The 72,089-nt window shown below is 35.0% G+C and overlaps 4 protein-coding genes across 4 annotated transcripts in view; 3 read left to right on the forward strand and 1 right to left on the reverse strand.

Annotated features, from left to right (window-relative positions):
• Positions 1 to 3,346: 3,346 nt before the first annotated feature.
• On the forward strand, positions 3,347 to 3,520 carry Smp_200160 (uncharacterized protein; the record flags this gene model as incomplete). Its single annotated transcript, XM_018795056.1, has 1 exon — positions 3,347 to 3,520. The coding sequence occupies one exon, from the start codon at positions 3,347 to 3,349 to the stop codon at positions 3,518 to 3,520; it is 174 nt and encodes a 57-aa protein (XP_018649406.1).
• A 5,514-nt stretch (positions 3,521 to 9,034) lies between these two features.
• On the forward strand, positions 9,035 to 9,660 carry Smp_122020 (putative bucentaur). Its single transcript, XM_018795057.1, has one exon. The coding sequence runs from the start codon at positions 9,201 to 9,203 to the stop codon at positions 9,579 to 9,581; it is 381 nt and encodes a 126-aa protein (XP_018649407.1). The 5' UTR covers positions 9,035 to 9,200; the 3' UTR covers positions 9,582 to 9,660.
• A 4,791-nt stretch (positions 9,661 to 14,451) lies between these two features.
• On the reverse strand, positions 14,452 to 48,712 carry Smp_122030 (sh3-containing grb2-like protein 1 (endophilin II)). Its single transcript, XM_018795058.1, has 10 exons — positions 48,636 to 48,712; positions 41,957 to 42,173; positions 41,051 to 41,184; positions 39,753 to 39,819; positions 34,858 to 34,958; positions 31,464 to 31,567; positions 29,031 to 29,042; positions 16,909 to 17,024; positions 16,341 to 16,447; positions 14,452 to 15,155 (listed from the first exon to the last, which is right to left on the reverse strand). The coding sequence occupies exons 1-10, from the start codon at positions 48,669 to 48,671 to the stop codon at positions 15,066 to 15,068; spliced, it is 984 nt and encodes a 327-aa protein (XP_018649408.1). The 5' UTR covers positions 48,672 to 48,712; the 3' UTR covers positions 14,452 to 15,065.
• A 20,048-nt stretch (positions 48,713 to 68,760) lies between these two features.
• Positions 68,761 to 72,089, forward strand: part of Smp_194780 (neurotracting/lsamp/neurotrimin/obcam related cell adhesion molecule) — a gene marked incomplete at both ends in the record, with an annotated part of 47,794 nt that continues 44,465 nt past the window's right edge. The window contains one exon of the mRNA XM_018795059.1: positions 68,761 to 69,256. Within this exon, the coding sequence (XP_018649409.1) occupies positions 68,761 to 69,256 (496 nt within the window). The remainder of the gene's footprint in view (positions 69,257 to 72,089) is intronic.

Consider the following 72,089-nt stretch of genomic DNA (forward strand, 5'->3'; position numbering starts at 1 on the left):
ATTATCCAGATTAGTGTATGCCATAGTGTAGTGAACAAGAACACGAGCGGGGACAATCGAATGTATTTAAGCACAACATTACAAACTATCTTTCTAAGATCTGATACATCAAAAAGTTAATTTGCAAAATAACAACCAATTGTCTCGATCTTCACTGTTTCTTCTGTAAATATATATTCATCTTCTCTAATTTCATTGTTCATGCATTTTCATACCAATTGCGCTTCATTTCAGTTCTTTCCTTACCGGCCTTCTGCCAAAAAACATTCTATGTCTGACCATCACCATATACTACTTATGTGGATATAAGTAGACCATACAACAATAGAATTATATAGTATTCAAAATATATCTTAATGAAGCTTATTCTTACCTTCTGTGATAAATTTATACTAATACATACTAAGAATTTTTGTAGCTGAACTTATTTTCATGCTCATAGTTCACCTCAAATTCTACATATTCATATCATTTAAAGACGTGATTAATTAGTCACGTAGGAAAATTTATTTTTGATCACATCAACGTGCTTCTATTTTAAATACTTTAATCATGTTATATATAAACGTATTGTCTGTAGATTATTTACCTTTAATCAGTCCAAAACATTTCTTTATTTATCGTGAGGATAACCATACTTTTTTATTGTTCAATAAAAGGGCTATATAAAACATTTTCGAGGACTTTTCTCTTCATTAAGTGTGTCAATATTGAATATAAAAGTGTGATTTTCGTTGAGAACTTCTTTCTAATCATCTAAAGCTAGATCTATATGACTTCTATGAATACGGAAACGTAACGTATCACAAATCCACAAACGTAAAAAGTATGAAAATTGAAAGTTAAAGGTTCAAATGAAATCTTCGGTGAAAATTATACTCTTAGAAGTAACATTCACTCAGTAAACGAATGGAAAAAATGTTACATATTGCACTTGTTTGTCGTTGATATTTATCCTTTTCATGTCTGCCTCCGATTCCCCACTCAGTGTTATTTGGTCTTCCTCTTCAATTCCCTTCACGATTCCAAGTTAGGGCTTGCTTCGAAATGCAGTTTGGTAAATTCCTGCAATGTATGTCCTATCCACTCCCAGAGTGTTTTCTTCATTTCATCTTTAGATGGAAGCTCGTTTGTTCTCACCCAGAGAAGGTTGTTGCTGATGGTATGGCTAGGCTCACTAATTTGACTGACCTAAATATATTAGAATAAACTGATAGTGTTATACAGACTAATTACTATATTTTTAACGAGCATAAATTTTTTTTCAAAGCTAATTTGAAGAGTAGTTATTAGTAATTTGTCCGACAATTTTAAAAAATAATTATTCCAATAAATAAACTTGTAATGGTTTTAATTAAAAACTTCACTGTCTTTGTATATAAACTGAGCTTATACCAGACAAAGAAAGGTTATAATAGACAGACAGATAGAAATAATAATATAGATTAATAAAATGATTAGGCATATGAGTTGCGATGATTATTCACTTGAACGAAAACGTATCGACAAGTCTCAGCTTGCTACCATCATGTCATGTATGCCAAGGGTAATTTTAAAGAAGATGTAATTCCTCTATATTGTAGAACTAAGAAGATGTTGTAGACCCACAGTTTTGAAGAATTTCATACTGGAACGAAGTAGCTATCTAGTACTTCATGATTTTAGTGGTTGCGTAACGAAGATCAGTCTAAAGTTTTAAACTAAAACAATATCCATAAAATGCCTGTAATATTTTGCATTCTAAACATAATTTTAGACTGTTATAAGCTCAATATGCAAGGTGGATCCTTTTTTTACAGAAATGTTTCGTCGTTCAGTCTTATTAATCAGATATATACCTACTTATGCCTGTTAACCCTCGTGGAGGGGCATAGGCCACCGGCAGCTATTATCCAACCAACTCCGTCCTCTATTCTCTTTTCCAGTTGCCATTCATTCTTTTCATACCTGCTTCCAAATCACGATACAATGTATTACTTGGTCTTGCTCTTTTCCTTGTACCTTCAGGATTTCACGTTAAGGCTTGCCTCTTGATGAAGTTCTATGACTTCCTCAATATATGTCTTATCCGCCTACAGAGTCTTTTCCTAACACGCTGTTCAGCTAAAAGTTAGCCTTTTCCCTGCCACAGAAAACTATTTCTGATGACCTTCGACTAAGGGATCTGGAGTATCTTGCTGAGATAATTGTTTTTAAATACATGTACATTTTTCATAGTAAATGTCTTTAAGTACAATTATTGATGTCAGAAGGCTTTTGCAATTTGGTACGATGTTTTATGTTACTGTAAACGTTTCAGTAGTTAAAAAGATTCTGCATAAATTAATCAGAATTATTTTGAATTACAGATTCCTAGTAACGATTGATTAAAAGTAGTTTAATTTCTATTTATAACTCAATAGTATTTTCCCCCTCTCGTTATCAATAATTTTTGACCTGCTATATCCTATCACGTTACCTGATATTTTAGGTGATTAAAACAATTAAATTACCTATGTTACCGATCGTCCAATATAGTAATATATATTTTGGCTCCACATAACATTATCTGCCCTCGCTCAAATTATGTATGTAGATTTTGGCATATAAATTGGAATTTTATTTCGATAACACCCAGCAAAAAATCTACACAGGCATACTTTCCCTCGTTTAAGATTACATCTGAAGCTCTTGTATGAATAATATTACAAATATTTTCAGCCCAAAATCCCTAATTAACCTATCAACAGAACTCCATATTTTTGAATCTAGACTTCGCGGTAAGTAGTAAGACTTAAAACGTTATCGAAAATATACATCGAAATATAATACCTATGTGAAACTTAGAATTCAACTGTCTTTCCACACAAATTTACGTAACCTAAAAATATAATACCTATGAATAATATCTATTTCAACAACCATATCTCATGTTATATATAAAGTTTCAGTTGTGCCTAGAATGGGATCAGTAATCAGTTTAAAGATATAAACTATTATTATTATTATCACTAAAGGCTTCCAACTGTATTTAAATCAGTTGAAAATACAATTATCAAGTAAGTTATAATGTACTGAAAAATCAATATAAAGTGGTAAGAAAAAAAGAGAATTTACATTTCGACTATCTGAAAAAAGGAATACAAATTTATTGTAACTGGCTTGATGCAAAAGCTGGGATTATTTAAATTTATAAAGTTAAAAAGAGAAAATACCATAATTTAAGTTTTGTTCTCTGAGTCAGTGGCTTAATGGCGCAATCTTCATTATCGTTATGGCCAAAATAATCAAAGCTTCCTTCATAATGAATAACAGCCGGAACCTTTCATCTTAGTTACTAATAAATCAAGATAAAAGGGTGGGTGATATGACTTGTGGCCCAGTGGATACCCTGTTAATGTATAACGTGATAATACCGGCAATTAAAGAGCCGCGAATTACCGATCAGACCAATGATACACGAAAACCGTACGAGCAGCCTATAGTACTTGTCGGTCCTACTTCTGCCGAGCCCAGCCAGTTAAGTCCAAAACACCAATAACAGCCTCTACGGTATGAATCGTTATATTTCAGGCATACTAAGTTAATATATCAATCAAACAGACCACATTGAACCATAAAATGGAAAATAACATTTGTAAAAGATTCAGCTAAATGTAGCTGTGAATAAGGGATATAGTAAGTGATAGACAGGGCATAATTCAGGAATGGAAATCATATAACAATAGTTTATAGTTCAAAATAAAGCTTATAATAAGGGAGACACAAATATGAATAGTTTAGTTATTTAGCAATTATACGATAAAAAATATATGCATAATATTGGTCCACAAATGGATCCCTAAGTTACCATTCACTATTCTTATCAGGACATAACAGTGAGTTTATGTTTTCTCTAATTGGGTGTGACATTTTATGAGATTGGTCTTATTCCCAGTGTGACTTTTTGAGACTGACTTTATTCTGTATGATATTCTAATTACTACGTTAGTGGTTTGACATTTTCCACTGTAACATTACCTCAGGTCAATATGTTTGTATCACTTAAATGTAAATTTCCTTCAGTATAACAAGTGTGAACAATTTCCAAATGTGAGTTATATTCTTCGTAATCTTCATATATGTTTCACAACAAACCCTTCTATATTTCCAATTATATGACATTTATTAACTAATCGCCAAGTATGTGTAATATAAGTATATAAATCAACATATAAATATAAAGTTTGTAATTTATTTCCAGCCGAGTACCTTTTATGAGAAATCTTTTCAGTCTAATGCGTACAGTATCGAATTACGAGTCATTATAACAAAACCCATTGATCAACACTTCTCATATTTAGTGAATTTGTAACATGGTACAACTATCATTTAATGTGATGAATTTATCATTTTGCAGGTTACTGCTCTCTACCAGGATTTCAGAGTATTTAGCACCAACCCAATCATTAAGTAAATAACAGATCACTGACATTTTGGATGAATAGCCTTTGAACAGAACTTCATTTATGACGGTTAGCAATAGTATACACATGCACGAACATATATTAGCAATAGATTAGATTATAAATTTTCAGAATTGGACGAGACTATAACTTATGAATGAGCGAATCAGAAGCGTTTGAGAGATCTCAAGGTCACGGCGCTTATTCCAGTGCGCAGTACTCACGCACGATCAGTTTACAGATTCTAGAAAAGTCATTTATAATTGTGCCGCTACAGCAAATAGGATTATTAAGAAGTCCCTTTATTTGTGATTGCGGTAGTCTAATGACTCCTGGACCTTGTGCAGACTATCGTGATGATGTTGTGTTTTGATGTTATATATGTTGGAGGAAAAAATCTACTAGAACGGAAACTTTTTTCTCTCGATCCCGATTGAGACTAAGACAGACTATAATAATTTTTGAAAACTGGACAGTAAAGACACCAGTAGCACTGGTTGCAACGTTTTCAGATGTTACTAAAGCTTAGTAGTTTAATGGTATAAGTATTGTAGAGATATATATATACAATAAAAACGACCACGTTGTATGAGTCGTTTGAATGAGTTGGGAGAATCGTAGAAATAGACGGAACGGTCGTTAGAAAACTGAAATTCAATAGAGGACGAACTGTTAAAAAAGAGTGGTTAGGTAGCATTTCTATAAATTTACTTAACAAGTCCTTGGTATATACAATAGACCATCTCAAAAAGAACACTTCCAGCGCGTTAGAAACCAACAAGCTACAACTATAATACAAATTATACGACAGTATGTGCAGCCGAGAACCGCAATATACACAGATGACTGGAGAGCATATCGATGCTTACATAGACATGGTTATGTGCATCGTGCTGTCATTCATAAGCGGCATTTTGTAGACCCCACCACGAGAGTACGCACCAAAAATACAGAAGCAATGTGTTTGAGACTAAAAGAATTTTCGCGACCTTATCATGGCTGCAGAAATCGACTATTATGGAGTCAAATGGATGAGTTGCTGTATCGTATGCATTACGATTTCAGAACTGCAGAGCCTCTTTCTAACCTTGAAAAGTTTTTAAACCATGTTAAACTTCCACTTTTATTTTTCGGTATTGTATAATATATTTTTACTCTATACCGACTGGTTTTTGATTGACTGAAATTTCTCAAGGTCACTTAAGATTCTTTCTAAGGTCATCCATAAATTATAGTCTCGCCAAATTCGATTATTTTAAGTGGTTTAGGGTGGCTAACAGGAACCGCTGGAAATAGGTTTCGTATTAGTTGGCACATGTCAATAAGGCATGCCTACAAGCTTGATAAAACTGGAGTTCCATAGGATTTGAACTCACATCAACTAACTTCACATCTAAGGCGTTACAGTCAAGCTATCTTTACCGCAACTGACTTGATCGATAGAGTTGATTCTCACTAATGAACCAGAAAATCATCACAATGTTCATCATTCAGTGATGATTTTTATAAATTGATTATCTACCATTCTTTGTACGCATTTATTATAAAAAAATACGGAAAGCACTCTAATCATTATCTTAGAAGTCATTATCCAACCTTTCAGATTACTACTTCAGATCTTGTCACATTCATGGTTTTTGTCTTGTATCAACTTCAGTCATTACCATTTTTACTACTCACATGTTAGACCGTCAATAAACTTTTCATTAACTGTTTTACAGATAATGAAATCAATAAAAAATTTCTAGGTTCTTCAATAAATTATTCAAAATGATAACAAAGAATAAACGAATGAGTTAATGGGTTTTAATGAACAGGAACTCATCATTTTACATGAACACAAATGAAACCACCACCACCACAACAAAAAAAAAGAAAATTGAATTTATTTCTACCATACAGAAAATGATCTAAATAGAATGTTATTCAGCTTATCATGGTAACTAAATTTAAAATTCTTGAAATATCGACTGAAATTTTTTTAAAGTTATTTATAGATGAATCAATTTTCTTAGGTATTTGTTTTAGTGACAATTATGATTGGAGAAAGAAAGTATAAATAAAACTTTTATATAGTTAAGATCATGAGTCAACTGAAGCTAGACTACCAGGGAAAACCTGGACGGCCGTTTCGTCCTATTGTGGGACTCCTCAGCCGTGCGCATTCACGATCCCGCCTCTCCGTCCAGTGCTTCCAGGTTTTCCATGGTGGTACAGTATATTGTACTACACAATAAGAATAAATAATACTCTTAAATCAATCATTGTTAATCAATATGGTAGACTTGATCATGTTTATGTCAACAGATTGACGAAAAGAATAAGTTAAGTCGGTAAACACTTCAAAATTCTCCGCAAATTACGTTTTATTTATTTTTATAATCATGATTTCGTTAAATTTCAGACAACAATTCTATTTGGCTGAGTAGTTTGTATTTGATGTGAAGATAATTTTTATTACGAATCGATATCTACTGGTAGAGAATCACTGATGGCCAACAAACATTAGACACGTTTATTGTTCCAGATTGAGAATACACAACAACACAGAACTACAACCTTGCTGAACGTCAAACCTAATAACTTCAGTCCTTGAGTTGACCGAGTGGTTAAGACTGTGCACCTAAGATCCTTGGGACTTATTCTAGTGTGGTATTGAAAACTAATGCCATCAAACAATTATATGATCTGGCAACTTAAACCGATAAATATGTATGCCAAAGTCAACATTTCTTACGAACATGTTGCGTCTCTACCACTGAACCAAGGACTGAAGGTAATCGACTTTTATAAATTAATTGTCTAATAAAGATTGTATTGCTTATAATTATATTAATACATGTTTGATTGCCTGAATAGTGCTAAATTATCCGGTAAATAAGTATGCAAAACACACATATCTACTCACAAACCTTATTGATTATGGTATAGAATAAGTGATGGTAATGCTGAATAAAAGATATTTTTATTGTCATGGTTATATGAATGTGTAGATTGTTAGCAAAAATAGAATTATATAATCTGAAACAGCATTTATTTCTATGTACTAAATATCATACCTACACAATTTTTGTTACTTAAATAAATGAATGCATCATGTGCCTGATTAACTGTACTTCGAGAAAGAAATGAATACTGATTGTTTGGTAGAATAAATGCAATAAGAAATGAATACGATATTGAAAATCGAGTTAAAAATGTAAAATATTGATAGTTTTAGACCACAACGAAGGCTAGGTTGAAGTTTCATTTTCAATTTTCTGGGAGGTAATGTGTTTTGCGCTTGTTTAGTTGACAGATCTATACACGATATGTCTGTGGAGCCAGGATCTGACTCCAATGAGATCGTATGAATGTTTGTTGTTAAAATATAAATCCTGCCTATCCTTGTATGTAATAAATGACTTAATACATATTGGTGAATAACGGAATTAAGTAAATCAAATACGAGAACGGATTTCGAATACATATATTTTGAACACTCATTGATCTGGACAGGAAATCAGAGGGATGAAGCGAATAGAAGAGAGCGAAGCGAAAATGACGCACATTGGAGATGGCGGGTAAGCCAACTCGTTTTAATCGATAGTTATAGTCAGACAAGAATAAGTAACAGACGTGATGAATAGGATAAGAAGTGTACACACATATACGCTCATATAAAAAATAGGATTAATAAATGAATAATTAATGAGGTCAAAACGTGACTCATGATGGGTAGGTAAATTGGCTTGTCCTGAAGCGATAATAAGGTATATGGGCTTAACATATCGACCGACACTACAAGTCAAATACAAAGGAAAGAACGTTTTGATGTCGTACACTAAAACGTTGGTCATGGAAAATTATTAAAGGACCGAGCTTATCTACTCTATGAAATCCCAAAGGAGTGATAATCTGGCCCTATGATACAGAAGATTTCTCAAATTATCTGCATGTCAGTTCTTTCTTCAAAGGATAACCCCGATAACATTTTTCTAATTCATATTTTCGTAATGGTTTTTGATATCATCAGATTTGTTATCGCCCTTAGTTTGTTAACTGTCATCTGCCCCAAAGTCATTAGACGTTGTGCCTTTTTTCAGTTTTTGACTGCTACTCGAAATTTGAAATTACCCTGAAAATCCTATTTTTAGTGTGTTATGAATTTTAAAAGAGCAGGCCGTATGCCAATTTGTTGTTATTTTATGCCCGGCTTTTTATCATGTGATGTATCCACCAATCAACTCCGCCTGTAGCTCTTCTATAGTTACCGCCGGTCCCAAGCCCATACAAAGGAGGAGGGTTGGGCATGGAGTTAGCCACCCCATAGGAAAAACTAACTCGCTAAAAAACCGCTAACCCGAACAAATTATTCAAACCATTTAAACTCTGCCCTGGGAGATGGAGGAATAATTACGACGCCTCATGATGAAAGCCGAGATTTTTCGGAAGTCACGAGGCCGAAGCCCCTCCTAACAACCAGAGCAACAATTCACATAGGCACATGGAATGTTCGATCAATGTGGGAGGACCAGTCGAATAGCTCTGGAAATGAGGAGATACAACTTGACGGTTCTCGAAATTAGTGAAACCCACTGGACGCAAGCTGGACAACAAAGGTTAGGTAGGAGAGAGATGCTGCTGTACTCCAGTCACGAAGAGGAAAATGCTCCACATACTCAGGCAGTTGCTCTGATGCTGTCCAAAGAAGCACGAAATGCACTTATACGATGGGAATCTCACTGATCCACAATTATCAAAGCATCATTCAAAACAAAGAACGAGGGAATCACAATGAATGTTATCCAATGTTATGCACCCACCAATGATAGGAACGACGACGATAAAGATCAGTTCTACCCGAGACTGCAATCAATAATAGCTAAGTCCTCAAGAAAGAACCTCACAATCCTGATGGGAGATCTAAACGCTAAAGTCGGAGTGAACAACACCGGATATGAAGATATAATTGGACGACATGGGCTAGGAGAGAGAAATAAAAATGGGGAGAGACTTGCAAATCTATGTGCATTTAACAAATCGGTTATAGGCGGCACAGTATTTCCACACAAACACATACGCAAAGCTACATGGGTCTATCTCGCCGGATCATACCATAGAGAACCAGATATATCATATTTGCATCAACAAAAAATGGAACAATGGAAAATATGAGAACAAGGAGAGGAGCTGACATAGTTTCAGATCACCACCTGGTTGTGGCTAAGATGAAACTAAAGCTAAAGAAAGACTGGACAACTGGATAAAACGGCATTACATGGGTTCAATACAGACTTCCTTCGAGATACTAACAAACTCAACGAATTCAAGATAACTCTCAACAACAGGTTCCAAGCTTTACAGGATCTACTGAAAGAACAAGAAACTACGATGGAGGACAACTGGAAAGGGATCAAAGAGCACTAACTTCAACGTGTCAGGAGCTGCTAGGTCGCAACAAGCATCACCATAAGGAATGGATCACTATGAAAACCCTAGACAAGATTCAAGAGAGGAAGAACAAGAAGATAACAAATAACAACAGTCGAACACGAGCAGAAAAATTCAAGGCGCAAACAGAGTACTCAGAAGCAAACAGGCAAGTGAAGAGGAGCTTTAAAGCCGACAAGCAGAAATACATGGGAGAACCAGAAACGAAGGCGGAAAAAGCTGTAAGAAAAGGAAATATAAAACAACTGTATGATACAAAGAAGAAACTAGCAAGAAGATACAGTGGACCGGAGAGACCCGTCAAGGACAAAGAAGGAAAGACAATCATGGAGATTCAAGAACAGAGGAATATGTGGGTAGAATACTTCGAGGAACTACTGAATAGACCAGCCCCATTGAATCCACCGGATATCGAGGCAGCACACACTGACCTTCCTATAGATGTCACTCCACCAACGATCGCAGAAGTCAAGATGGCCATCAGACAAATTAAGAGTGGGAAAGCAGCAGGACCTGACAATATACCAGCTGAAGCACTGAAGTCAGATATTGTAGTAACAGCAAACATGCTCCACTTTCTATTCAAGATTTGGGAGGAGGAACAAATGCCAACGAACTGGAAAGAAGGACACCTCATCAAGATATCAAAGAAAGGAGATCTGAGCAAATGTGAGAATTACAGAGGCATCGCACTGTTGTCAGTACCAGGAAAAGTTTTCAACAGAGTGTTGCTGAACCGGATGAAAGACGCAGTAGACGCCCAACATCAAGATCAACAGGCTGGATTCCATAAAGATCGGTCGAGCACAGACCAAATTGCGACACTACGGATCCTCGTCGAACAATCAGTTGAGTGTAACTCGTCACTATACATCAACTCCATCGACTATGAGAAGACGTTTGACAGGAGAACATTATGGAAACTTCTTCGACATTATGGAGTTCCTCAGAAGGTCGTCAACATTATCTGAAACCCATATAACGGACTACAGTGCAAAGTCGTGCATGGAGGACAGCTGTCAGATGCATTTCCAGTAAGGACCGGAGTCAGACAAGGCTGTCTACTCTCCCCCTTCCTCTTTCTTCTGGTGATTGACTGGATTATGAAGGCCTCGACATCTGAGGGGAAGCACGGAATACAATGAACATCTCAGAATCGATTTTGTCTAATTTTAGCACTGTGCCAAAAACAATGACGTTCGATCGGTATGAACAGTCTAGCGTCTTCATTGGTCCCTTGTCCGCCTAGCCCTTCCAATTGAGTCCAGAACACTAATTACAGCTTCTGCTATGCGAATCATTTATTTCAAGCATACTCGATTTATATACCAGACAGACAGATCACATCACACCATAAAATAAAAAATATTTGTACAAGATCATGCCAAATGTGACTGTGAACGTGGGAGACAATAATCAATAAACTGAATATAATTTAGGGACGGTAAATCGTATAGGTCAAAATGAAGCTTATAATAAGATGAATATAGATATACACAATCTAATTATTCAATAGTTAAACAGTAAGAATATATATAGAATAATCGTCCAATAATAGGTCCCGGAAGTTACCCGTGCTTATGTCTTCACTAGGATATAACAGTATATGTTATTAACGTTGAAATGTTGTTGTGTCAGACGTCTGATCTCTTAAACCTCCCATTCATATTAGATGAATTCCGATCGTTCCGTAAATATAATTTATCACAAACCAACCAGAAACTCCAAACCACAATCGCTAACGCATGCCTAGTAATAATTTCTCAAATAAGATACAGGAGATAAACAGTGAATACATCTGCACTGTTCTCGTCAGTTTGGAAAATTATTTGAAGTCAAACCTTTAACCACTGATGTATTTTATATTTCAAGTCAACTATAAGAAAATTTTCTAGCCCGACCATAAAGTACTGGTCAGACATTGTCGTGGACATTTTCAAACATTTGAGAATATGTATGCAACTGTTTAGTAGTGATATATGGGAGAAAATTTCATACATGTTGTACCATATAATAATGATCAGAAAAAGTATCTAAGAGCCAAGATTAATAAAAGAAACAATGGAAAGCAGCTTAGTAAAACATGAGTAATTGCTACTATCTGGATTCTTTCCAAAAGACTAGTGTCTAGAATCATTCTAGAAGGCGATTGTCCAATATCCATGACTAAATTTTCGGTTTATAAGATGGTACCTCCGCCTGTAGAGCTTCTAGGGTTACTGCACATCCCAAGAAAAGATACGGGTTGAATATGGGGTTAGCAACATAATCCCGCGGAAAATAACCATGCTATAAAAACGCTAAGCTGAATGAACAAATTCAACCAATTAAACCCTACATTGGGAGTTGAAGGAAGAATTATGATGCCTAACAGTGACAGATGAAATTCTTCAGAAGTTACCAGGTCGATGCACTTTCTCGGAATAAGTGGAACCCCTTGGACCCAAGATGGACGGAATACGATAGATTTGGGAGGTGCTCTGATGCTGTCCAAAGAAAAGCGTAAATCACTTATACGATGGGAATCTCACGGATCCAGCATCATCAAAACAAAGAAAAAGGGAATCACGATAAATGTTATGAACCCATCAACGATAGCAACGACGACGATAAAGATCAATTTTGTGAGAGGCTGTAATAGGTCATAAAGAAGTGCTCAGGAAACAACCAGACCATCCTGATGGGTACCAGGAAAAGTTTTCAACAGAGTGCTGCTCAACCGGATGAAAGATTCAGTAGACGCCCAACTTCGAGATCAACATCAGCATTCCGCAAGAATCGTTCGTGCACAGACTGAATCGGGACAATGCAAATCATTGCTGAACAATTAATTGAATGGAACTCATTACTATACATCAACTTCCATGACTACGAAAAAGCATTCGACAATGTGGATAGGAGGAATTTATGGAAACTTCTTCGACACTAGAGTGAATAACTGGGAAAATCGTCAATATCATACGGCATTCATACAACGTATTACACTTCAGTGTCCTGTATAGAGGACAGATGACAGACACATCTGAAATGAGGATCGGTGTCATACAAAGCTGCTTTTTCCTTCTTCTGGTGGTTGACTGGATTATGAAGACCTCTACACCTAAGGGAAAGCACGGAATCAACTAGACGATTTTGACTTCACAAATCATTTGGCCCTTCTCACTCATACACACCAACGAATCCGGATGAAGACAACCACTGTAGCAGAAGCCTCTGAATCAGTAGGCTTCAACATAAACAAACGAAAAACCAACATCCCCAAATACAACATAGAGAACTCCAAACCAATCACACTTGATGGAGAAACTCCTCTGAAACAGGTGGAAACTTTCACTTACCTATCTGCACAACATCATCGATGAACAAGGAAGATCCGATACAGACGTAAGGACAAGCATTAGCAAAGCAACAACAACATTCCTACAATTGAAGAACATATGGAACTCAAAATAACTGTCTGCAAGCCAACATCAATATCATAATCCTCAATACGAACGACAAGACAGTCAGTTCTATTGTATAGAGCCGACACTTCAAGAACTATTACAACCATCATCAAAATGGTGCAAGTATTTCTAAACAATTGTCTATGTAAGATATTGGATGTCTGTTGATCGGATAACATCAGCAACAAACTACTGTGGGACAGAAGAAACCAGCTTCCATCTGAAGAGGAAATTGAGAAAGGACGTTGGATATGAATAAAACATACATTGTGGAAATCACCAAACTGCATAACCATGGGAGCATCAACTTGACATTCTGAATGGAAACTGAGAAGAGGAATACCATAAAACACACTGCATTGGGAATTGGAAGCAGAGATTGAAAGGATGAATAGTAATTGAAAAGGACTGTCGGGGACAGTGTTAGATTGTGAATGGTTTTGAGTTGTCGATGCTCCCTCAAGAGGGATAATAGGTTTTCATATAATAAATAATCTTTAATGAGATACTGATAGTGAAGGAACTTAATGAATTTGTAAGGTGATGGTTAGATTTAGCCTACAGGAAACCTTGGGTGTGGATTTTGTGATATTCGGCACACTGCGTCAGGAATTGGATACAGTCATGAAAATGATGAATAGGAACGGAAAATAAGTGGAAAGGATTATCCAGGACTGAGTTGCATGGAGAATACTGGTGGACGGCCTATACTCCTTCACGAAGAGTAACTGGTGTAATTAAGTGAGCTATTAGGTGTTATGTTGTCACTTTTTTTGTATCGCATAACATGAATGCACAATTTTTATTATCTATCTAAAAGTAACAACTAATTGTGTCACATGATATATTTTCGGCTTCGGACATATATATATATATATATATATATATATATATATATATATATAATATGCTGACTAACTGATATATGTGTACATACTACGTAATGGTGTCATACTGGCTAAATTAATTAGAAGAATTAGAGACATTGAAGAAATAAATAATGTTGTTCCCCTTATCATTAAGACATTACTCATTTACAAGTTGAATAACATTAGCTACTGGTAGTGGTTTATGTACCCAATAATAATCAATGTTAATAATAATAAATCAGCAACAACAGCTGACTTCAATAAAAGAAAATATTAAATACATATATTCAGGGCATTATTAGTATAAACTAAATGATTTGCTAAAAAAGTAAATGAACAATGAGAAAAATAAAAAAATTCTGGCATTACGTAAACAATCCTAAAAAAGAAAATATAGTCGTTGGACATGATTAACAAAATAAAGGCTTGCCGTAATTAAAATGTTCGAAAAACAAAAAGAAAATTAGATAAAAAGAATAATTTTACATAATAAATAACGAAATAAACAACAGGTAAACGGTTATTTATAAAATACAATGGCACTTAATTAATGATAATGTTTCAGGCACAATTAAATTAGATGGAAGACGTAAGAATAGAGCAAGGGATAGAATAATTACTCTGTTGGTAAAAACTTTGAAATTATTGTCTTAATTCTAATGGAAACTAGATAAATACATCATTTGTAATAGTCTATCATTTAGTGTAACTTGTATGTGTATATTCAAGTGTGTACTCGTTAACGAATCATAAGCAAAGAGAGAGAAAATTAAAAAAAAAAACAGCATGCTAACAGTGATAGCATGGAGGAGGGTTAGATGAGGCTTAAACTGGAAATAAAACTTCATCATGAAGGAACTGAAAAATCGACTGCATTAAAAAAAAAACGAATTTCATGGTAAAGGACAAGTTACATGGACGAAATTTGTTGGGAAATGACCTTCTTGTCCATTTAGCTCACCCAAATACCAGTTATCATCAATCTGAATTTTTTTTTAGGAAAAAAAAGAAATGAACGTACATAATGAAGAACAGTTGAGGACAAAGTAACAGTAAAGTACAAGGCGACGCCAAGTCTTGGGTCTAGAAGTTATTTTATATGATACAGAGAATTTAATAGAATAATTAATTTTTGAAATGAAGTGAAATGTACTATTACTGATCGATCTGTGTGTTATTTTTAAACATTATCTCCGATGTTTACTTTATGCTTTGTACTATACTATGTATTCCGTAATATGACACAATTTGTGATTATTCTTAAATCTAGAATATTATGTTAAAAACAGCTTTTATTCCTTTCACTGAAATACATTGAATCGATCTCTCCAACTTTTCGTTATTTTGTATATGATACTCATTTGAATTTTGTTTGCTTCATTGACATAAACACATAGTGTTAGTCGATTAACTGTACACAAATGTATAATGCTGTAGTCTTAGAAAGATTTCGTAGTTTGGCCTTAAGGTTTAAATGAGTAACTTACTTGTCGGATTATATTCTTAGCAGGGAATATATAATTAGCTTATCTAATTTAGCTGGAAAAAATCAACTGAGTTTCGAACCCTATAGAAAACCTTTCTAAGAAAATAAGAGAGGGAACTTCTTTAAATCAGAATTCACACAGAATCCGGTTGGTGAAGTTCTCCAATCAGCAAGATATTTCTTAAATACTGACATCAATAAATATTATACCTTACACATTGTTGTTAAACCAATTTCGTTAACTTCAGATTGGTATATGAACACAGGATGTTAGTCGAATAGAGTACAGATTTAAAAAACCAAACAAGCTAGACTAGCCATTTTAATTAACGTATAAAAAAGAGTTGTACGTTTGAAAACTACTACACAGAAGAATACATTTAACTCAGTAACAAAACACAAGTTCTTAGATTATCTTCTTAATGAATAAACCTTCAAGATTTCATAAAACTTCATACAGTGAAAATGAACAGTTGTATATCTGCAACCAGTGATTCGAAGTCAAATGCTTGAACTATCAAATCTAATCTTCAGAATAACAAGAACACCACTAGAAGAAAATCAATACTTACACATGTTAAGTGCACAAATAAATATTGAGGTATTACAAAATGACATTTTATTAAAAAAGGAAATTAGTTAGTTACCATAAATAAAATAAAATAACATTTGAAAGGCATACCTGTTCAATTAAGTTAATCGAATCGCCCTTACAAAAAGATAGTTCAAAAGGACTTTCAGCGTTGAAATCATACAAGGCAACACATTGAGGTGTTCTGTTTGAATGATCTATATTAAGTTAGATGGGAAGGGGAGCAAACAAAAAAGATACACGATGAAAAAACTAAGATAATCTAGTTAGCTAAAAATGAACTAATCATGTATTATACATTCTAAGGAAAACAATTTCTTCAAAAGAGAACATTTTCAGAGTCGTTTACATTTTACTTAGGAAGCAACTTAGTTTACCAGTGGTATATTCAATGAAATGATGGCTAATTCCTACAACTCAACGTAAACGAGGTCAGTTTAATTTTCAGTAGTTTAGTGTTAACATCACAGACTGTAAAACTAAGTGATACGGGTTTGAACCTCACAACGAGGATCAGTTCTCTTAAGACTATAGGTATGCCTTATTGACAAGTGTCAATCAGCTCGAAACCTACGTCCAAGGTTTTCTAGCAGTTATTTTTAACCACCCCATATTAGAATATTACGTAAAAAAGTGTGCTAATCAAGCAAAAACATACCATCGTATTTTGGCTTCATTTGGAAATTTGCAGAATCGTGATATAATGAAGGTATATCTGGTAAAGCATTATTTGAACTAATAGGATATGGAGTTTGTCGTCTTGCATGATCACGCCTGAAAAAAGAAACACATCTGCAGTACACTAATGACATATTTAGGATTTGGTAAATAAAGAGCTGAATACCTGAAAATCACCAGTATTGTAATCTATTAAATTCTCAATTTGAAAAAAATTCTGTTGAAAGGGAAAGCATTTTCCTTTCAATAAATCTGTTTGTAGTTATATTACTTCTTTAAAAAATACTGCTGAAGAACAAGACGAGTAGTTGGAGATACTAGTATGCTTTAAACATCATCCTTGGTGGTCTAGCTTCAATTGACTCATGATTTCAACTATAAAAATTACTAAAATCTCCACAAAAAACCGCTTCTGATAATAAACATATGCTCACTAATGACTGGCTTTAAGAGATATTTCCTGGAGTTCTAGTGAGAAGCCGTAACAAGTGGAGTTTAACCAGGTCTGTTGTGAGATAGTAACTCGCTGAAGACAGTGGTGGACGGTTGCTCGATTTTGTGGATTGGTTGAAATTAGACATTAACACCGTTGGATGCCGACTCAGTGGTCTAGTGGTTACGTGCTCGTGAGCGAGACTGGTAGGTCTTGGGTTTGAATCTCGCGAGGCGGGATCGTGGATGCGCACTGCTGCGAAGTCCAATAATAGATTGAAACGGCCGTTCAGTGCTTCCAGGTTTTCCATGGTGGTCTAGCTTTAATTGACTAATGAAATCAACTACAAAATTACTAGAATATCCACAAAAAACCCTTCTGATAATCAACATTCTTCTGTCAACAAATTAGACTTATTTATTCCGTAGTTTACTCATAGTCATTACACTATAGACATTAATTTTATGCTGGTTTAATTCAAAACAATTTGCAGATTGTAGGTGATCGTAATAATTAAATAAATTAACTTTATAAATAATAAAATGTCGAAAATAAGTACAATCAACTGATGTTTATAAAACACTATATAATAATGTTGAAAAGCCACCCAAATGCCCCGGTACAACTGAAGGTGAAGAGTCAGCTCTCCCTTTCGAAATGTCCTCATATGGCCAAGCATAAGTCCTTCTTATTGTCTTCACGGGGCGGGGATGTTTACAAAATTGAAAGGGCGAAAAGCGGATGTCTGGGGCTTAAACCAGGTTGGTAAATACGGAAATTTCATCCACAGGAGTCGGAAAAACCTCATTTCAAACCATGGTGTACATGGGCTCCACAATCCAAAGTAAGAAATGGAGTATGAACCTATTCTTAGTCACCGACTACCATGGAACCTCACCTCTCAACGTTACTCCATTGCCTTATAGATGAGATCTTTAAGTCAAAGGGTCAGAGAGTAGCTCCATAGAAAAAAACCACCTACTTCGGTTTACGCACCCGGATAGTATCTCAGCCTACAAACAAATTGAATGATAATTATTTTGTGTGACGCATATATATTTTGGTGCCCATTTGTACCAATGTTTATAAGTTTAGACAAATGTTTAAATAAAAAAAATATGGAAACTATATCTAGGCAACCAAATATTGGATTAAAATTAAATTTGAACGGTTATTAGGTCTTGAGTGCAGTTAAAGGTGTGAAAACGATCATCACTTCCCGGTTGCCCAGACAGTGGGAGGGTTCTTCTAGAGGTATAGTTGGTCTTAGTGACCTGAGAGCGTCACCGCACCGCTCAAGGGACAACTGCTTGAGGTCGGTTACACACAACCTTTTTGTGGGTAATTTTTGTGTTAACTCCGTACTTGTTGGGACCTTACCAACGGAGACGGAAATCTGTGGGATAAGACGAAGTGTACATTTTTGAAGTCGACCTTTTCTAACCCCACCCTTCCTTCTATCAGATTTTAGTGAGATAATCTGTAATTTTCGTGTTAAGTACATTCGATTGTCCCTACTCGTGTTCTCATTCACTACAGTAGGATATCGAAGAACGATTGTTCCAACTAGTACAGCTCGATCGGTTAATCACGATAGCCAAGCCCGACCATCACATCAGGGTAGCAGCAACGGTCGGGTTTACGGTTAGTAAGTACTATTTAGATCAAGTAAAATAGTATAGATGTAGCTGTCTACAATAAATAAACTGTAAATTATGAACTATAATATAAAGTTAAATAATATCTTCAAAGCAATATACGATGTTATTTAACCTTTATTTCAGAACCAAGTATACATTGAAATAAAAGTAAACAATATTGAACTATTACTTGGCTGTCTAGACTAACAAATCAGTTCAGTTTCCGACAAGTAGCCAAATGTCATATAATCAAACTGTGAAATTCAACAACTTCCCCAAACCCCCTATACCGAATAGTTACCATGTGCCCACTGGTGAATAATTTCCAAGGGCAGCTACAGGAGTTAGAGCAAAAATTTGTGACCAGTGGAGTTCAGGCATGTTGGATGTGAGGTAGTTAACCACCACTGACATTGGAAGACAGCTGCAAAATATCGTGGATTGATTCAAATTAAACAAGTGAGCCAGTGAACGCTGGCTAGGAGTTTGAGAAGTTAGGCGCTCCTCACGAACCCTGAAGGTCCTGGGTGAGGACTGATGAGAATCCCCGTTTTAAAACAAAATAGCTGTCCAGTACTTTTTTGGCTCTAATGATTATCTAAGATCAGTCCATGATGTAAAATATGGAATTTTCCAACCTCTACAATAATAAGTGAAATGCAAATAGAATTGACTGAATCAGGATTTAAATGTTTTAGGAATAGTAGACTCAGATCCCAAGTAATAAATAAGACCAGCAAATAGAATACATGAAAATCTGTTTGGTTATTTATCTTATAGTACACAATAATTTAGGGTTGGACATCAAAAAACGATTGCTTTAGAAATCAGTGCTTGGAGAAAAAGGTAGCTACAAAGCAACAATGAATGTACACATTATGTAGTTGTTATGATAAAGGCAACAGCCAAAGAAAATTTACATTTATGAAGCATGTAAAATATCAAATGATCTAAATCGGTGCATCTCCATCGAATAGGATCAACATAATAAATATGTAGATAGAAGAATCTATAGACAAAATATCAACACCTGAACCGTCATAAAGAAAATGTTACCACTATAAGTAAACTTGTGAAAAAACTGATTGGAAAAAAGCATTTAAGAATTTTCAAACACCACTTAACGAAATCACTTCGAATTACATAATTTGTTAAATATTTGGTATATTCAGCACGTTCTTTGAAGAGTTATTCAGTCTAGAGCTAACCGAATACGTGAAAACAAGAGTAAGGATGTTAAGATGAAAAAAGGATTATTTGTTGAAGTTAATGGAAGGTGATTTTAAACATATGGAGTAAAACATAAGTCTGAAAACAGATTCTATTCAAACTTCACCAGTAGTCCTTGAACAGAGAGCCTGTACATGGTTATCGCCATTCATATCCAACGTAAAACCAGGCATATATGTGCATCGTTCAAAGATGTCATACCACAAATCCCAGAGTGGCAAAATTAGCAACAATATCAGTAGTATTAGAAAAGATTAGGTGCAATACAAGTAAAAAAAGATATAAAATTTCAGGACTCAGGTTTTAAAAGGAGATAAAAAGTGAACGAACCTGTGTCAATGAGAACGATTCTGAGCTGCGTTACCCAAAGTCCCTAGTTACTGGTTATAATAATCAAGTGAACCCAAACCAGGCAATCTACACCTATTACAATGGTTCAGTTTAATTCACAATGGCTTTACGAAAGGTTAATGTATTTCTTTCGTACGCACTCTTTGATGACAGACAATGCCACAGGCCTATCGATTAACGGAACCGAATACAGCCTTAAGGTAAAAAAATGTTATTACTTATGCCCCTATCAATATATGACGTGACGATACTGCCAATTAGAGAACAGTGAATTATCGACCGGACCAATGTCGCACACAACCCGTACGAACAGTCTAGAGTCCTTATCGGTCCTTCTTTCTGCCAGCCCTGCCTGTTAAGTCCAGAACACCTATCTCAGCCTCCGCGATAAGAATAATTTATTTCGAGCATACTGGGTTTACATACAAACCAAACAGACCATATTGTACCATAAAATAGAAAAATACATTTGTACAAGATTCAGTCAAAAGTGACTGTGGTTGTAAGAGACGGTAATTGATAGACTGGATATAACTCAAGAACGGTAAATTGTATAATAAGTCTATGGGTCAAAATGAAGCTTATAATAGGAGAAACATGAATATGCATAGTTTAGCTAATTAAAAATTATATAATAAGAATATATGTATCGTAGTGGTCCATAAATAGTTTTCAAAAGTTACCGTTCATAATTCTCGTCGGGATGTAACAAAATACAACTATGGTTGAGAGGGAGTAAGTATGTCTATGTTTCCGAAACCGATGAAAGGTGAATACTTGGTCCACACATTCAATTCAGGTGTGAAACCAGACTCGTTTTTCCGAGTTCGCTCTTCACGATCCCTAATTAAGTGTTGGATGGTTATTGAGACTAGTATTTTAAACACTATATAAGTCAAACTGATTCTTCTGTGGTTACCACAAGAGGGTTTTTGTCCCTTTTTAAAGCCTGGGACGACCAAAGATCGAGATTAGTCAGATAAGACTTCGTTCAGTTCCTAGATCCTGGCTAATATCTCAGTCAATCTAACAGCTAAAACTAGAGATCACCATGCTTAAATCCCTCGTAATTTAATAATTCAGGGATTGTCTGCAGATCTTCATGGCTTTAGATCATTTATGGATTTCTCAACTTTATTGAATGCCAATTTCCTCCCAATTAACCAACCAGTTATAGCCTATTATTATGACAAAAAACCAGTCAACAAGATAAAATAAAATATGCGAAAAGCAGAAATAAATAGTAATATTGTGGTGTGGGCTACTTATATCCACACAAGTAGTATGTAGCGCTGGTTGGGCATTGGATGTATTACGGTAGAAGATCGATAAGGAAAGAATCAAAACGGAACGCAATTGATACGAAAATGCATGAACAATAATGATCGGAGACTATGGAGTGATATTTGCAGAAGAAATGATCAAGATTGAGACAATTGATTGTTATTTTGCAAATTAACTGTTTACTGTATTTTAGTGAGATAATCTGTAATTTTCGTGCTAAATACATTCAATTGTCCCCAATCGTCTCCTTGTTCACTACAATATTACTAACAAGAATTGTTACATATTTTGAACACGTGACAATACAGGATAAGGTTACAAGGACAATTAATGAGATAAACTAGTAAATTGGCTTACACAGTGATATAAAAATAAGCCAGTAGAGCAATGTACATAAATAATCTACTAGTCAATTAAAATTTGAATATTTTTATAACTAATGTAACTAAACGTAAAAAGATACAAACATATTTAACGACTAGAATAATGAAATGAAAATTAACTAATGAGAAAGTGTTTTATCAAGCATTGACCTAGTGCGTATACGTACATATGCATACCTTGACAGATTAGTGTTAGTTGATATTACAAGGGTGAATTATTTCAGTGTCCAATTATACAAAATTTTATGTGAATTAAATAAATACATCTAAAACTAAATAGATTTACGTTCAAGCAGATGTTAGTGAAATCATGAACTAATCAATGTTAGATCACCTTTGAAAACCTGAGAGCACTGGAGGGATGCTTTATCCTAGTATGGAACTCCTCAGCAGTGTGCATCCACCACCTCGTACGCGGGAATCGAACCCAAGATTTCCGATCTCGCTCATGAGCACTTCTAGACCACTGAGCTAGAATTCAATAGTGTTATTGTCTAACATCAATCAATCCGTCTATTGCTCACAGGTTTTCAACAGTGATTTTAATGAAACTTAACAATCTCCACAACCCTATGATTACAATTCAAGTAGATAGATTGCCAGAATCAAAGTACGTGAAGCAGTGAGGTGTAAAATATGCAATCTAATGGTTTTAAGTCAAATTACTAACTAACTATATATATATATATCCCAAAAAGATCGACTATGAAGAAATAACTGACTTTTAATATTTTCTTAATTACATGTTCAATAGTGTCAAAAACCAGCTTTCGATATCCTTGTAACACAGCCTTCTTACTTTCCAGCTGTACGATTATAAACAAACAATAGTGGAGCGGCGACTCACTGGTAAAGACGTCCACGTTACAGTCACTAATTCGCGGAATCGAAATCTGTTTGGCCGACAGGGTGGCATAACTAGCTTGAGGTCAAGTACAAGTACTATCTGGTAAATAAGCATATAGCTAGTGAATAGTTAACTGAATAGTAAGATTTAATAGCGTCAAAGAACAATTTACTACCATTTTTTTTCCAAACAACAGCAAAAGTTTTGTAAATTAAGCAAGTATCACAGAAAATAATGCACCATTCATACAAAAGAAGCACCAACATTTATATACATAAAAAATGAGATGCAATTTATTTTTCACTGAATATTGATTACAGAATTTTTTGGGACGTACCTGTGATCAAAACCCCGACATGCAGAAAACTTATACTTAAAACTATTTTAAACTAAGATAAGAAACTAAAGGTGAAAAATTACAAGTGAAGATCCGAGACTCAATTGTTGACCACGATAAAAACTTGACAGTTTGGATAAAATATTAAAATGCATTAAAACCATAATTTGGAAGATTAGAATGAAAACATAAATCAATTATCAGCTGGGATTTATTACTCAGGTTTCAGAACAGTGACTAAACAATTAAGGAAGCAGCTATTTCATATAACGTAATCATCATTATCCTAATTATTGAACATTAGTCGGTAACTCTGGAATAAGAGACTAGGTGTATACACATCAAGGTATTCTCAAAAGTCCATTAAGCGCAAAACACAGACACATAAATATCTTCTAGCAATCACGCATGATTGCTAAACTTCACGAAATTAACTCATTCCCATGGTTCAGTTATGCAACAAAACAGAAAAAGAAAGCGGATAGAGGAAACTATCAAAACAACTGATAATAAAATATTATGTAGGAGATTAATATATATTGGTTGCTTGAGTCTACCTAACCATATTGAGGATTGTAATCGATCAGCCTCTCACTGGTATACATAGATTTTGTGCGGATTGGCTCCATATTGTCGAAACGTTACAAGCAAATTAAGCATGGAATGGATAGTGCTGGTGGGCGACCTATGCTCATTCACAAGGTTCAACAGGTGTAAGTAAGTAACAATACTATGAAAATTCCGATATGAAAAGAAATGTAATTTCTCCCATGTGATTATGGTTATGCTCACTGAACTACTTTTTTTACCGTTAATAAATATTAATTTATTCATACCACTAAATAATCTTATCTTTGTTCGTACATGTCATCTGAAAAATTAACTGTACATTCTAGGGTTTAGTTCACTGTATATCAGTTTTTTTTAATTTCTTCGGTTTTATTTTTTTTGCTCCTGTGTTTATAATACGATTAGGTGAAAACGTACTGTCAGATACCGCTTAATCTGTTCCAGTGAACCTTCATATTATTTGTGTACACGTGTATACAATGTATTACAAAAACTGATAAGTTTATGCGTCTAGTATATTTGTCCTTTATCCAGTTGATAAATGAATGAATTGAAACTGTTAATTAGATATTTTTTATTGGAAGCATTGATTTCATAGAATTCCACATGATGTAGGTGTTGTTACTGTCGTCCACAATGACAATAAGAGCTATTTAATGAAACCAAATAGTTTAGAGAACACAACACCAAAAGCATCCACATGAGCTGTAAATCTTCCCCATCATTCACAATAAGTACAGTAAATCACGCAATGAAAACATTTAACAATGAATAACATTAGTTGATAAGTTCATACGGTGTTTTGTCATTTAGAACCAGTCTCTGCATTTTTGATAAATAACTGTTTGACGATTGATTTCTTTTCTGATGCAATTGTTGGATATATGTTTATAATGCCATAACAAATGATGGAGTATAGTAGTGGTTTTCATTCAGTTGGTAGAATTTTCTAATCTCTTTTTACCCACTTCAGTCTTGCCTGGAAGATAATCGTCATATTTAAATTGTAGTTGGTAACCAGAGTTATAAATTCCGACATGTTGAATGAGTATTACACTGATAGGTGTCTGGAATGCACATGTTTCCTTGATAATATGTTACTTTGTTAAATTTTTGTTTTTAACGTTGTTTTGATAATGATCTTCTGAACATTCGATCTTTTAAGAGATGGTAAAATCATTTTCTGAAATTCGTGTATACAATTTATTCAGCAAAGTATTTCTATCTTTGTATTTCTCAGCCTTTTCATATTGACTGACTATATATAGATATTTGTTAATTTGTCAACTAGCGCTGATTGTTTAAGAATGAACCAGTCCTAATTCAGATCTAATCTTGGACAGAAAATGAGGTTGTCAGGATTTTATCGAACTAGCATCATTATGATTGATATTGAATAGCTTAGTATTCTCGGACTGTTCGTTTTTTTTTCATGTTGTTTTCCACTATCTATCCTTTTATCGTTATTTTTCAAAATTCATTTACCCGATAAAATCTACTGACCAATAATTGGTTATGTTTTTTTTGTTTTTACATTGATTTTAAACCATTTAGTAAAACTATAAAAGCTTCATTCACCTTAAAATTATTTATTCAGATTTATGAAACAGTATAAAAACTAATACACACAATCTCCCTCTTAGACAATTGAAAATCATTTTGAATCATTTCAAATTTTTTGTTTATGATTCATTGTAAAAAATTTCTCCACTTGTAAAACAAGAACGTCTATCATCTTATTTACACAGTTCATAAATTCTATTTCCAATATCTAATTCGTTGTACTAAATCATTATTTAGGTTAGTAAATAACACATTTTACTGTAAATGTTCGTCTGTGTACGTGAGTAGTTGTTTGTTCGTTTACTTGCATGCTCTATTCCTTACGTGAAGTCATTATCTACACTTGACTTAATACTTCAGTTTATACTATTTTTATTTCAATATTCAATCTCTTCTACATGAATAGGCGGAGATGGATAGTGACTAGGTAAGTAATTGAGAACGTGAGTTCCGTCCTAGTCGGAGCTCGTCAGCTGGGTGTATCTGCATTCTAAAGTTGATGGTCATCCTAAAACTCTGTACTAGGTTGAAGTCCCGAAGTGAACATCAACTTTGGAATTTCAAGGTGAGGGGAGTTTTAAATATGACGATTATCTTCCAGGCAAGACTGAAGTGGGTAAAAGAGATTAGAAAATTCTACCAACTGAATGAAAACCACTACTCTACTCCACCAATCACCAAAGAAATTTAAAAAATTGATATACAGTGAACTTAACCCTAGAATGTACAGTTAATTTTTCAGATGACATGTACGAACAAAGATAAGATTATTTAATGGCATGAATAAATTAATATTTATTAACGGTAAAAAAAGTAGTTCAGTAAGCATAACCATAATCACATGGGAGATATTACATTTCTTTTCATATCGGAATTTTCATAGTATTGTTACTTACTTACACCTGTTGAACCTTGTGAATGAGCATAGGTCGCCCACCAGAATACTCTATCCAACTCGGTTTCGGATAATCCTTTCCGCTTATTTCCAGTTGCGATTCATCCTTTTCATGTCTACTTCCGATTCCCCACGCACTTTCTTCTCTGATATTCATCTTCTTTGTTTCCCTTCACGATTCCAAGTTAGCGCTTGCCTCATAATTAAGTGCAACGGTCTCTGTAATGTATGTCATATCAACCTCCAACATCCTTTCCTAATTTCCTCTTCACATCGAAGTTGGTTTGCTCTCTCTCTCATAGTAGGTTGTTGCTGATGGTATCCGACCAACAGACATTGAGTATGTTACGTAAACAATTATTTATAAATACTTGTACATGTTTGATGATGATTGTAGTCGTTCTCCAAGTTTCAGCTCTGTACAGTAGAACTGACTATCTTGACTTTCGTATTGAATATTCTCACTTTGATATTGGTTGAGAGACAGTTGTTTTGAGTTTCATATGTTGTTCAACTTCAGGAATGTTGTACTTACTTTGTGAATCCTTTCCCTTACATCTGCATCGGATCCTCCTTGTTCGTCGATGATGTTGTCCAGATAGGTAAGTGAAAGTTTCCACCTGTTCAAGCAGAGTTTCACCATCAAGTGTGATTGGTTTGGTTGGTGTTGTCCGCTATGTACAAGCATTCAGTAATGTGGATGGGACCTAGATGTTGAAATTATTTATCTAGTACTCTTTAAAATACTTAACTAAATCGATGGAGGATGTGATTTTAAACACATAATCTACGTAACTCAGACAAACAAAAAGAGAAAACAACCAAAATCTACACCAAAACACCGATTCGTGTATTGACAAATGAAATTGAGCTTTCCATACACATTGACATACATAGGAACATATAAGCACATACATCCAAATATAAGTACGAAGAAAGTTGCATCAAACTGACTGATGTTAAAATTATGTAAACTAAACTACTAAGTATGCTTTTTTTCATTCAAAAAAAGGAAGTACATTAAGTACATTAACGTAAAACAATAATGATAATGTGAAAATAAATCATAAAGTGAGCTGTTGAAGTATACTCTACCAGATATTTTCTGTCTTTATTTTCTCACATAAAAAAAACAAAACCATTTCAGTAATTCAAGAGTAAAACAGTGCATTGAACAAGTAAATAAATGAATCACATCTACATACAGAAGACAGACAGCGATTAAAGGAGATCGAATTATTCGTCTACTGGAAAGTATTTTAAAATAGTTATTATTAATTAACTACTAGTGAAATTTATAAGTTAATGGAGTAGACTCATGAAATATAAAATAAGAAAGATTGGTTCAGCGAACAGTTCTCTTCTCGGAGAATGCATTTTCAAAATTGTACAGTCGCAATGAGGTAGAATAAACAAGCGCATAAAAACGTCATTTTTGTTAAGGAAACTAATAATAATTTTGTTGTTGAGAGCTTGAATATTCTTCATCACGAAGAAAGATAAGAAAATTATAATTGGGAGGAGAAGGCTCAGCGTGATAAGATAAAATGTTGAAATTGAGATGAACTGTAATCAGAAGGACCATAGAAACAGAAATAAACCAGTTTCGGGTAAAAAGTCTACGGCGAAGATAGATGGGAGAAAAGTACGAAGAAAGAGAATCATGAAACGTTAAGACCATGGTAAAATAAGAGGTTTTACCGATTTCTTTTAGACATATAATTCTGGGTTTTCCAGATGTATATCTATTGCTTGCTCAATGTTAAGACGATACAATATAATTGCTTTCGGTAGCTTTCTACATATCTTGTAGATGACTTGGAGCCCAGAGTCCGCTTTGACTGAGTGACCTTTGTTCACAACGTGTTCGATTACTGAGTCATTTCCGCCTCTTTTTTTTAGCCACGCCGGGTAATATTCTTGAATTCTTTTGGATTAAGTACGCATCAAACGACTTATATACCTGGCTCCACATGAACAGGCAAATTGATAAATGGACATAGATTTAGTCAGTTGAGATAGTATATCCTTAAGATCATTGATGAACATTGATCGACTGAAAAACAGTATTTGCGAAGTTGCTGGGAAGAACGTTCTTTTTAGAGAATCGCGAATTCTCCTCTTTAGGGTGTCTGTAATTCTATCACCCTTAAAATGGAGGTGTTTTCTTCCCAACCGAGGTTATTTGTGCTTTAAGCGGTTTAAGTTTCATATTCTTCTCAATAAATTTTAATGAGAACGAATAAATTTGAATAACTCTCATATTGTTGTAATTCACAATATGGAATTGTTTGGCATTTTACAGCCGCGTGGGGATCCGATTACATTGAAGGTATTCAATGAGTTTCTCAAGTTTAATCCCCGTTCCACTGAGACAAAAACTTTATTTAAAAAATACAATTAAAGTGTATGTTTTCAGTTGATCATTTTGTTTCCTACATCAAATATAAATCAGAGTTTATCAGCCACAGTAACAATAACAAGTTATTTTAATAAACAGATTAGTTCATTTCCCCCCTATTTTTAAACAAAAAAAGCATTCTGACAGAAATACAGTACACAGACTTACGCATCCAACAATCTGAAAAACAATAAAAAGAAAGTATGATAAGGAAGACGTATACAATACTAATGAGTACAAATTATCACTATATATATATGATCTGTTGAAGATAGTTGAAAAACCTAGGTAGTTGTGTAAGTGCTAGTGTTGGATGTGGCGGGGGAGATTTACGTAAATGAGGTGAATACCAGAACAGCTTACACACGAATATGAAGCATTTGTGGCGCCTGGCTGTAAAATATTACGTCTAAAATCAGCCGGACTCTGTCGTATGCTCCTGCGTGGTAAGGATGTCTGGGGACTCTCTGGGTTCCGTCTTAATTGTCTCCGAAGGTGACAACGCCAGTTTAGTAACGTTGACATTTCACGTGTCCGTTTTAGGGAGCAATCGGTGTCACAATATTAAAACATCCGCTCCTGCAGTTTGGTCATGTTAGGGGTTTTCGCGTCGCGCGTTATTGAAAAGCGGTGAGACGCGGTCGATTTATATGGCGGGATACCAAAAAAGGTGGCTGTATAGGAGTCAGGTCCGTCATGACTTCTAACTGGGAATCATAGAAAATATACAGCTCAGTAACTTGAGATGCTATTAAGCATGGATCGAAATGGAAGCTAGTGAAGATCCTGGAGTAGGTTTCTTTTTGTTATTTATAAAAGTGAGCAAAATTCCCTCAATTGAACAAAGTCTTTCGTCACTGTATTTTTAACTGAAATGTATTTCTTATTAATGTAATCAGGACTTGATGATACATATTTATTGAAAACCAATCATTAAATAGTTTACCGAATGGAGGCAACAGCGATAAACAAACTGGTGATTTTGTTAGCATAAACAACTATCGCCGCTTTAACAGTTTACACATATCAAACAAGTAATTATGTGTAGAGAATATAGAGCAGGGAGAGGTTTAAAGAACACTAGATAAAGATATAGTTATTGATCTAAAACAAGTGAGGATCATTGGACCTCGATAACTAATCTAAATTAGATGGATGAAAAGGATATTTACTAAAATCCTATATGTTCAGGATTAGATAAAGTCTAAGAGTACAGTCAGACTTCAAGTACTTATAACTATGTGGTTGCATGATAATCTTAAAAGTTGTTGTTAGAAGTGTCAAGATTTAACAATTATGTGTTTAGACACCATGAAACACGCCATATAGCGTTAATTTCCAGTTTTATAGGGAAATGAATTAAGAAAAATAATGCAAGAATGTGAGAACAGTGAAGAAAACTGCCCAAATAAAAACACGATCAAAATATGTTCCATCCCATTCAAAATACATCTTACTATAAATGTATGATTAGAAACATTGTGATTTTGATTTAAACATCAATGTTGAATATTCTTTCCGCTTTCGACTATTTTTGCATCCTTCTAGTATCAGCAAACTATAAGTTATGGATGTTGTTGGAGTGCAACACATAAAACATGTTGAATTTGCTAAAAGCCGACGCTTCAGTATGATAGCAATAGATGAGCTAGAACATGGTAGACGATCAATCGACACAATAATTTGTGTTGAATTATTTATAAATACAAATGTTACAACACATTGTATGCACATTGTAATGTGATTTTTTTCATTTCTTTTCACTTGAGGAGTTATAGTGGATCTGTAGTTATATCGGTGAGAGATGTTTAGTTTACCATCTTACTTACTTACGTCTGTTACCCCTCGTGGAGGAGCATAGGCCGCACACCAGTATTCTCCATTCAACCCTGCCCTGGGCAATCTAGTTTATCATCAGTCAGGTAAATACGTTGAAACCGATACACTTGACAGACATACATGGTTGTTGTTAATGCTGAAATTGTCAGTGACTTCATTTCAATATGTTACAACACAAGTGTGTGGATAAACACCACAGAGGAACTATCAGATCAAGATGACATGATACATGACAACAAAATAACTCAGGAAAACATAACATTGATCACTACTTATAGCGTCTAGTACTGCCGCGCCTAAATGGGTTACTCTGGCTTTTGAACAGATTAATTAATTTATTCTTCTTAGTTCATTAGCCGTACACACATTGAAAATATCAACTAGTCGTTTTTAACCTTGACTGTGTTAATTTGAGCTAATACATATACTTATCATTTAATCTATTAATCACATGTACTTAGCTTATTTTTCTATTTGGGTGTAAATAGTGAGTCACACTCTGTCAATCGGGGTTGGTACGCTTACCTTCTTCTCCCCTTCGCTCCTCGTCTTAAAGTCTATTTGAGTAAACAAGCGCATGAAAGAAATTCATCCAACTTAATTCAAACATGGTTTTTAACTACCGCCGCCTTTCAAACAGAGTAGCTTAAGTAAAATGTACGGAAGTAATTGGAAGATTTATGTTCATGGCTCATTCGTAGTACGATCAAAAACGGATCTCGGGCCACTAAAACCTCCAGTAGTATACTAAAATAAACTAACCTCATTTCAAGTCCTCCATGTAGATCGGATAAAATTCGAGCAGCATCCTGATAGAAGCTTAATTGAGCATTAACGAAATTAGACAAAGTCTTGATCTGTTCAACCTTGATGTTTGTAACGAATTTATGCATGAACAAAATGTGAGCACGTTAAATAGATAGTGATAATAAGTGTAAATCAAAACTTAGTTAAATACAACAAGTAAAAGTCCATCATTGGACCAACTTGTTGAACAGATCGATGTAAATTTACTCCATATTGAAAAAAAATCAAGTTTAGCGATATTTACTAACTTCATCAAGTAATCACACACAAATTTATATCCTGTATTATGAAATTACATTTCACAAATGATGGTTACTGATAATTTGAATCGTAGCTGCTATCTTGCTGTGGCGATCGAACTTTTCTATCTTGATGACTCATTCAAGCTATACTGACTGAAACACCTGTTTCTTTAGGACCTCAGTCAGTCAGTCAGTTACAACGTAGAGCCAAGCACATATACGCATCGGTCCAAGTTGCCATACCTCGTTAGCACAACAAGATGAACACCAGATTCATAGATTTAGTTAATTTAGTGGTGGTAGTATATAAAGAAAGGTTGTATATAAGGATATAATATGGGATCTCATAGTTTAAGGGAAGATAAAGAGTGTATACACCTACGCCATTGTGATCGATTCTGAGCTATGTCACCCAGAGTCTCCAACCATTGGTTACGATAGTCACGCGGACCCCAACCAGGTAGTCTGCATCTACCAACATGGCTCAGACTAGAAGTTAGTGACTTCAAGCACTGATGCCATGTTTTGGTTTGGCCGCCCCTAACTCTCTTCCAACCATCCCCAATACTAGTCAACATTGCGCGTCGTGGTAATCGGTGTTCAGGCATACGTAACACGTGGCCCAACCATCTCAGTCGATGAAGATTCATGACCTCATCAACTGATTTACCATCATTCCCTAATACCCTGCGTCTAACCTCACTATTACTTACCCGGTTATCCCAGCAGATGCGAGCAATAATTCTAAGACATCTGTGGTCAAATACTAGTAACCTACGAGTATCTTCTACTCTTAATGGCCATGTTTCACAGCCGTAAAGTAGAACAGAGCGAACTGATGCGCAGTATACTCGTCCCTTAATTGACAGACGGATATCTTGCTTTCGCCATAGGTGACGTAAGTTGGCAAAAGCCAAACGAGCTTTTTGAATCCGTGCTGAGATTTCGTCAGACACCACCAACCCATTAGGGCTGATCAGACTTCCAAGATAAGTGAAGTTGTCGACGCGTTCGACTACTTCACTCCCTATCCTTAGTTCAGGTGTTGACGCAGGCCAGTCCTGGGTTGGTTGAAGAACGGTAAGACTAAAAGTAGAAACTCAAGGTACGAGAGCGAAGTCGTTCTACTGAAGGCACTAAGGTGTAAAATTATTACAGTCTTTCCTTTAGATAACTGACATCCTCAGTGATACTACCTTTTTCCAACCAAGAAAGAAAGGTAGGAACGTTCAGCTCTGAAAATACCACGCCCCATCTTACCCCACGGATTCCCGTCGCTGACGGCAAAGCCTTTAAAGTGTGCAGCTGACCACTAGGAAAACGATCGTGTTTGACCGGTCCTGAGCAGTTATCCCTTGGGCTATGAGGTCACGCTTCCAGGTAGTCAAGATCACTACTAACCCAGCTTCTTTTCAGGTTCCTCAAGAAGAAGTATCCTTCCAAGGTGTTTGACTTCTCATGCCATCCAAGAAAAAATACTTACATCCTCAAGATTAAATAAGTATTCATTAATCGTAAGACAGAAAGGAACCTTAGAATAAAAAATATTTCATCCATAAAATAACTACGATTTTCTGAATGGACATGTGATTACATCAATAAGCATATAGCTGTTAATCACGTTTTATAACTAGCAGTTAAACAACTAAAAAATGACAATTCAGGCTAATATAATTAATCTATCAAAAAATCGACAATAGATAAATACAATATAGTCATTATACTACAGTAATGAAAACACATTTAATAGAGCAGTTGCTGAGTTGCAATGTTGTACTTTTTTCCAGGTCTAATACATCAGTAAGCCAAATGTATAAGCATTCGCAAACTAATGGTTTAAGTAAACCGATTCAACGGCAAAAACAGTATATAAATATGAATTATTAACATAAAATAATCGTTATTTAAAAAGTCACTGACCCGATCGTAGCTGCCACCTTAACTTGATGACCAGGTTTGTTTATCGTGATGAATCAACCGGCTACATTGGCTGGAACACTTTTTTTAGGTCCCTCCATGCCAAGTAGGTTAGTTGGAGAAGTAGCAACTTAAGGTCGGTAAGGTCTTTTGAAGTACGGAGGTAACACATCAAGAACTTCCCATAAAAAGGGTGTGCATGATCGGCCCTAAGCAAGTGTTATTTGGGCTCTATGTTCACGCCCCCTGGTCGCCAACACCACCACTAATTCAGCTTCTTTTTCAGGTCCCTTAAGAAGAAATATCCTTCTATGGTGTGGTACACTGGGAAGTATAAACCCCACTTTATCAACACCCGAGATCATCTTGCTGACGATCGAATTCCTCCTTCACCTCTTAATAATTCCTCTATTCCCACGACTGACCCTTCTCGTATATCTTTATCACCACGCGCCACCAATACTGGTGATTTGAGCTCACGAAATGTTATTCCTAGTCTCCTGAAACCATCATCATCTGAGGTGAATGGGATTTGTGTTACTCATTCCCAACCTAAGAATAACTACTGTTTTTTCAGATCAACGCTTGCCCGTTGCTTGACACATACCGTTTTTGAATGTATTAATTTATTTTGTAAACACTACAGCCGAATTCCATATATGCTAATCAATCTGCAATCAAATATTAATGGCTGTTAAGACAATGCTATCAGCCTTAAATGATTGAAGTTTAACAAGGTGATGTACGAAAGATGACCTCAGCAAATCTTGAGGTAGGATTCAAAGCAAACTTTTATTAATACAAACAACAAAAGTATATGTATATCCTAAACTGACCAAGCTCGATGATGGAGACAAAACCAGTAACATGGATTCTCACTAATCCCTCAAAACTATCCAATATTAATAAATTCTATCACAAAGTTGAATCCAATACGTTAGCTGCTACAGTCCGAACATGATCGATCAGCACAAAAAGGATTAAATATGATATTGGTTACTAGTTCACATATACACATTGTATCGATCAACTGCTTAATTATTCTGATCATGTTAATTTTTATTGTCAGTTATTTTTTAATTGTGTCATGACAACAAGAATATCTACCTATTGGTGGAAAGATGAGCAAATACACAAAGGATAAATAAACATATATATATGCAAAAATAAATGCAAAATAATTTAATCACTTCAGTATCTAAAAAGTTCGACATAGCTGTTGTACTAGCAGCCAATGCGTCTTCATACTGAATTCTAGACTCCTCAAATGCTTGATCTGGTTGAGCTTTGGCTATTGTTATTTTGCGAATTATAGTTCCAGTGTAGATTATGAAAAAAGGAAAAAAGAGGAAACAATAATACAATACATTATAATGATGAAATTCAAAGGAATATATTGGTATAAACAAGTAATTTAAAATGTTTCAATGAATTTACACTTAAACACTTAATAGACCTATAAAAGGGGCAACTCATCAAGATACCAAGGAAAGTAGATCCGAGCAAATGTGAAAACTATACAGGCATCACATTACTATCAGTACCAGGAAAGGTTTTCAACAGTGTCGTCCAACAGGATGAAAGACTCAGTCGATGCCCAACTTCAAGATCAACACATCGCATTCCGTAAAGATCGGTTGTGCAAAGACCGAATCAATTGAATGGGATTCGTCACTATACATCAACTTCATTGACTATGCGAAAACATTTGATAGAGTGGATAGGAGAACCTTATGGAAACTTCTTCGACCCTATGGAGTGAGTAGCTGGGAAGATCATCAATATCATAAGGAATTCATACGACGGATTACACTGCAAAGTGGTGTGTGTAGGACAGCTGACAGACGCATTCCAAATTAGAACCGGAGGCAGACAAAGATTCTTACCCTTTCTCTCTGTCTTTCTTCTGGTAGTTGACTGGATTATAAAGATCCCCGATTCTGAGGGGAAGCACGGAACACAATGGACAGTTCGGAATCAACTAGACAATTTGGACCTGACAGACCATCTGGCCATTCACACTCATACACACCAACAAATCCCGGTGAAGACAGCCAGTGTAGCAGCAGCCTGTGCATCAGGATTCCTCAACATACAAAAGGGAAACACCAACATCCTCAAATACATAACAGAGAACACGAAACAAACCAATCACACTTGATGGTGAAACTCTGCTTGAACAGGTGGAAACTTTCACTTACCTATCTGGACAACATCATCGACGAACAAGGAGGATCCGATGCAGATGTAAGGGAAAGGATTCACAAAGTAAGTACAACATTCCTGAAGTTGAACAACATATGAAACTCAAAACAACTGTCTCTCAACCAATATCAAAGTGAGAATATTCAATACGAAAGTCAAGATAGTCAGTTCTACTGTACAGAGCTGAAACTTGGAGAACGACTACAATCATCATCAAACATGTACAAGTATTTATAAATAATTGTTTACGTAACATACTCAATGTCTGTTGGTCGGATACCATCAGCAACAACCTACTATGAGAGAGAGAGCAAACCAACTTCGATGTGAAGAGGAAATTAGGAAAGGATGTTGGAGGTTGATATGACATACATTACAGAGACCGTTGCACTTAATTATGAGGCAAGCGCTAACTTGGAATCGTGAAGGGAAACAAAGAAGATGAATATCAGAGAAGAAAGTGCGTGGGGAATCGGAAGTAGACATGAAAAGGATGAATGGTAACTGGAAAGAACTGCTCAGGATAGAGTTGGATATGTATGTGCATATATATAAGGTGAGAATTTTCGAGGAAATTTTTTTAAGAAACTGATTAATTTCACTACCAGTTAAATTTGTTAATTAGTAGATGACAAGTGATTAGTAAAAATCTACAAACAGATTGAATTCGAAACCCATAGACCCGCCTTCGACTATTCTTTCATGGGAACTGAAATATGGATAGACAACTATTCAATGTAACTATTGAAAATTCCTTCACTGATTTACATAAATGAATATGTAAACCACTAGTTATGCATTGAACGGACACACAATTGTTTTTTTTGCTAATTCGGTGATCACTTTGAGATTGAAAGATAAATTACTTAGACTAGCCACCTCTTTCTGTATTCATAATTTCAACCGCTCATGTGGAGCAAGTTATATTAGTAGGTGTTCTAGGAATTAGTATTTTCGGGCTCGTGAGCACCTCCTAGTGTGGCTAAGCAAAGGTTTGGTTAAAACTGTTAACAGCTCGGTTTTGGCTGATTGAGTACACACGAGAGCAATCATTCACAATAATATATCGTGTTAACAGCAATCTGTCTAAATTCGTCAAACTAAGAATCCTTCAGACGCCTGAAGCAATAGCTATTCGAATAAAAATGCCGGAGCTTTGCGTATAGAAGACGTCCGACCTCTCCTTTTACCGTTGGTCAACTTCTGGATTATTCAGTTAATAATCATTTTTATAATATGGTGTCGCAATTTGATTGATGTTCATTTTCATAGCTTGAACTTATTCACAAATCTTAACATTGTTATCATTATCATCATAACACTTGCAAACACCGAGAAATTTATTCAGCATCCACCCCTATTTACTAATTTGTACCCGATTCGTATTATTATACATATTACGTGATTCCTCATTTGCAATTGCATTATTATCTCTCTCACCCCATGTTAACCATATTTATTCTAATAATTAATCCCACAATTTCATTTGACGTATCAATGGTAGTAAGAAAGAATAAACATAAACAAAATGAATTCGCAGAATAGAATTATAAAATAACATTAGACTTAACAATCTAGGGGAAAGATAAATCGCTTAAGATTTTCAGCTGTCACATAATGTCTCAGACAATAGATCACAATTATGGAGTAGGTCTAGATCATTAGATGTGTCTCCATCGTATGGCTTAGATCAAGGTTAAGTAACCTTATGAACTTATGTTATGATTAGTTAGACCACCCCAAGCTTCTAGGCCACTCACCATTCCATGTCAAGGCAAAAGGTGGCAGCGCATGTGCATACACTTTGGTTGATGGAGGTTAACTGCATTAACGATCAATTTAGGACTTTTACCTAGTGTCCCACTTAAACCCCGATATCACTCATTCGATTGGTCCATCATACATGAGCAACGCTTCGGAGACATATACGATATGCTAATAATGACCTAAACACTTTATCTGCCTTTAAAAATCACGTTTCACAGTCACAAAGTTAAATAGAGCTCTGAGTAATCGCTTTTTGATAAATAAATGAATACCTCACATGCACTACAAATGGTGTAAGCTCGTGAAACCCGATGGGATCTTTCAAATTCGTCTCTAGACATCCTCAGCTACTACTAACTCACTAGACCTGATGAGACTTTGAAGGTCAATAGAGCCCGACCACTTTACTTCTAAGAGATTGATTTAAACCAGTTCTGAAAACAGTGTTAACTTACAATGAAAAATATTATGAAATTAACCAAATGCTCAAAAAACAAATAACAATTTGAGCAAGCGTTTCTAAACTACATTTATAACTCGTTAAACAATTAAGTTAGCTTAATGAATATGAAAATTCTTATTAATGTGTGAAATGAAATCTATAATTAGGAAAGATAACCGAATAAATGTATTAAAGTCATAAGTATATGAATTTACACACCAGCGAATAGAAAATAAGTGAGCGCAATGATCATAAATCACGGTGATGAATAATAAGGCATTAAAGCACTCACTTGTGAACGCATCTAGATTATGTTTTAGATACATAAATTTCAGAGCCATATTTTTACAGATAAATAATTTAAAAAGGATCAACATGTATACCTGCCTTGTAACTATGTTAAGGATTAAAATCTATTCAAAACAACAACACTTAACCAGTAATAATAAATTATGTTTAAACAAGGAATTAATCGGACACTAAATAGTACAGCGATAATGACTTTTTATAGTGAGTTTATTTCAAGAAACATTACAATTTCAAGTGATACAATGACTAAAGCAATGAACCTATGAAATAAAACCGGTTAATGTTTCAAGTATGGCATGGAAACGTCAATCATTTTGAGAGCCGAAATTCAAGATCAACTCAGTCTGAAACATTAAGCAAGTTAAGATTGTAATTAACAAATTTAAAACTACTAGCTCATCCATCATGTTATTCAAGTGGTTTTAGTGAGATCGATAGTGAAATTGGGGGGCTAACACGATGAGTCGGAATAACAGAAATATACCAACCAGCTTGTAATATGAACCTTAGTGACTTGACCGAACCTTGAACCATTGAAAAAATAAAACAAACGGTTTGTTCTGCACTCCAGCCGATGACAATATAGGGGAAAATGTGAGAACATTCTTACATTTTTCGGCATATCCTTTAGAACTATCTATTTAGGATCTATCGTAGGTGTGATATTCAAGTGATAGGTCAGACGTTGTGAGAATAAAGTTACAACTTAGTAGCAACAACTCTTAGAGACCTACGAAACGTCTGCTTCAAATGTACGGATTCCATATTTCCTCATAAGTATGGATAAACCGATAAGTCCAAACAAAAACTCCTGGTGGAATTGTGTATTGAGTCTCGCGTTCATTCTTTACATCAAAACAGTCATAGGGAAACAAAAAGAAGTAAAGTAAACAAGTGAACAATTACGCAAACGAAAAAACTAAAAATTGTAAGATACAATCTGATACATACTGACTAAATCCCAACAGAGGATAAAGAATAGCGAAACTAAAATCCAATTAAGGAGAGCAATAAAAACTGGCTATAAATTATAGTGTGAGTTTATAGGATTGACAATTGACTCTGACAACTAACTGGTTTGTAACTTTTATGCTATCACGCAAAAAAAATTATTTATGAGACAGTTTGCCAAATCTATCTGCTAATCAGATTACTATAATCGGTTACGTTATATGAATAAGATATATCAATTTGTTTTTAATTTATCGTATTATTTATTTACAAAGTGAGATCTTAAACACAATCCAAATAGATGTGTGAAATAATGTGATGCCATGAATCAAAATTGAAAAAAAATATGTCACTAATTATTGTAAAGAAATGAAAAGCGTATTTTTATGTATGATTCCTAATGTTACTCACTTCTTTCTAGAACATTTTTTCTATGAGCGAGCGTTAATCGTTTATTTTCAACCTTTTTTCGAAGTGCCTATAAACAAAAATTAAAAGTATAATTCACAACAACAACAACAACAACAACAACGGAACGTATAACGATTAAATCTTAATATAGCGTTAGCATAACTTTCAACAAGATTTATAAACAATAACGTAAAGTGAAGTAATTCGATAAGACTTAATTTTATTAGCCAAAAGAAAATCAGCACACTTTTCAGTTGAATCTAACCTTTCGGAATGTTTAATTGTAATAACCATAGTGAAGTTTTTGAACGTGTTAGCCGTACAATAATAGAAAGCTGAGTTAAGTTTCTAAAAATAAAACTACCAATGATCCCTATGAAATTAACACAGTAACCAAGTACAGAGGCTTATTTATTCAGCTATGAGTGTGATGTATGCTACTGATGTCGATAGATATAAGTAGTATGTATCAGCAATCGAAAGCGGAATTCTTAACGGCAGAAGGTTAAGATGGAAGAGAAGAGAAAAAGAACGGAGAGTGATTGGTGTGGAAAAGAAGAGTCAGTTAAGTCTGAGACAATTGATTGACATTTTGCAAGTGAAGAATTTGCCATATGGTCCTCATATTTTACTAAAAGATTCTGTAATTTTGTGTTGAAATACATTTGGTTGTCTCCATCTGTGTTTCCGTTCATTACACGAGTAATATTTATTGCGAAAGTTAGTGAGTCCCCGATTGTTGAAAATAAAGTTAAGCAATGTTCGAACGTGAACTTAAAGGTGCTCCCATACGATATACAGGAGTTATCAAATGTAATTGTTGTGCAATACGTCACATTAAAACTTGACTGATACACTTCAACCAATAATAAATATTGGGTAAAAATATGGTACTGGTTATCATTTAGTGATCAATTACTGTAAACGTCCCAGTTCCACAAGTAGTCAGATTCGAATCAAATAGCTTGTTGGTAAGGCCTCTCACTACCACACTGTATGGCTTGATCCGACTAAATATACCGTCCATTGACTTCGTAAACTGTTCCCAATACAGTGACTTTTAACTCTGAGCATATAATCCTAAACATTTTGAAACTTCCTCTTGATGATCCAAGTAGATAAAGTATTACAACAAGAGAAAAAAGACAAATTAAAGAGGTATTTACAATCTTTAGTACAACAAAAATAACTACTATCACGTATGAATACCGAAAACAAGAAGCGTTGAACGGTTACAAGAGTGTATATATCATTTACTCAATTACAAAAGTAAATATGAATAAGCTTTAAAAACCTACCGATATTTTCCTGATATCTCGATGTAACTTCTCAGAAATCAGTTTTAAATAGCCAGATTTTGTTTCATCTACTGATTGATTTTTTGATTCAACAATTTTATTGTATGCTTCTCCACATTGTGTAAGTGCCAGACCTTAGTGGTATTATTAGAAAAACAGGGCAAAACACACAGAAATCAATGCGAGATAGTATTACACTTTCTACCAGTAACCAGTGAGAAACATATTCTGGAAATGTAGTTGTATAAAACCATTCAGAAAAATACAGGACACACAGTTTAGTGTAAACGCAATACAATATGGTATTTTTATCCATATTAGTGTATTGTGCCATGAACCCTAACTATTAAATAGCAACAAACAATGCTTCGTACCTATTTAAACTTAGCCTAAGCTTGTAAACGACTGGTCGATAGTCAATCGGATTACCAGACCACAAGTTATAGTCAATTTAGTCTATTGTGTTATGAAGTAGATGGAATGAGGTTCATAATAGTGACCTAAGATACCCAATAATCCAATTCACTTTTGTACTGAGGCGGAGGTTTTGGAATTGGGCTACTGGATACATTTAATATGTGAAAGCTATTTCATGTCACTGAAAGTATGACTAAAGTAGTTTACAGAAAGTTTTAGAGAAATATTTAACACCTTTATAAGTGATCAAGCTACAAAACCGTTACAGAAGTATAAATACTTGTCAACGCAAACTGTTGTTTACAAGTTATTAGGTGTAAACTGAATATTCATTTCTAGTTGAGAGTACTTGTACTGTCCAGATTTGCCCATTACCAAGCTAATGATACAAAGTATTAAAGTTGCGTAAAATACGATACACTGAAAACAGTAATTGAGAGAAGACGTAAATATTAGCAAAAACAGCATTTCCAAAACATCAAAACTTACTCAAATCGGATTGCTGACTCAATTGTCTTCCGTACTCCAGAAAGCAGTCAGAAAGAATCTTCTCGGCATGAGGATAACTATCATTGCTTGTGGTTCCCTGAATTTTATTTACAGCAGCATTGGCCCATGCTCGTTTTCGCGCATTAGGGTTAGGTTCTAAACAGTCAATAACCCGCTTTTGTATATCTTCATAAAAAGCTTTGTAAGAGTCCATAAGCTGTTTGAAATTAAAAAAGGGAGTCAAGTATGAGACGAAACGCTTACATAGGACCAAAAGTATGTTCACTGATTCCATTCTACAAGGAATAGTAATCCAATGATATAAAACAGTAATGTCTAATATGGCAAGCAAAGTACAGCCTCCACGTTTAGTCACAGCCCGATTCGATGCATTAAGTAAATGACGAAAGCTGCAAATTAAAACAATGGTATATTAGTGATGAAAGTCGTCCATGTTTTGTTTAAACGAGAACCGGAAGCAAAAATAGAATGCTTTACGAGGTTTTAGTAACAGAAACAACAACTGTTTATGCACGAATTCTATTTTGAATAAGTGATAGCACCAACTCGATATGGGACACTTATAAAGTGCTAATCAAAAATAATCGTAGTGATGAGATGTTACATATACACATACGACACAATTAATGTTCAAGTGAACCTCAGTAACTAGGTTTCTGCAAAAGGTTATTTGTTATCTATGGATTTTAATTTGAATACAAAAATAGTAATTTGATCAGATATGACGTGATACATCCGTCGCACTTGAATATCTGATACCGTCAAACCCAGCCAACCCAAACTTTGTTTAAGATGCTATAGCTAGGAAAAACGGTGCTTAAGAAACCGACCTAAAAACATGATCAAAGCTAAACACAGTTCCCATTCTGTTCGTTCCAAATAACGCTAGTTAATGCTGAAATTAGCTTACATAAACCTGTTTGATGTAACACATAAAAAGTATGTCACCGAGTATTACTGAGAGATCAAAATAAATTATGATTCGTACTACCGAAACCTGATTAAGCAGAAGTCGAATTCACTACTAATAAGTTGACTGACACCAAAACCTTTAAAAATGGCAATAAATTAAATCTACTCAACTATTCTGGGGAAAGTGTACCATTAAGAAAGGTACAAAAAACATCGCAACCAAATGAACTACTCGTGCATTTAAATTAGACTTCCATTCATGTTTTTTGCTGAATACTATCCGGGGTATGTGGGAATTTTCAGTTGTGAAAATCTGAACTGCATGTTTATGTATTCTCACAAACAATCATGAACACCTTAACTAACTATTTACAAGCTGTTTTATTGAATCTGGAGTCAAATATATTGCCTTGAGATTAACTAGCCGTTTTAACCACAGTACAATGGATAGGTTTCGAAAACATGACGAAGTAGTCGAGGATCTGAACCTCCAAACTTTCAATACTTCTATTTTCTGAATTGTCACCTGAGAGGGTTTTCTATGAATCAATGTTTCCTGACAATTTTGAACCAAAATCGGTTAAATATTGGTGATATTGAATGACGGTGAGTTTTTGTGAGTGAAAGAAAATTACAGAACTTTTACTCCAGGTATATACAGCGACGACTGACAGGAGTCATGTTTCCTAAACTAGATTCAGTATTTTTGAGCGCGCTATTTAAAAAGGACAGTGGTATTTTTCCTCGTTGAGTAAATCCTATTGTTTTGATCGTTATTAACGTATCAAGACTACTGTTTTTATACTTTGATTGAATTTCTTTCAGTTAAAGTATTCGACTAGAGTATCATTTTTGGTATCCTAAACAGTTTTATCGTCGGTACTCCAGAGTACCTTGTTTTTCTATTGTATCTGTTAGTACTTTGGTCCTAACTATTTATAGTTTTTTTCTACTTTTAGTCAAAACTCACTTTCTCATCCTAAAAAAAGACTGGAAGATGCAACAAAAGCATTTGCCACCGCCCAGGATGTCGATATCCCGTTGACAGCGGCATGCAGTGTGATGAGTGCAAAGGTTGGTACCACGAAGTTTGCACGAATCTAACGCCTGCAGCTTTCAAGCGGTTCAGTAAAAATGGATGCATATGGCTATGTCAACAGTGCTGTTTGGATGCAAATAGCCTGTTAACCGAGGCCATCTCAATAGTAAATGCCGCGAAAAAGTGTCTCGGCAAGCGCGGTCGGGACACATCAGTCAGAACTCAATCTGTCGACACGCAGATTGACATAAGGCAGGCCCAAGTGAGTCCAAAAAATGCTGACCCACACTGTCCAAAGGAGGAAGAACATCCTCCAAAGAGGTCTGTCACAACCAGAAACTCGCGCAAAAAAGTTTCTTCTGTCCCTCGTATCAAAAATGGTACCCAAAAGGGAACATCCGGAACCCAAAATCGCAAGGCTCGATCGGTTTCCAGCGCGAAAGATGACCCAACCTCCCAAGTCGTCCTGAACCTTCCGGAATCCCACAGTACGCCTGACGCGACTGTGGTTACTACTCCAAAGAACGTTGGCGATTGGGTACGGGTCGTAAGGAGAAAACGGCAAAATGACGTAAAAGGGAATCCTACCCCCACCAAAAGGGTCGACAAGCCGAGGTCTGATCACAGCGACAGATCAGTCATTTTCCATAGAGTCAAGGAGAGTGACAGCTTAGAACCGAAAGCTCGTTTTGAGCATGACATTGTGTTGATAAAACAACTACTCAACCAAGTTATGCCCCAAAACATCTCCGGAATCACCTTGCTAAAGGTGTATAGACTAGGAAACCTAGCGCATCTGAAGCCAAATCAGTCTAGACTACTCAAAGTCGTTTTCAAATCCCCAAACGAACGCGACTTAATCTTAGAAAATGGACACAAATTAAAGGGTTCACGAGTTTTTCTCCGTAAGGACTTACCGTTGGCGGACCGTGTAAAAAGACGGGAAGCCGAAAAAGAACTACAGCTCAGATTAAACGCTGGCGAAAAAGACCTGAAAATTGTAAATTTTCGGGTTGTGCGGCCTTGACAGAGGATGATGCCGAAGCCACTCTGGGTGAAGCACGAGGCCACCTAAATAAGCTTCGGATCTGTTATATCAATGCCCGGAGCTTACTCAATAAGCTACCGGAACTAGGTGTACAGATTGACTCAACTAGGCCAGACATAATCGCAGTCACAGAAACATGGCTGACGCCGTCTATAGATAGTAGGGAACTTGATTTCGAGGGTTTTACTTTAGTAAGGGCCGATAGAATACAAACGCGTAAAGGAGGGGGAGTAGCTCTATTCATTAGGAATGCTATTCCATTCACCATTATCGACAGTGTATCCCATGAGAGTGGGACGTATGAATTAGTTTGCTGCCGCCTGAAATGCAGGAGACAAGAGTTGCTGCTTAGTTTGATCTATCGCAGTCCAAGCTGTGAGGTAAACGAGGTCCTGCTAAGCAGTCTCAACACTTTATCACGAAGTGATCGATGTCTAATCCTAGGGGACTTCAATGCACCCATGGTGGACTGGGGAAACCTGCGGACTGAATCGTCAGCAAATTCCTTCGAACAGGAACTAGTTGATGCGGTAATCACATGTGCCCTAGTGCAACACGTGAAGGAAGCAACTAGGTACGACCCAGGTTCTGCATCATCCTTACTAGATCTTATATTGACTCATTATGAGGATGACGTTGCAAACCTGGATTACATGCCACCCCTAGGCAAAAGTGATCATGCAGTTTTAAGCTTTGACCTCCATATAACTGTCGATCACGAGCACGCCTCAGCTCAATCCAGACCTAACGTCTGGAAAGCAAACATACCAGACATCATGAAATCAGCATCATCAGTAGATTGGAAAATAGACCCAGAGTCATCAGTCGAAACGGCTTGGGACGTATTCCGGAATTTATACTTAAAAGTTACCGCCCCCCACATCCCTTGGACTACACCTAAGAGACCGAGAAACTCCCCACCGTGGTTCAGTAGGGAGGTTCGCATCCTTCTCCGTAAAAGAAGGAAAATGTGGGACAGATTTAGGTTACTGGGGACTGACAAGGCAAAATCTCAGTATCAAAAGGCTCGAAATACCTGTGCCTCGACCCTCCGTAAGGCCAGAAAGCTGTACGAAGAGAAAATCGTTAGGGAATCCATAGAATGCCCTAAACGCTTGTATTCGTATATAAACCAAAGGACAAAAAGAAGAAGAAATGTTCCTTCACTATGGGGAGACAGTACTGTCTCATCACTAGTGGAGGACGACTTTGGCAAAGCTCAAGTATTCTCTAAATACTTTAGCGATGTATACACCATAGAAACACCCTTCTCACCAGTCCATGAAAATCCCCCCACACAAACACTGGACAGCGTGACCATTAAAGAACTCGATGTCCTTAGTCTGCTAGTTAAGCTTGACATAGGTAAATCCACTGGACCCGATGAACTGCATCCTAGGTTACTAAAGGAATTAGCTAACTTTGTTGCGAACCCTTTAAGTGTATGTTTTAATCTATCCGTAACCCAGGGTCGTCTACCAAAAGACTGGAAGAACGCCATAGTAAGTCCAGTCTTCAAAACAGGTACAAAACATAAGCCTGAGAATTACCGACCAATTAGCCTAACTAGTGTGGTTGTTAAAATCTTAGAAAAGATTATTCGGAAGGAGCCGTTAAAGTATCTCGATGAACACCGGATCCTCTCCGAAAAGCAGCATGGTTTTAGAACAGGTTACTCTTGTCTCACAAACTTATTAGTCGCTCGTGAAAGCTGGTGCGCTCTTAAGGACCAAAAGTTACCTATAGACGTAGCTTACATCGATTTCAGCAAAGCTTTCGACAAAGTTCCGCATAACCGGCTGTTATATAAGCTAAGGAATGTCGGGATTGGAAGCAATCTATTGATGTGGATAAAAGACTTCCTAGTTGGGCGTCAACAAAGAGTAAGGGTGAACTCCAAGTTGTCTAGCTGGGAAACTGTGCTTAGTGGAGTCCCCCAGGGTACAGTTTTGGGGCCAGTGTTATTCCTCCTGTACATAAATGACCTCCCTCGTCTAATATCGTCATCGGTCTTACTCTACGCTGATGATGTCAAGATATGGAGAGCGATACAAAGCAAGGGCGATAGCTTAGGACTTCAAAATGACCTGGAAAGATTATCTGAATGGTCCCAAACCTGGCAATTGCCGATAAACACTTCCAAGTGTATTGTGATGCATATTGGCCACCAAAGTACAGATACATACACAATGAATAACACTGAGTTACCTATTGTCCAGGCACACAATAACTTAGGCGTCATCGTTAGTCAAGACTTAAAGACTACTGCACACTGCCGTGCAATAGCCGCCAAAGGTTTTAGGACTTTATGGTCCATACGCAGGGCTTTTAGGCATCTTGACGCTAAAACGTTTCTGACTTTGTATACAGTGTTCGTACGCCCTAAACTTGAGTACTGCATACAAGCAGCTAGCCCCTGCCTAAAAAAAGACAGTGAACTCTTGGGAAGGGTTCAGAGAACAGCAACTAGGCTGATTCCCGGAATAGCGAAGCTCCCGTATGGTATTAGACTGACCAAGCTAAACCTATTCCCGCTGTCATATAGAAGAATCAGAGGCGACTTGATTACAGTTTTCAAATTGCTTAATGACAAATTTGCACCTGATATGCCCTCATTTTTCTTGTCTTCCAAAACAGAAAATCTACGAGGACACTCCAAAAAAGTTCACAAGCCCAGAACGAATTACTTGTCAGCTGACTACCGACTTTCCCATCGAATAATCAACGAGTGGAATTCATTACCTCAGCACGTGGTTGAGGCTCCATCCGTCGACTCCTTCAAAAGAAAGTTGGATCAGCTGAGAGACCATCATTGCCAGGACTGACACAGGCCATCAAGCCTCCTGTCCTTTCCAAACTGAAACTGAATTTGACTTCGTCCGCCAAGAAGTCTTGACATATTCTCTTACTAGAGTATCTAAACCTACACATGTCATCAGACTGATGTTACTGACTTGAAATGAGCCGTGTGGGGCGACAGAAATTAACTCGATAATATGTTGTACACATAGTTTCCTTTGCCATTTTGGGGGAAACAAAAACAAATATCTAAACACGAGCTTATTCTATTTCGTTAGGTTCTCATGAGCTGCTTACAATCAGTAATATTTAAAAGTCATGATTAGAAAACAGGTTGGAAATACTCATACAAATGATAGTAATAGCCTTAGTAGGCTTTGGAAAACAGGAGCTTGGCTTTCCATCAGTCATCTTGAAATATTCAAAAGCATCAACCAAGAGATACTTACAGATAGTGCCACTCAAGGCATTTTTCTTGACCAAACGCTCTTGAGAAGATAATTAGAAAATCGAAGGCAATTCTTTTTCTTATTTAACACAACCTCCAACTAAGCATATGTGTCATTTTATAATTGTGGATTCTAAATACTAGAGGTTGTAGGTGGCTGATGAGAACTCAATATTAAGTCAGGACTCAGTTCTATGTGGTAAGTCCAACAGTGAGTCCAATTTTTCGTTCAATACGGTATAGATGAAAGTTCTAGTCTTCAATCACTTTTCATACATTATGATGGCGATAAACGACCATCATCGTACAACCACATTCCAGTTTGCAAGGATAGTAATAATTTGCGTGTACGTTTCCCCGAAAAGTTTACCGAAAACCCAGTTACAATGGTACTGAAGTGTTTTGAACCAACCTGTGTAAGTTGTTTGTAATCAGGACCCTTGTCCATCCCCTTGGTAGCTCCCAATTTTTCGGACAAAAACTGTCAAACGAACTCCAGGGATAAACCAAAATCTTTTACCTGATTACATCGTGCTATGTGTTTCTTAATGGTAGAAAAGGACATCGCTATAAGTTTTCACTTGGATGTTTGAATTTAGATAGTGCGTTGTCTGTACGCCTTCTATAAAGAGAAATATATTGTTTATATCCACACGACTGAGTAAGAGACCTGGAATGGATACAAATTATAGAATCTGATAGTTTGGCAAGTAATTAGAAATGGGGGCGTTAGTGGAGATAGCGAAACTGAGAGAACGGGAATCAATGAGCTCCACAGTTTTTAAATCAGAGAGTGACCTACAAACGATTCCGAACGACCTTATCAAATTTTCAATACTCAATATCATTTTGACGAGCCTATATAAACCGAATGATTTCTTTGGGCTCGCTTACCGTTGTCTCAGTACCGTACTAGGTATTTGTTAATGCCCAATGGCTGGTATTTCAGCCACTGAACTAGTCATTCAATTGTTATATGTTGGTTTGTATGTCTTGGAATATGTGTTTGCTTCAGAGCAGTAGGATTTCTAGAATAAACAGTTGTCGAACTGCCAGGCGTGAGGTTTGTTAACTGCAAATCACGAATTTAGTAGGACCGATCCTCGCCAAAGTCAAGAACAACCAACGCGAATCCGTTAATGAAACGCAATGGACTGGGCTATACCACAGTAGTCCCACTCTGTTACTTGTACTTCCCCTTACTAGTATCTTACTGTATTGACGTTGTTTGTGTTGTACGGTCATCAAACTAGCTGTAGTAGCTGGATACGACGAAATAGTAGTCGATATTAGATATTAGCAGTGAGGTTGTGAAATTATGGTCTAGCTCATCGGTATATTTGCCTTTGCTACTATAATAATAGGCCTCATCCCGGAATTGTAGATTTGTTAATATGCGACTGCTTAATCTATCAGACCTTATGTGGAAGTTATACAAGAGTCTACACTGACTCGTCCTACGCGACAACCAGCAATATGACTTTCAGAACTTCCGAGGAACACATTTAAGCTAGAAAGAGAGTAATATGTTCCATACAAAAAGCAAGAGGTTACATAGTGTGACCACTACACGACTCTCAAAACAGAATCAATGTGACGTTGGTTCAATAGCAAATCTAGTGAGATATTCGCACGCCGAAGTTCATCAAGTGAGTAATAAGAATCCTCCGCGTATTGATAAACTGATCAGGAAATACGTGTAATATTTCCAAAATGTTCGGTTTAATTCTGAATAGGCTTACGATGACAATCTATGTGAATATCGTTTACGAGTTAAACGAAGTGGGATTATCGTAATGAACAGTGATTTGGTATATAGGTATTTTAAGAAGCCATATTAAGATGCTTGGTAATAACCGTTGGTTAATAGCCTAACTTTTGGGTAGTATAAGTACTTTGTGTTTGGAAATTGAAGAACAATCACTATTGTGTCAATGTCGATATCGTTATTATCTTTGGTGCAAATAAAAGGTCAGTCAGCGTTTATACCGGTATGCTGTCCATATGTGTTAATTTACAGTCGCATTAGCGAATTACCAGAAGTATAATCGCGGATTGTAAGTGTCCCAAACATCGTTCCAGTCGATTTGTCAAATTTGATACGGTTTATTTAGTTAGGGGGGGATTTTCTCGACCCTGTTATTGCTTAACCGTAATAAGATTTAGTACTACTACAAGCATACAATGTAACGACCGAAATTTCAATATTCGGTTTAAACGTAAATCTAACAGACCAAAATTTATTCGGTTAAACCAGGCTGCATTCTTCTGTACGGCGTACGGAGCGTTCATGTATGACTCATATTAGATTAGATGAAATCACAGACTCTATGTTCGGTTCAAGCAGTTCTAATTTAAGAAAGAGAATAGATTATATTAAAAGTATAAAATACATAAATTGGTACAGTCAAGCGTTTCTCTAACACAAATTAACTCGTTAAAAGACGAAAGGAAGAGTCAACAAACAGGGGTTCGATAACTGAGAATCAATAAAAATATTCACAACAAGATGGGATCAGATGTCTATCTGCAAGGGTTCTAGCAACCTTTCCGAGCAGACAATCAGAGGTTAAGTCATTCAACGAGCCACACTCTGACCTTGGGTTTCATCAAACACGGCTTTATTAACAATGGCCCGGCAGCATGCGGTAGTAAACTAAGTAATAAAAGGTAAAGCCTTTACCGAGGTCAAATGACTAGAGTGCCAACAAGGAAGACTGAGGGACATAATGTGTGGTTAAAAAGAGACCTGAACAAAGGATAAAATACAGGACAAGGAGAAGTAACAAACTAGTGGCAATACTGCTGAATGAAATGCCTTGAAGGGATTTTCAGCGGTTTCTTCCCTCTACACACATGAAGTTTTCAAAAATTCAATTAATACGTAAAAATACTGATGTGAATTTACGAAAGATAGCTGACGGCAGTCCGTTAAACGTGAGTACACCTGTGAGAGACATACTCTGGACCCAATGCTCTGAAGTTCAATAAACCAATTATTCATATTCATACATACCGGTTGATGGTGCATACAAGTAAGACGAAAATATTGAATTTGGGATAATATCGTAATTTAATTTTATGGACTTGAGTAATTATAAGTTGTTGAAATCAACAAAGCTTAGGTGCTGCAGATATAAGTGGTATGATGTCGTACAACACTTTTGGCAAAATCAAACTTAACGAAAATATGATTAATGAATGCTGCTCATGTGATTATCAGGGGAGAGCATAAGTTGTAACCAAGGGAAGTACAACTCCCAACTCACGTCTGTGATGATGTCATGAACCTTTGTCAGTGTTCGGGTAAATTCGACAGGGATGTTTTCGGTATTCAGTAGATTTGCTAGACTGCTTATACTGATGATTTGCACGCATGATTGTGTCGCTAAACCTCAAATTAGACTGACAAGGTTCTAAGATGTTTATTGAATAAGCAATTCATGGAGAAACGTACTGAAATCATTTTTTTAGATAAAGACAACTACTTGAAAACAACGCTATTCGTTGGTCACTATAGGCCAGTTTATAGATCGAGTTTACAATATTTTTCTCATCATTTTTATCAATCATATTACATGATTGTCAGGTTATGACAATGCTTTATAAAAATATCCAGAAACCATTATGAATAACTAGTTATTGTGTTTATTAAGGATTAGCTAATGGGAAATGGGTATTATTGTTTTGGAGGGCTCGGAACCATCAGGAGTTTGTAGAATTAACGGATTCAAGCTGCCTGATTATGTTACAATTTGCGACCTAGAAATATTCATTAACATGGAAAACATTGAAGGTGGTTCAAATGCTTGCTAAGTTCAAGTAGCTTAAAGATTGTATATTACAATCCATCTGTAGATAGCGTCGAGTCTCAGTTGACTATGATCACCACCACAATAAGATTACGCACCCGAAAGAGACTTGGTTTCTTCGATAGGTTGTAAACTAGAAGGCTGTAATTGGTCGTATTATCTAGGATGTACCTAGTATTAGAATTCACAGATGAAATTGGAACGGATCCATCTGGCCCCTGTAATTGTGTACTATCATGATGTCGGTTGTGTAGTGAAACCACAGATGTCTAGAATTTGAACCATATATTTTCCAATATTATCCCCCCCACGAATAATGTTGGGTCCTTACGTCGCATTGTTATAACCAATTTGACGTCCCCAAGTTGTATTATCTTCTTATATATCACACTTAGATTATTATATATGAGTATTCGGGGATACACGCTGACATATAATTTAAGGCAATGCATCATTTGGCTTTGACATGCATAAAAAATATGACACATATTCCTCTTGCTTTCCATGTTAGAATACACGGATAAATATGCATTGATATATCTAAATAACACATGTGATTCATGTAGGCTTGATTCACCTGCGAAACAATCGAATGGAAAACATGTATCTGCTTCATATTCGTTAGGATAATCTTGGACTAGATTTGGATTTTCTGCCTGTGCATTTACCAAACTTAAGCTCATCTTCGTGACCTCATTTGCAACTTCTCAATGAACTGTTATTTGAATAAACTTCATTACGCGTTGGACTGGGATGACGTAGTAAAGTAGTGCAATTCCTGACATCCTGACTAATCATTTCAGGAAATGTCCCTCTTTCACAGAATTCGAAATGTGCACGCTTGATATGGTCTAGTAGTAGTGACTTTAGAATTGCATAAGGGAATGAAATCGGCTTGTCTGGAAATGTCAGAGTCTTTATTAAGCTGTATTCTTTTCCGATGAATGTGAGGAAATGTGCCACAATTTCATCAACCTTCAGATCTTGCCTGGTCATGCTCCAGATGTATTGTATTTGGAATTCGAAATCAGGCAGTCCTGAAGTATAAAGGAATCGTTAGTTCATACAAACACCACACTATCTTCAGTTTGTTACAGAGAGTGAGCGAAAGAGAACTGAAGTACCAAACTCGCGAAACTTGTCGAATCTGCCAAGCGAACAGCTAGACTTCCGTCGGTTGGGTAATCATAATGCAACGTATTCTTAAATAGTTTCAAAAAGATCAATCTGATGTACAGATCGAAGACCGTAACTAATCCTAGCAGATTAAGCAACATACATCAAGGCAATGTTATTCCCTACAGTTCATTGTCTTATTTGTCCCACCTAACGGTAATTCTGATACATCAGTAACCACGTTACACTGAAACCTGAACAAAATTTCAACAAATAGGGAATCCATGAATAGATCTCACAGTGTCAACGTTGGGTCATGTGGTTCGGTTCCTTTCAATACTTTGTAGATGGCGTCGCGTTGCGATTGACTACGATCACCACCACAAGAAAACTACGTGCCGAGTACGGACTTGGATCCCACGGTAGGCCGAAAAGCAGAAGGCTGTTAATGGTTGCAATAAGATATATTTGTTGGCGATCTCTAGGTATCGAAAGAACACCGAGACGTGCCGAAGATTACAAGCGTAACTGCTGAGCGTAAGCAGTTTGTGCAAGGTCACAGGCAACGGAAGGAAAACTCTTTTTGGTGCAGTCAAACAAACAAGTACAGTAAAACAATCACTGGTACAATTGGTTATAATATTTCCACTATACCAATCGCGTTCTCGTCATAAAAGTAGGTCACTAAACTTCTTGAATATTAGGTACAAATTTCGTTAACTCAGAGGATGCCTACAGAAGTACACCACGAATATACTTCAAAGATCCCATGTGGCTATATGTTCAAATAATGGTATGAAATAATCGTTAAAATAGAAGAGTTTATCGCTTATCAGGTATGTACATAACATTCTCTTCACTATAGCACTCATTTCCTCCGTGATTTCCGACGAAAAACCCCTTCGGCTTCTCCAAAGAATAGATAACGTGAGAAATCTACTCCATTGTATGATGTTAACGAATGAACAATTGGATAATGAGCAGTTCTAAATGTGGAACGCTTTTCATAAACGTGTGTAAGTACATTATGCGATTGACGTAAATGAGTGCTAGTTGAAGCAAATTAAAAAAGGAAGGTTTTTTGAATCTTCTTTATGTTTGGAAAATAGGTATATATTTGTTCACCATTGTACGGTCGATTCGAATAAGGTTCATGGGTGAACAGACGGAACAAAAAAGTAAGGAAAAAAATGCTTAAAATTTGGTAGAGGGCGAAAAATGTGAAATTTTTACACCACACAGCCAAAGAAAGGTTGTAAATCACGAAGTACTGGCCAGCTATTTCGTCCTACTATGGATTCCTCATAATTGCGCATCTACTACCCCACACGCTACCAATCTCACGATTCTCAATGCTTTCGGCGGGCACTCAACCATCAAGACCATCGAGTAAGCATATAGTCAGTTTATCACATTGCTTGACCATCTTCTGAATCGATTAGTAAGTAACTGCTTCACGCCTGGTATCGTTGAAAGTTCCTGCCCACAGAATCTTCTAAGAACTCGGCGAATTAACTCGCAACATTCATCGGGCAAGGATTTACAAAGTGAGGACAACATTCCTGAAGTTGAACAACATATGAAACTCAAAACAACTGTCTCTCAACTAATATCAAAGTGAGAATATTCTATACGAAAGTCAAGATAGTCAGTTCTACTGTACAGAGCTGAAACTTGGAGAACGACTACAATCATCATCAAACATGTACAAGTATTTATAAATAATTGTTTACGTAACATACTCAATGTCTGTTGGTCGGATACCATCAGCAACAACCTACTATGAGAGAGAGAGCAAACCAACTTCGATGTGAAGAGGAAATTAGGAAAGGATGTTGGAGGTTGATATGACATACATTACAGAGACCGTTGCACTTAATTATGAGGCAAGCGCTAACTTGGAATCGTGAAGGGAAACAAAGGAGATGAATATCAGAGAAGAAAGTGTGTGGGGAATTGGAAGTAGACATGAAAAGGATGAATCGCAACTGCGAATAAGTGGAAAGGATTATCCGAAACCGAGTTGGATGGAGAGAGTTTGTGCGAAGTCTATGCTACTCCACGAGGGGTAACAGACGTAAGTAGTAAGTAAGTGTTCTACTGACCTTCTTTATACCGATGAAATAGAGTCAATCTCCATACATTTTATAAACGATATCAATACATTTTCTGCAAAAAATAGCGCTAAAATTTATTTGTTGATTAAACAATAAATCAAATAATTGCTAAGTGAAAATAAAGAAAAAAACAAATTTATAAAATCAACTTCACTTTTTAATTAGATAACAATCCCAAACTATCTAATTATTTAGTCAGATTCACATTCAGGAAAACTTATATTTTTCAAACATAGAATTTTTATTCATTTGAAGGACTGTTTCATGCTGAAATTTTGTTTTGTTGTAGCTGTTTTTTTTCTTCTCATACTTATCATATCAACATCAGATTTTATAATATTTGACTACTAAAAAAAGTAATCATAACTGTGCTATGATTGGTTGAAATGAGATTGATATTATTATCATTATTACTATTGTTATGACTATTATTATTATTAATATAGGCTTAACAATTAAGGGGAAAGTTATCATTACAAACTAGAAAGCAAATAAATAATCATAAACATAATGACTTGTTCTCAAAGATTATATAAAATTATCTTATTTCTTGTATACTTATATTACTTATATAAATAAGAGTAATGTGAACATAACGCGTGGAGAGTTGAAACTTTGATGAATAAATATAAGATGAGGATTGTTAATAAAATAATAAGATTTATATAATATTCTTTCCACTATTACCATTATTGCTGTCATCATCATCATCGTCTAAATTGCTATTGATATCCTTGTATACTTGTCGTCAACATTATCATCATGTTCATTGAATACATTTATTCTACTATACCTTGGATAATTTGGATTTCAGGTAATGAAAAATTCTTAATAAATCTATTTATTTGTGATTTATTATGTTCACCATCTAACCCCAATAATACGATACATTTCGAGTTTGAGAGATTTGTAAGTTATAGTCTCAAAGAAAGTTCAATCATATTTGTCATTTTCATAGACCTTTATACAAATTCGAGGCTTTCGGTAGATATTTTTGACTTTATGTTCCATATTATTCAGTTTTTTTTAATATGAAGGCATAAATCATTATAAATTTACCAACTACTTTGTTTAATCAACTGGATAGCATTAACAGCATCCACACAAGATGTTGTAGCTGAAGTGGAGTAAATGAACCTGTAATTAGTTATTGATTTTATTAGATGAAACAAATTACTCCCCGATGTTAAGAGTAACTTTAACAATTAAGTCTTAAATATTCATTAGTTAAGTGTAAGGTCACAAAGAAGGATCAGCGTTCACTTTCTTGTGTATGCATACTTGAATAATTTGAATTACTATAAAGGGTTAACTTGCAGATTAGCCATACAAAAAAGAATGCTCTGTAAAGTCAGTATTCTATAGTTAGTAAAAAATTTCACACTATTGTCAACCTATTAAAAATAATTTGTTTTTCTTTGTTGTTCTTTTCTTGATGTTTCCTTAATAAATTAGAGATTTTGGGATCCATATATGACACTGACAAATGTGTTACATCCTTCTTGTTTGCTATAAATCAATAATGATATAGATATCTTCACTGAAATAATGAAAAAACTGACTGACTAGATGATTCGATTTCGAAATAATCGGAAACCATTTCGTTGAATAAATTAGTCATTAACTAAATATATATTTTAAAAAGTTAACAAATGTGATCTTGATATGTCATTGAATAAAATTACTACATAGGATAGGGGGTTTATTGAAATAATCAAATTTTCGTAGTTTTCATCAAGAACTAATCTTACTTAGAGAACCATTAAAACCTAAAAGCACAGACAATTGTTTCATATTAGTATGGGACTGATCACCAGTTCATGTAACAGGAAAAAGAACGCGGGACCCTCGGTCTCGTACGCGAACATTAAACGAGCAATATTGTAAATTGATTGAATTAGACATGCGAGCTACTGGACGCCTGCTCATTTGTCTATACTTTAAGCGTTAGAGCGCAAAACCGAGGGTCCCAGGTTATTTTTCTTGTTGCATGAACTGTTGAGCAGTCCCATACTAATATTAAACAGTTGTCTAGTGCTTTCTGGTTTTCAGTGGTGCTCCAAGTAAGATTAGTTCTTGAACTAAACTACGAAAATCTGACATTTTCTACAAACCGCCTATCCTATGTTGTCGTTTCAGTCAATAATATTTCAAAATTAAATTATACACTCTAAACGCGTTGATAAAACCTTCCAAACTTTAATAAAATTTGACAGATTACTAGTAATGCTTCAAATAATATTGTCTTGCAAAGTTGTTTCGTGTGGAAAATATTTTAAGTATACATTATACTGAGGGTAAAATATACACCTCCAACCGATTTATTTCTCACTTTAGTAAGTGAACTTTATTGTGTTATATGCAGACATCATTCACATCAATGGGCAACACTACTTTCCATCCCTTTTTATAAGTTAAATTTGAAAAAGAAACTGTTGTTAATTTTAGAAGGTAATAATAAGTATTACGTATGTACACAAATAAACAATACAACTCAGTTAAGATATTCATTTCAATTTGTTAAAGTATGGATTGCATAGAAAAGCTAACAATGATATCTTTTGCTTAACAACTGGATCGTTTTTAGATAGGATTCATTTCAAATACCTCATCTGATTATTGATATAAGCTATGTTTAAACAGTACTATAATAAATTCATAGGTAAGGAAACAAGCTTTGAATAAAAGTTTTTTTCATGACCAATATCTAAAACTAACTAAAGACTAAGAACTTTTATTTCATTTTATCTTCATAAAACAATTATATCATCATAAGCAAAGATGGATGGTGGCTAGCAGTGGAATCCAAGACGTGCGTTTCGTCTTATTTGGGACTCGTCAGCTGGATGTACCTGCATCTCAGATTTGATGTTCACCCTGGGACTCGCACCTTGTACCTTAGAGACTGACCAGTTGCAGTCCTAATAAATCGATGGGAAGATTCAAACAAACAATACTCAAGGAATTTACTTAATAGGATTTTTTAAAAATACTCATTAAGATAGTTTTACTGTAATATAGTGTAATTCGGAGAGCATAGACGTTATTACGTAATGTCAACTCAAGAATTATTGAAAACTGGGAAAGGTTAGACAACTAGTGAACTGTAGTTAAAAAATATAAACTATTGGTTTTCTATCTGATTGTATTTTAGTCAATATTTGGTTTGATCTTGTGTATGATTGTGGTTGTCTCTTATCAAAGAGATGAATTTTAAGATGAAACAGTCACAAAAAGAATCAATCTGACATATATTTATGTGGGTTTCAATGAACAAAGTAATGATCCAGTCCCATTTTTTTTGTAGAAGCGATACATGAGCTGCCATAATCAATGAGATATTCAAAAAAATGTAGAAATAACTGTCATAAAAACTTAGTTAACTATTGAGCTAAGAGATTGTTTTTGTATTACTTTCATATCTTTCCATAAAAAATGTAATTATCACGATAAATTCAATAATTTGTTTGACAAGATCAAATCTATTTACTTTGAAGGTTGTGACAAACAATTAATGCGAAAAATTCAGACAACCAATTAAATTTTCTAAAACTGTAAGATATTTGTTATCAGTCATTACCAATATCTATCTGATCTGAAAGTTTACCTTAAAATATGTACTGTAGTTAAGAAGAACACTAGTTGGGGACAATCGAATGTAGTTTAGCACAACATTACAGAATATCTCACTAAAATATGAGAATCATATAGTGAACAGTTAATTTACAAAATAACAATCAATTGTCTCAATTTGACTATTTCTTCTGAAAATATCCGTCCATAGTCTACGATTATAATTGTTCATGTATTTTCGTACCAATTAGGTGCCGTTCCTGTTCTCTCCTTATCGATCTTCTACTGAAATACATTCACTGCCCGACCATCACCATATACTACTTATGTGGATATCAGTAAACCACACGACAGGACTACTAAATTTTAAATAGTAGAGTGTTATTTTCTGTCAGTCTATTAGGTATATATGCATGTACTATCTACAGAATTCTGTTAACACCTCAGTGAAGTTTGTCCTAATGATGCTACAGCAAGAAAAAAAGAATGGAAGCGTTATAATGAAATTAATCAGTAAAGTGAACACATTATTTTAAAAAATAATCTCACCGATTAGCCTATACTGACACACTCACTATCATATACATATCATACATGCAGTAAATTTCGCAAAATAGACCTTGTCAGATTTTTAGAGAAATCATAAACTATCTAAAGAATTTAGATGTAACTTTGAAAATTTCACATTGAGTTGTGTAATACAATTCCGAGGCTTTCTTCATTGTTTTACATAACACTATCAGCTCATACTTCAGTTAAAGGTTAACATTTGAAAAAATTTGATACACAGATTCCATTAAAATTCCTTAGTTTAATACAAGCAGAATTGTTTTTCAAATGAATATTGACAATGTTGTGTAAAACTATAATAAAAGCTCAAAGAATGAAATACCATCAAAGAATTAACTTAAGCGACATATTTCTTCGCTACACTTCTGAGGCATTCATATTCACTACTTTCCAAAGTTCATTAAATTTATAAGTATTTCCTTCAGTTTATCTTTCAGTTTTAAGATCAGTAGAGGGAAATCAAATTTTTAAACAGATCAAAATGGAAATAAAACAAAACATTCTACAACCATAAAAAAATGACATAATATACATAGATATGTTTATACAAATAGATTTCGCGCAAAGAAGATGATAGATTTGATAATTGAATCAATGTAAATATACAGAAAGTAAACTAATAACATTGAATAGTGAAATCATATCAGTACCAATAAAATTTCTTTTACACAATGTAGGAAAAAGAATCATATATATATATAGTCAGTGAATATGAAAAGGCGTATAAATAATTGCTGGAGGCTAACTTCTTGGTTTCTTCAATTTGTAACTGTAGTGACAAAAAACTAAAAAAAAAATGGATATGCTTGTTTGTAGATTATTGTTACTATTGTATTTACAGTGGATTTCCTTTACATTTATTCTTTCATTTATACTCGATTCATTCTAATGATAAATAATTTATAGTATGTTAACTTTAGAATTTGTTTAAAATGTTTTGTTTTTATTGTACACAATGAATAATGATCAAATTTAATAGAGATGGTTTCATTTAAGTAGTATAAAGTATGGTTAGATTGTTTGTTAAAAAGTTCATCAATATTGGTAGATTGTTTTCAAAGAAATAACTAACTTGAAATATAAACAGAGTATAGAAGTGTGATATAGCTCACTTTGTTCTAGCAAAAGTAATTACATAATCTTCTCTCATATTGCTTGTACAATTATTTAATTACTGATTATTTGTTATCTCATCTATTCTGGTTTGTACAACTAGAATTTCCACATATAAATAGATCCTAGTGATAATTCTATCTTCTGCATTCTAATTTTTTGTCTCCCCTTCACTAATGAAAATATGTTTTTAATCATATCATTCTTTTCAAAGTTCGGCTGTTTAAAGCGAACAAACAGAATTTTCCTAGAAAGAATTTATCTCATTCTGAAACATGTTTTATTTACTTTAATCAGAGTTACCGAGGGAACTAATGATAGATCACATAATTCTTATGAGTTGTCAATGACATATTTTCGACACAGATACCACTTTCTTATCAAGCAAAAGTTTTACATTGAAATTTAGTAATTATGACTGAAAAATGTTACAAACTATCGAGTACCAAATAAATCAGCTTAGCCTTTTATTTTCGATAATATTTATGTACACAGCCCACAAAATGCCCTGGCACAGCCCCCAAAATGATCTGGTACGGCCGAGAGTGGGGAGAGTCCGCTGTCCCTCTCAAAATGCTCTCACATAGCCACGCGAAGATATAGCCTCTGCCAGGGAAGTCCTACTCGCTGCCTTCTCACACCAGGGGTGTTGTTTACGAAATTGAGACGACGAAAACCGAATTTCCGGCGCTTTAACCGGGTTGGTGGACACGGAGGGTCCACCTAGGGGAGTTGGAAAACACTGATTCCAAACCAATGTTGCTCATGGGCTCCAGTATCCTGAGGGAACAAATGGCGTATGAACCAATTGTTGGTCACCGGCTAACATGGGACTGCATCTCCTGACGATGCTCCACTGTCTTGTGGATCAGACCTTTAGGTTAAAGGCTCCGGGTGTGGCCCCCTAAGAAAACCACCTGTTTCAGTTTGGGCACCCGGGCAGTATCACAGCCCTCACACAAATCGAATGAGATTTGTGTGGCGCATATATATCTGGTGCTTCCTTGTACCAATATTTATGTGTATAAATAAATAAAGCACACACACACATGCACCTCGGTTTCAATTAATAATGAACGGATAAAAAAACATCGTAGATAAGTTAAAAGATTTAAAGATCCTCATGAAAATCTGGTGAAAACGTTTTATATTTTTTGGTGATTTTACAAAATGGAAGTACTTATTTTTTAGGTTTTTTTCTAATATAGAAAAGTCTAAGAGCAATAATGTTATTTTTTTGCAGTTGAATTTTTCTATTGTAATGATTATTAAATAAATTTCTTTATTTTTCATGTTAGTGAAGAAGCATAGGCCACCCACCAACTCTCTCCATCCAACTCGGTTTCGGATAATTCTTTCCACTTCTTTCCAGATGCTATTCATCCTTTTCATGTCTACTTCCACTTCCCGACACAGTGTGTTCTTTGACCTTCGTCCAGTCCGTTTCCAAGTTAGCGCTTGCCTCGTGATTTAGTGTGACGGTCTCTGTAATGTATATCATATCAACCTCCAAAATCCTTTCCTAATTTCCTCTTCACATCGAAGTTGGTTTGCTCTCTCTCATAGTAGGTTGTTTCTGATAATATCCGACCAACAGACATTGAGTATGTTACGTAAACAATTATTTATAAATACTTGTACATGTTTGATGATGATTGTAGTCGTTCTCCAAGTTTCAGCTCTGTACAGTAGAACTGACTATCTTGACTTTCGTATAGAATATTCTCACTTTGATATTAGTTGAGAGACAGTTGTTTTGAGTTCCATATGTTCTTCAATAGTTCCTCGAAGTATTCTGCCCATCTGTTCCTCCGTTCTTGAATCTCAGTGATTGCCTTGCCTTCTTTGTACTTGACCAGTTTCTCTGGCTTACTATGTTTGCCTACCAGTTTCTCCGTCATGTCATATAGTTGTCTTATATCTCCTTCTGTTGCAGCTTTCTCTAATGTTGTCACTAGGTCTTCCAAATATTTATGCTTGTAAGCTGTAATCCCCCTCTCCACTTGTTTGTTTGCTTCTGTGTATCCAACTTGGGCTTTGAATTCCTCTACTCGTGTTCGACTGTTGTTAATTTCTATCTCCTTGTTCTTCTTCCTTTGTTGAATCCAAAACAAGGTTTACATAGAGATGCATTCCTTATGATGATGCTTGTTGCGACCCAGAACCTCCTGACACGTTGGAGTTAGTGCTTCTCTGATCCATTTTCAGTTGTTCCCTATAGTAATTTATTCTTCTTTGAGTAGATTATGTAAGGGTTGGAACCTGTTGTTGAGTGCTATGTTGAATTCGTTGATTTTATCAGTATTTGGAAGGAAGTCTATATTGAACCTTTGTACCGCTGTTTCCACACATGTCCAATGTTTCTTTAGCTTCAGTTTGATCTTGGCAACCACGAGTTAGTGGTGATGTGAATCTATGTGAGGTCCTCTCCTGGTTCTCATGTCTTCCGTTGACCTTGTGAAGTCGTTAATGATGCAAATCTGGTCTATCTGGTTCTCCATGGTGTGGTCCGGCGATACCCTTCTAGCTTTGTGTGTTCGTTTATACGGGAATGTTGTGTCCCTAGTTGAAGGCACACAGGTTTGCGAATCTCTCGCTTTTGTCGTTCCTTTTTCCTAGTCAGTTCATGTCGTCCCATGATATCTTCATATCAGGTGTTGTCCACTCCAACTTTGGCGTTTAAGTCTCCCATCAGGGTGATCAAGTTATTTTGTGGGCACTTCTCTATGATTGATTGCATTCTCTCGTAAAAAAGGATGTTTATCGTCGTCATTACTATCATTGGTGGGTGCATAACATTGGATGACCTTCATTGTGATCCCACCTTCTGTGTTTTAAAGGATGGTTTGATGACACTGGATTCATGTGATTCCCATCATATAAGTGCGTTATTTGCTTCTTTGGATAGCATCAGATCAACTCTTTTAGTGTGTGGAGCATTTAACTCTACGTGACCAGAGTACAGCAGCACCTCTCCCGTACCTAACCTTTTCTGTTCAGCTTGGATCCAATGAGTTTCATTTATCCCGAGCACCGTCAGATTGTATCTCCTCCTTTCTGTAAGTATTTGATTGATCCTCCCGGTCTACCACATTGTTCAAACATTCCATGTCCTCATATTAACTGTTGCTCTGGTTATTAGAAAAGGTATCGACCTTGTGACTTCCGAAGAATTACGGTTTTCACCATGAGGCATCATAATTCTTCCTTGAACTCGAAGGACAGAGTTTAAATAGTTTTGTTTGTTTATTATAGTTAGCGTATTTTTAACAAGCTTGTTCTGTACGTGATGAGGTTTCTGACCTCATATCCAACCCTCCTCCTTTGTATAGGCTTGGGACTGGCAGTTGTCCTAGAAGAACAACAGGCGGAGTTCTGAAAGAGGTAGACTAGATTTTATAAAACCAGTATAAACTTAAAATTTATTAGTTTTTATTTACTACTTCTAATTAACTCTAGTCAACAAGTTGCATAGATATTATTAATTATAATCTATTACCGGTGTAAGTATCATTACTAAGTATCTGAACTATATATTTACAAAGTAATCATCTTATAGAACAAGTATGTTTTTCAACATACACTAGTAATAAACTCATAGATCCTTTACATTTGGTTGAAGTGACTATTGATCTTTCATTCAAGCGTATTAGGTCTTACATGTGAGGATATATATATACACTAATTATTACATAAATTGACAAATATACGGATGTCTAGAGATCATTTTTTTACATATTAAACATGCTATGTCAAAGATACTTTAATAAACTATGCCAATAATTTATAAATCTATCTACATAATATAAACTAACATATAGAAAGCTACATTGTAGAGAAATGGAGAATTTAATAAGGCTATTCTAGAAATTCACTTATCTTCATATACAATTACATATATTCATGTAATGTAATATATAGGGTCTTGATTACAAGAAATTTTATTTGTAAAGTGAGAACCATTTGTAATTTAAATATGTAGCTTATTCCGATGAAATTGTATTTGATATTTAGGATATCTTTGTTAACACTCAGTTCTAACAAAGATTAACTTCATATCGGTGAAATCTTTGTGTCATGACTATTATTACTTGATAAGTGAAGTACTGTACAAGAAAGCATAAATTCATTGGATCCATTCAAATACCAATAATCATCTGAAATATTGGGAATAAATGTTCTCATGAAATAATACCTTTCATTAATGTTATTACTTTATGAGAATAGAAGTTTTTTTTTAATTCACATATGCAACATTGGCTTTACTGACGTTTTGTTTCAAAGAATCAATTTTGTTTTTTTTAAAGTTGAAATCATGAGTCAATTGAAGCTAGACCACCATGAAAAACATGGAAGCACTGGACGGCCGTTTCGTCCTACTGTGGGACTCCTCAGCAGTCTTGATTTTGTTTTGATTGTCTTGGTTTTTGATAAACGACAATGTGAAAAGAGTTATTTTAATTTATTCCAAATATTTAAATCCTGAAACCCACAATGAGCCATATTACTCAAAGACATTTAAGTAAAATTATGGTGAAAATCTTAAGTATCCAGTTCTTAATTATTATTCTTAATTAAAAACCATACTAATTATGAAAAGATTGAGATACAACAAACAAAGATGAATAGTGGCTAGCAGTACAATCCAGTACGCGCGTTTCGTCCTATTTGGGACTCGTCAGCTCGATGTACCTGCATCCCAGAGTTGATGTCCACTCTTGGACTCGAACACAGTAACTTTCCCTTCAAACGCCATCGCGTTATCCACTCAGCTAATGAGTCCTGATAGCCACTTGCTTTTACAATGAGGTGAAGTTTAAATTCACTTAGTATTGTTTGTTTGAATCTTCCCATTGATGTTTAGGACTGCAACTGATCAGTCTCTAATTGGCATATATGCATACTGTGTGTATTGCCTCGATATAGCCTTAATTCACAAGTATTATAAGCAAAGATGGCTATATCGAGGCAATACGCACAGTATGCACATATGCCAACTAGAGACTGACCAGTTGCAGTCCGAAACATTAATGAGAAGATCCAAACAAATAATACCAAGTGAATGCATTACTGTTTGTTCGCTCTTTTTTTGTGGGGGAAGGTAGATATGTATAATAAATATTAAATAATATGGTTTTATCGTTTTATTTATCTCTGACATACTTATTATTCTTATCAGTCCATTATCAATTTTAATGAACATTTCTGATTTTTAAAAAATATTGTATACTATCGAAATACTTTTATTTTTTCAAATGCTTATTCCCTGTTTCAGCTTTAATCAACTACACAAATACCATGTAATTAGATACAAACCTACATGTACAGTTTAAGTTGATTCAATGAAAAGTAAAAAAACAAAAATAAAAAAAACATGGTAAAGACTGATTTTTTATTTGGACAAATACTAATTATATCCATAACATAGTATTGTAAAATACTAATCAGAAAGGTAATGATAACTTCTATTAGCTAATTATTCAACAGCTAAATATAATTAGTGAATAATCTTTGTATATCAGTAAGGAATCGAATATTAATTGTTCCTTGATAATGTGTCTATATCAGTAACCATCGTTAATTAAATTTATAGTCGGGCTTAGAATACTACGGTTACCCTAACATCAAAATAAATTATTCCTCAATATAACGAAAAATTAAAATAGACAGATTTCAGCAAAGTCACCTATTTTAGTATGGTTATTATCAAAAAGAACGGTTTAAAGTACCCACTTAAATAATCTTTTTCTATTTTCTGATGTATAGAGGAAACTATCTTGTTTATTTAACTTGCATTAGGAGATAGCAATGAGATAATTAGATAACTTATGTTTGTTCCTTGAAGTCTTAATTTTCGAAAATGAATTTTAAAAAAACCTATGACATAATTGACGAAGACAGCAAATGTAGCAGCAGCCTCTGAATCAGTAGGACTCAACATACATAAAGGAAAAAGCAAGATTCTCAAATACAACACGGAGAACACCAACCCAATCACACTTGATGGCGAAACTCTGGAAGAGGTGGAAATATTCACGTACCTGGGAAGCATCATTTATAAACAAGGAGGATCGGATGCAGATGTAAAGGCGAGGATTGGCAAAGCAAGGGTAACATTTCTACAATTAGAGAACATATGGAACTCAAAACAACTGTCAACTAACTTCAAAGTGAGAATCTTCAATACGAACGTCAAGACTGTCCTACTTTATGGAGCTGAAATGTGGAGAACTACTACGACCATCATCAGGAAGGTACAAGTATTTATAAACAGTTGTCTACGCAAAATACTCAACATCCATTGGCCGGATACTATCAGCAACAACGTTTTATGGGAGAAGACAAATCAGCTGAAGAGGGAATTAGGAGAAGACGTTGGAAGTGGATAGGACATACATTAAGGAAATCACAAATGTGCATCACGAGGCAATCCCTAACTTGGAATCCGGAAGGGAGGCGGAAAAGAGGAAGGCTAAAGAACAAATTACGTCGGGAAATAGAAGCAGATATGAAAAGGATGAATAACAACTAGAAAGAACTGGAAAGGATTACCCAGTACAGAGTTGGATGTAGAATGCTGGTGGGCAGCCTATGCTCCTCCACAAGGGGTAACGGGCGTAAGTAAGTATGACAATTAAAAACACGAACATAGTTATATCCGGACAAGAATAAATAAAATGGTAACCATTAGGAATTACTTATGGACTAATAATATACGTATAATACATGTATATTCATATTGCACTCGTTATAAGCTTTTATTTGACTTATTGACTATTATCACACAATATACTGTTCTTGAGATATCCCTAATTTATTAGTAGCAGTCCCTCACAATCACAGGCACTTTTTGGTTTCATCTTGTAAAAATGTTATTTTCTATTTTATGGTGTGATGTGGTCGGATTTGTTTGTATATAAACCCAGTATATTTGAAATATACGATTCGTATCGCGAAATCTGAGATTGGCCTTCTGAACTCAATGGGTAGGACTAGGCGGAAATAGGGCCAATCGGAACTCTAGGCTGCCCGTACTGGTGTATTCGTCATTCGTTTGGTCGTACAAGTCAGTGTATGCAGATTTGGCAATCGTATTTGCGATAATGGTATAAGTTAAGGATATAATAAACATGAAAGACTTCTTATGAACAAGATGACTAGTTTAACATTACTCATACAAATCAGTAGTGGATACCCATTAGATCAATAAGATCGAAAATGCAACTGATTCCCATTTATTTTAGTTGTTCTAGGTTGTTCATTGTTAAATTTATTAACTCAGCAAATGAACTTTAGTGAATGAGAACACAAGTGCGGACAATCGAATGTAGTTGAATGCAAAATTACAGTGTAGTGCCATGCTCCGTTAATCGATCACTTCGATAACCGATATAATACCAATCTTAACGGTTCATAAAATCAAAAGGCAAAGAGAAGCGGCAACTACAGTTTTATTAACGAATGACGTAGGCCAGAAGGCTACAAGAACATAAGTAAATATTAGCGAGCAGCAAATGCAAGCAATTACATAGGCAATTTATAGTCAAATTGAATAAGGGCACAGAAAAATAAAACAAAAGTTGATAATAGGATTTGCGTGCATACATATATGGGGAGGAGTATGAGTCATCGAATAATACTTAAGCAATTGGCTAGAGTGTCATGTGCTCTAGTGGTCATAGCGGTACAAAGAATATGCAAATTGTTATTATCCAAATGACGATGTCTGTTGAGTAAGTCGATAAAAAAAGCTTAACCAAAATTGACCATACTCGCAATCGATTGTAGGATAGTTGCTATAACAGAACATCATAGTAAAATCTGAGAACCATACAGTAAATTCTTCATTTGTTAAATGTCAATCAGTAGTCTCAGAATTCATCGTTCTTTCGTTTCCACACCAATCATTCTTTATTTTCGTTCTCTTTTCTTTGGTCTTCTTGACCTTCTGCCTCCAGGCATTTTACTTTCGATTGATGATACATACTACTTATATTTGTCAACATCAGTAACACACACCATAGAATCATTTAAAAAATATTATTCGTGCTATAAACACATTTATAAATAAAAGAACAATAAAATACCTTTGACACAAGTTTAGCGAATGAAAAAATTATGAATGACTAAACAAGCGTTCAATTTGAAGTTTATATGACTGAGTCAATTTCTCATGGGTAGACTAAGGCTATTTTTCTTATTTGACGGTTTGAATTCATAGTTATATAACAGATATATGTTTCGCTTATCTTTTACAGCGTATGAATTGAATCCGGACTCAGTTTTACAACTTGAACTGTCCGATCCGCCAAACAATTTAAGCGTACCGATTAATTCAACCCTATATTTAAGATGTCAGATTCCTGTTGAACCGAAACAATCAGATAGTATCTATGTAATATGGAGATTTCGACATTCACACAAAGATCCAGCACCAAATATTTGGAGTTTTATTCACAAGGATGATGATTTAGCTAGATGTCCGGAACCACCTAATACATGTGAATTCGTTAATCAATACAGTATATTTAATAAATTCAATCAATCACCTTTTAATAATCCAATTGCAACTAACAAATTGTCAGCAACAAATGATATTGAACTTATTCAAAGAAGGCAGTTATTTACACTTACATTAACTAATTTACAATCAGATATGAATGGATTATTTCAATGTCATACGTTAGTAAATTTAGATGCTTATGATAAACGTGGATACTTAAATATTCTAGGTAAGACAGAGAGATGAATTTAGTCTTTATATTTATCCATATAACTAGATGCTTTCCAATGTTGTATTGATTTGAGAATAGATTGTAGATAGTCCTAAAATGCTGTAAGATATATATATATATATATATATATATTTGACTACCGAATCAAAGCAGTCCCTCACTGTTTGTGCAAATGTAGAAACATTTAAAGTTCTAGTCTTGAAAATTAGTTCTGTTATCTAACAATTTTTCATGTTTAAATATGTTTCCATTTGTTTGTTTATCTGTGATTTATTCATCCAAGCTACTTGTAATTATTTCAACTGGCTACACTTTCTATCTAAAGTGTAAGTGAACAATATCTCTCTTAGTAAAATAAATAGCTATTCTCTACAACGAAGATGTCAAACAACACGAAAGAATCTACGTCACCATAAAACTTTAGATCATTTATGAATGCTCAGTAGTAGCTAGCTCAAGAGGGATTTGTATAAGCCTCAAACTAAGAACGTGGAGTATGAAAGTGACAGAATGTAAAACTGAGGAAAATAGTATGCTCATTAAAGGGAATAAGAGACCTAAGAGCAACCTAATAGGGGCATCAAGTGAAAGTCACGTTTATCATTAACTGATTGTAGTTACAATTATGAACGAGTGGATTCCGATTTGGTGATCTAAATTCAACACACTTGTAGCAAGACCTGGTGATAGTAGGTTTAAGTCCTAATGTAATTCATCAGTCTGAGGAGCTGTAAGCTAGAATAAAACAGTTATCCCATAGTTTCTGGTTTATCCAGTCTGTTTTGGAAAAAATCTTCATATGGAACTAATGTCCATAGTCCACTCCACTATATATAAGCAAGTTTTATGTATAATGACACACCATTATTGAATCTAGTTACTCGTATAGAGTATGATAATTGTTGATCAACTGAGTTAAGAGAGAGATTTTATCTTAATGTCACTAAAAATAATAATAATAATAATGTACATTTCTACTAATGTAGTCATTGTACTTTATTTCCTCTCTGTTTTTATAAACAAATTAATGAATATCATGTGGATAATAACATTTAACTAAATTATGGAAAAATGATTATTTCTATTCCAAACTACTGAAAGTTTGACTACTTATATGACTATTATTTCATTACCAATAAATATCAGACCAATATGATTACAGAACTAATTTAAATATAGTCGTTTTTCACTTGTTACTACGGTGAGAATGGACAACGAAGATGACGGCCACGACGGAAACAGCAATAACTACTACTACTGCTACTACTACTACAGTTACTACTTGTGTTAAAGTCTTGTATATGGGTCATCTCTTTGCTAAACGAAGTAATGATAATAATAGGTATGCATAGATGTGACAACTGAATAAAGTTATGGATAAAGCAGCGTTTCAAATAGCTTTTATCACAGATTATCAACAGATCAAGAACTTTTGAGAACCAAAGATCAGTAGAAAATTACTTCGTTTTAGTTTAGAGCTTTCTAACAATCCACGCTATTTGGAATTAATTTCATTGATTGATTGATTTCCAGTCGACTTATATCATGGTCGACTGTATTGTTAAAATTGGTGTTTTTGAAGATAAGAAATCTGATATATATAAAAACTGTATATCATCTTAAATATATCCTCCATAAAAAGATGGACAACTCTTTTACACTGAGTTTCAGTGTCTCTAGCTTAACCACAATAAATCCTGAAATTCTTCAGAAACTTTCAAAAGTGACTTAGAATCAAGCATAATGATCACATATATATACTCAGCATAATTCAAAGATGGTATTTTTTATAATGAAGGCATTGATACATGAGTATGACCAAGTCAATGAAAATGAATGGATAAATAAATGAGCCTGGATATTTATGATCATGATTAACCTATATCTTAGACTTGACACATTAAACAAGATATCATAGCTTAATGTTGAATGTGGTAATTGAAATATGAGCTATTTTTGTCATATAAACCGCTGTTCCGGTTGAAAAGACAATGATTAGTATTTATTTTTACGGTAATTTGGATGAAATATACTATAGAAAAAAAAAGCCGCTTACACTGGTAAGTTTAAAAAAACACAAAGTATACCTAAATCAAAACACAGTACCAGTCAATTTAAGTGTTGAATCTTGAACTATCTCAAATAGATAACATAGGGATAGTATTTTCAGTAATAACTAATGATTTCACTTTTCATTAAAAAATCATGTTTTCTTCTTATTTTCCCGAAAAATTAGATGCATATTAAACTTGAGAATATTAACAGTTTTCCATATTTCCTTGTTTGACATACTTGAGTCAACAATACTTAGTAATGACAAAGATTCACCAATAAAATGTTGGAATAAGAGAGAAGCTTTGGGAATCAGCTGATTGGTTTTGGTGGAGATTTTTCTCAAGATTAGATGGTGTAAATGTGGAGTTTTCACTGCTTTCTTATAATATCATCAAATTCTACCCAAATGTTTTGTTGATTATTTTGCTCGGAAAAATGATGGAATCTCCAGGATTAACCCATCCTACCCAGAGAATAAAACTTCCTCAAAACTATGAAATGTTTATCGATTATTATAATCATTTTCTACCAAAAATCCATAAAGTATTTGTTTTAACTGGAATTAATTGTGTTCAACAAGACAGAATAACTTACACCAAAAACGTCCTGACTATGTATCAGCCCGTTCATAACGCTTGTAAACCGAAAAACTACAGAAAAAAAAAATGAAATTTAGTATCTGAATTCTTCGAGTTGATCACTACTGTAATGGTAGATAAGCAAGAGTAGAGGTACCTAAAATAAATCTGTTTTTGAGTAAACGAAGATTTTGTTA

The sequence above is a fragment of the Schistosoma mansoni genome, chromosome 1 (assembly GCF_000237925.1).
Source record: "Schistosoma mansoni strain Puerto Rico chromosome 1, complete genome".
In the NCBI taxonomy this organism is placed as follows: domain Eukaryota; kingdom Metazoa; phylum Platyhelminthes; class Trematoda; order Strigeidida; family Schistosomatidae; genus Schistosoma; species Schistosoma mansoni.

Excerpts from the sequence above, each read along its gene's own strand:
- Smp_122020 (XM_018795057.1), top strand. The coding sequence starts at position 9,201 with ATGAATGTTATCCAATGTTATGCACCCACCAATGATAGGAACGACGAC.
- Smp_122030 (XM_018795058.1), bottom strand. The coding sequence starts at position 48,671 with ATGGACAAGGGTCCTGATTACAAACAACTTACACAG. Across the intron at positions 42,174-48,635 it reads ATTACAAACAACTTACACAG|CTTATGGACTCTTACAAAGC; the intron begins GTTGGTTCAAAA and ends AATTTCAAACAG. Across the intron at positions 16,448-16,908 it reads AATGAAGCCAAAATACGATG|ATCATTCAAACAGAACACCT; the intron begins GTATGTTTTTGC and ends AACTTAATATAG.